The sequence below is a fragment of the Clarias gariepinus genome, chromosome 4 (genome assembly GCF_024256425.1).
Source record: "Clarias gariepinus isolate MV-2021 ecotype Netherlands chromosome 4, CGAR_prim_01v2, whole genome shotgun sequence".
NCBI classification, from domain to species: Eukaryota; Metazoa; Chordata; class Actinopteri; order Siluriformes; family Clariidae; genus Clarias; species Clarias gariepinus.
The window spans coordinates 11,333,914-11,404,983 of NC_071103.1; the positions used below are offsets into that span (position 1 = coordinate 11,333,914).

The window sequence follows — 71,070 nt, forward strand, 5'->3', positions numbered from 1 at the left end:
GACAATCTAAAATATAAAACACATTCTGGGTTGGGTTGTTTAACACTTTACCACTGTTCTTTCATTGTTTGTATGTCTTCAGTATTAATGTACATTGATGAAAAAAAAAATAAAACAGTTAAAAATAAAATAGAAAAATAAAAAACTTCTAATGGACAAGGTGTGTCCAATCTTTTGACAGGTAGTGCATATATACAGAGGTGGAAAGAGTAATACAATTTTGTACTCAAGTAAAAGTACTGTTACTTCAGTGAACTTTTACCGAAGTACAAGTAAAGTTACACTTATAAAAATCTACTCAAATTAAAGTGGTCACTTAAATATGACCAGGGGTTTGATCATAAGAATTTGTTGGCATTTCACTTTCAGCTGTGTCTGCATCACTGGCATCTGTTTTGTCCGTCCCCATTGTTTTAGTGAATTTAGCGTGTTTGTTTTCGACGCCCATCAATCAATTAGTGCAGAGGTTTGCTTGGTGCAATTTTTTTCCCCTTCCCCGTTGTATTATTTGTATTATTTTTCATTTTCATTTATTTATTTTCTACTCAGTAGTGAATATGATTTAAAATGTAGTAAAATACAATACTTTAAACAAAACATACTTAAGTGAAATTACAGATTTTAAAAACTACTTTAAAAAGTAGAAGGACACAAAAAATCTACTCAGTTACAGTAATGCGAGTAAATGTAATTCATTACTTTCCACCTCTGCATATATAATATGTTTAGTGAATACCAAACAACATTTCAACATAACCACTTCACATTTATTTTGGAGGGGTAGTGATTTGGGCTTCTTGTGCAGCCACCCTGTAGACACTGATTCGACCATGGGACGCCCTGTACATCATAATAATATAACAATGAAACGGTTACATTTTCTACAAATTAAAAGTCTAACACAAACGTAATTATAAAAAAATATATATACAATTCAACCTACTTAAAAATGTAGAAATAAAAACGTATTGATATTAACCGTGTTATTAAACAGTTGAAAATTATATTAATTTGTTATTAAAGTTCGATCGGTTTTTATTTTAGATGTCTGTACACAAGGTTGACTTCCGGCGCAGGATTATAACGTAGGCGGAAGTAAACAAAGCGGGTACCGTTTGTTCGTCTTGAGTTGTTCATGTGCAGTTTTTGAGCGGAGTCCGTTTCTTACACGTCTGTAATTAAGGTTGCATTATAATCTTGTATAACAACAAATTAATTCAAGAATAAAATGCTGCTGCTCGTAGTGTCTAAAAGAGCTGAATATCTAGTTTATAAACGCAGGCAGACTTAACAAATTCTTAGATGAAGTAATAAATAGTAGTGTGCTTAACTGCTAAAGAGAGGAATAAGACAATGTGTTATGATTTAACTATGCATTGATCATCTGATGTCTGTATTTCACAATCCTTTGATGTTCTTTTATCTCCAGAGATGAACGGCCAAGCCGAGTTAGATGTGGATTACAAGCGCAAATACAAAAACCTAAAGCGTAAATTAAAGTTTCTGGTGTATGTAAGTGAACTTTGTTTCCTGTGTTTATTAATGCTGTGTTACAGGGTGGCTCATGAACTCCACTTTAATGCGTCTTGTGTCATTTTAGGAGCAAGAATGTTTTCAAGAGGAGCTGAGAAGGGCACAGAGAAAGCTCCTGAAGGTCTCCAGAGATAAAAGGTTCAACATTTTCCCTCAGTTGTAATTGTGTACATCATGTTTAGCCCTTAGGCTTTTAGTGGCTTAGTGGTTATCACTGGGTCCAGGATCAGGGTCCGGATCTGTGCTCTTCTCCGGCTGTTCATGGAGTTTGCATGGTCTCCCTGTGCTTAGTGGGTTTCCTCCCACAGCCCAATTATATGAGGATTTGGTGTCCCAAATTGCCCGTCGTGTTTGGTGATTTCTGTTATACAGGGGTTATTAGCTGCACGGCCTCTGATTGGACAGTGTGCATCAGATTTGGACCAGGACTGCGAGAAGTTAAGCCATTGAAAACAATGCGATGTTCTACTGGGAATATGTAGGTCCTGGCATTCATGTAAATGTTACTTTGAGGCACCTCAAGCTGCATGTTGTGCTCTCACCATTTTCCCATACAGTACAATTGAGAATCTTGGGCGGACTATTAAAGACATGCCAAACAGCTCAATGAGCTGATTCCTCATTTACATCAGATGGAAGGACGAAATCCCTGGACAAAAAAGTCCACACAGCCACACAGTCACACAGTTTTTCCAAAAAATTAAAGTGAGATGGTTTGGCCAGTAGGCGGGCAGAAGAAATGCTTTAGAGATTACCTGGATAAATAGATAAATGGATAAGACAGATCAGGTGGACTTAACAACACTGATCACCAGCTATACTTCAGCAAACTGGTGACAAGATCATGGGCCCCTAAGGCTTACCCAAGGCCAGCCCTTCAAGTTCAATCCCAAATAGAATGCAGCACAAATCTCTGAAAAAACTCAGTGCTGTCTAAATAGAAATCCAACACCCGTGGAATGCACCAGAAAAACAAGTCCTATCCACATATGGCACCCAAAGGGTACCAGGCACAGCAGCACACCCCCAGAGGACCTTTTTTAGGGGCCAGGGCCACCACTGTGGCAAAAAGGAACGCAAAACCTAGATGGTTTTAATGTTATGGCTGATCGGTGTATAGAAACATAGTCTAAATATAAATATTATTTTATAATAGTAGGTTCACGGTGATTGATATGCCTTTTTCATTTCTCATTCAGTTTCCTGCTGGACAGATTGCTACAGTATGAGCGGGTGGATGAGGACTCTTCTGGTAAGTCTTCTTTTCAGAATAGTTTTCAGATTTCCCTATTTCTTCGATTTAAGTACTCCAAGCAAGTCTGTTACATTGTGACCGAAACTTCCCTGGCCATTAGAATCCACCCAAGTGACTCAGATGGTCCAGGGATCTTCCACTTAGTTAGAGAGCTGCACTTATGGACACAGACTTCCGGAGCTAGCGGAAGCTGCATATTAAAGTCATCATAAGCGTTTGTAACACAACCCCCGCAGTTCATTTCCGCATTTCTGATGATGGCTTAAAGCCCTTTAACACTTATCTTACTTTACTTCACACTCATCACTGTACACTACTGAGAACGTAATCGCTTAATAGATGGTGGTACTAATGTTGTACCAGTGCTGTTGTCTACCAAAGTACTTGGGGCCGGAAACTTTTTCTGAGGGCAAACACACTGCAGAACAGATGTGGCGCAATAAGATCATTCAGTCTGTCAAATTTGCTGCCTGTCAGGTAGCCATAGTGCCATTTAGGTATGCTTGTGCAATCCGTGGACCGTACACAAAAGAATTAGAAAAACTCTTTGAGACATCACTCATAGGTTTAATAAAGAGCCGTCCTGAAGTGGGAGCTCTAGACGTCGCCATCTTGGCAGGAATCCGCCTAAACCCCGGTTAATCATAAATAGGCAATTGGCTGGAAAAAGTGTTTAAAGGTTTCCTGGTTTCAAGAAGTATTACCTGATGTGAACCATTCCTCGCAGAAAAGAGCTCTCATAAGACCTATGTTTAAGAATTGTTGATTAACATGAAGCTGGAAAGGGTTACGAAAGTATCTCAAAAAGCCTTGATGATCATGTGTCCAAGGTAAGACAGACTATCTACAAATGGAGAAAGTTCAGCACTGTTGCTACTCTCCCTAGTCGGGGTCCTCCTGTAAAGATGACTGCAAGAGCACAGCGCAGAATGCTTAATGAGGTAAAGAAGAATCCTAGAGTGTCAGCTAAAGATTTGAAAATTGCAGCACGTTCGAGGTTTGCAAAAGAGCAGCTAGATGTTCCACAGCACTACTGGCACAATATTCTGTGGACAGGTAAAACCAAAATTGATTTGTTTGGAAAAAACACACAACACTATATGTGGAGAAAAAAAGGCACAGCACACCAACATCAAAACCTCATCATGGTTTGGGGCTGCTTTGCTGCCTCAGGGCCTGGACGGATTGTTGTCATTGATGAAAAAATGAATTCCAGAGTTTATCAAGACATTTTGTAGAAAAACATAAGACCATCTGTCCGCCAACTGAAGAGGCCTGACCTCAACCCGATTGAAATGCTGTGGCATGACTAAACTAAAAGGAAGATGTGAGAGATCCAGACCAGAAAGTGGCGGTACACCAAGCAGTAGTAGAATTTATATGCCAGCGTTACTTTGATTGAACTCCATCATTCATACCCTTAAGTTAAATTACAACATTCTAATCGTCACTGTCATCCACGGCCCTAATAATGCATAATTTTATAGCTTTTATGTACACGGTTTCCCCAAGAATTTCGTAGTCTAATGACATAGCCCATTCTCGCTTAAATGATCTCAAATGTTAACGCGATGTGTGAAAACTAAGCTTATTATTTTGCGTTTGAATCAGGTGTGTTATCTATAATGACAGTGTGCTATTGAAATGGCCACCACGTTCACCTGACTCAATACCATGTGATTTTTATTTTTTTTTCTATGGTTTTAAGTAAAAGGCCTGGTCTGTATTTCCCCCCTCTTTCTACCGGCCTAGAGGAACTAGGAAGCAGAGAATCATTGAGGTGCTGCAGAATGTTTTGCAAGATTTGGTACAGCGTGTTTGTCATGAATTGCAAATCAAGCTATGGAGACTAAAACCATTTTTGAACCAAAAAACAATTCTGTCATAAAGAAGTAATTTTTTTTTTGCCTCTTTGGATAACCTCTCTTTAGCCAACCAGAATCATATTGGAGGGTGAGGTCCCATATCCAGAATTAGGCAAATTCATCATTTTTAAAAAACGGGGCAAGCACTTTTATCTCTGCGCCACCCTGGAGCTCTCTGGAAGAATTTTGATCAGGCTCGGAGGCTCTGCGTACACCACTGACTAGTGCACTCACTCACTCTTTTTTTTGATTGTTTCATTAGAATTCATCCTGACCGAAATTTTTATCAGCCATCGCAGTTTTTGAAGCTCATTGCTCCTGGATTGTTGTGACCAAGGCTTCCACTGTTAGTTCATGTTTAAGCTGAGGAGATCTATTTGAGGAGCCTCCTGAACCTGTATGTCTAAGAACTGCCTTGTTGGTTAGTGGAAGGTTGAATGAAGTAAAGATCATGGCACTTGTCCAAGCCAAACTTGCTTTCTCATTTGAGTCCATGAGCCAGGCTTTATTTGATGCCCTTTCCCCCGTTGCCATGGCTTCCTGAGTTGGGAACACTGCTTGTTAGATTTCCTGAGCCCACTGTATCTTCCATCATGGGCGTTATATGTATTTAAGAGCTGAGAGCAAATGTGAAATGATTTTAGTGCATCAATTTACACTTCAAAGTCCATCCTACACTTTGCAAATGAGTGTCAGTACTTTAACAGCGTGTTGCTCGTAACTGTTCCCTTAGTAACGCTGCCAGTCTCCCTTCTGGCAGCTTCACTTCATCCCTGTGGTTTTCACATATGCCACTGCTGGCATTATCCCGCATGTGCTCTTATACCAGGTCGCAGCTTTATTGCACTCTCAAACACACGAGACATCGTAATGAAACTGGTGCACTGTGGAATATAGCCTTGCCGATTCATTTCGAAAGGAGTTGGACACCTGATCCATCGTATTAGATCCAAGATCAATGTGTAGTTTTGCCAAGGACGCATTGATGACTTTTTGGTGCAAACTCTCTGCTGCTACTGTGCCAGGTTCCAGGGTTACACTCTGACCTTCTCAAAGCTCTGTTGAAAGGCTGTCAGTACTGTATTTCAAAGTGTGGCTCAAAGCTAGAGCATGACATTTACCGAAATGCTTCATGGTCGCTCCGTACAAGTGAGGCAATTGTGGTAAGTTCCTGCATATTTTCTAGCTGCATCGTCACTAACAGCTCTTACATTATTTTTTTGTGTGTCTGATCCTCGCATTCAGGACACTTTTTCTTTTCTCTTGATGAAACTAAGCAGTTAAAAGTCAGTTGCTGTTTTTTTATCCCTCTTCTTTGTTTTCCGCAGAGCAACTCACGGTGCTTTTCCTAGCAGGATGTGCAGTCATGTCAGTCGGCTCCCTCGTTCCCCTGCAGCATCAGCTTTGCAAGGCTGTTGAATAATTTTCTGTAAAGCTGTTTTGCTGTTAAAAGTGCTATATAGAGAACATTTAATTGAACTGCATTGGAATTGAATTATGCTGCAATTAGGGTGGTGCTTTATGTGCTTGTGCAAGACACTCTGCTGCCATTAGTTGTGGCTTCGGTAATGACCATCACCCAACTCCACCGAGGCTCATTAGAACGAATGTTTTGTCAGTGTTGTCTGAATTACAGGAAATCAAATATCGTTAGAACATACAGGGGGCATTGAAGTCAAACCAGCCCTTTTGATTGTGCAGGATAACCAAACACAGTTATGAGATAAAAACGAACTTTATTTCTCTATATAGACCCATCAAGGTAGAAAGTTTTTTCAGTACACTAGATTCATGATCGGACTGCCTATCTGACGTCTGAAACGCTGGCCTTCCAGGAACTCCTTTAACGGCCCAAACATGTGGAAATGGCTTGGAGTTAGGTGAGGGCTGTATGGGGGTGTGGCCACTGTGAGTTCCCACAGACAGATGTGTCCCTTCCGCACGTTGCCAACAAGTTATTCTGCATTTTTCACGCCTAAGAGTCTTATCACCGTACGAACGGTCCTGGTTTGACATGAATGCCCCTTGTATATAAACTTTGAGTCTCATATGAGTCATTGAGCAGTGGTGGATCAAGTTAAGGTTCTTGGTTACAGCTCAGGGTTCAAGTCCCAGCACCAGCAAGTTGCCACCTGATCAAGGCCCTTAATCAAATCTTAATATTAATAAATGAGTACTGATGTCACAGATGCACATCAAAACACTCCTACTGACTGTGCAGTTTCGACTATAACAACATTATACAGACTTTATAAGTCTCGAATCAGTTTCTTCGGCGAAAGACGAGAGCAGGATGAATCCCTGTTGTAAAGGTTTTCGTCTTATCGGTCACGCTAGTGAAATCGTGATCGCATGGAGACGACTCTTATCAGTACTTTGCTATGAAATGATCACACAGTACAAATTTTGAAAGAAAGTGCCTTGTATACATTACTATGTGGTCTAGTGTTAATATTTAAATAATACACCACAAGTGAACACTGCGGTTGTGTTACAGACTCGGAAGCCACGGCGTCCTCAGACAGCGAGGCAGAAGCTCCAAGGGAAAGGGAGCCAGGAAAGAAGTAAGTCCATCATACAGTGTGTAGCTGGTTGCATGCTGTATCTTTTTATTTCCTCATTTTGTCTTGAACTGGCATACATGTGGAGGTAAAAGCGAGTTTTTTGAACAGGATGGTGAACAAATATGATGATCGATAATATTTCTATAACTACTGTATATGGAACATGTCACTTTATTTGTTCCACAATTAATGAAAAAGTCTTTGATGATTTTTATTGCTAATATCATAAAGCATAAAGAGACCTTTGTGTTATCTGTTTATATGTGGTATCTTGATATGTACGTGCTCTTCTTCTGTATTTTGTGTTCAAAGCCTTTTAACCAGCAGTTTTACCCTTTTTTTTCAAATGTATAATCTTTTATTTCTTACAAATTGATGCATGAGCACATTCCTGTGTAAACTTCAGGAGGAGAAGTCCCGGCGCTCCGTCCCTCGCGTCATCCTCGTCCCCTCAGCTTTCTCTCCTCTCTCGGCCCGGAGCGAACGCTCTCCAGGCTTCAGCGCCCGCTCAGTACCTCAACACGGTGAGTGAATTCATGCGCCACAACCTCACATGACTTACCTCATCCGACATCAGCATATTGCTTTACGTCTGAAATGTTTGTTTCAATTTTTCATATATTTGTTCTGTTGGTTTGTTATTTTGACGTTTTATTCATTCATTCTTTTCTTTGTCTTTTCTGTTGTTGTCCGGTCACGTCATCTGGTTATTTTTGGACCCGTATCTCATGGGGTGGGGACTGTGCGTGTGGATTGTGTGTGTGTATTGTGTGTGTGTGTGTGTGTGTGTGTGTGTGTGATGAACAGTTACCCTTCCCTCCTGACTATTTGGCTCCCTCTGCTGAGCGAGTGAGGAAAGAGAGAAAACCAAAACCACCAAAACAGAGAAAAGAGTCTGCAGGAAAGGTGAGAGAGAGAGAGAGATGAGAGGAAAAGAGGACAGGAAGTCTGAAATGGCTTCATTATTTTGTGTCCATTAAGCATTTGTGCTGCCAATAGCAGGGTTAAAGACTTAGATGGATTTACTGACTCGTGCTTTAGATTTTTTGGGGGAAAAAACACATTTTTAATTCGGATTGTTATAGCAAACTCATAAAGAACAACATTATACATATAGGTTTCATTTTCATATAGGTTTCAACATCATACATATAGGTTTCATTTTCAAATTAATCATCTTCTAATAAGGGCTCGGCGCAGGTTTGTCCAATTCTGATATTTTGGTCAGATCAGATTTGCATGTCATGACAGTTCACGTTTATAATCACAAGTCACTTTTCGCTGACTCTAACATGGACACATCTGTCCTCTGAAACAACACGCATGCACCCATCAATGCGTCCCTTTCAGACACTCAGGTTTCCACCTGGATCTCAGCTGTCTCTGGCAGACATCTCATCCTGGATGGATCATCAACTGAAACTCAATCTCACTATAACCAAACTGCTGTTTGTCAGGATCCGTATGATCTCCCTGGACAACACCATCAGTCACTGCCTGCAAACTTGGAGTATCTAGAGACAGTCGATTGTCCTTTTTCCCCTTACAGTGCGAACCATACGTGTTCATGTCCTTTTTTCTTTTCTTTATATCATTAGAAGAACTTGTCCTTTTCTCTCTACAGGCCACTCAAATGCTTGTTCAGTCCTTTGTTATTTCCACTACAACTCGGTCCTTGCAGATCTGCCTCTCTGCACCATTTATCCTCCGCAGCCGATCCAGAATGCAGCTCCACAGCTCATTTTTTAAACTTTCCTAAATTCTCCCACACCACCCAACATCTCCGCTTCTCTCACTGGCTTCCTGTAGCTTTCCACATCAAATTCGCAACCCTGATGCTTGCCTATAAGGCTAAAAACGGCCCAGCACCCACTTACAGTGCATCCGGAAAGTATTCATGCCGCTTGACTTTTTTTTTTTTTTTACATTTTGTCGTGTTACAGCCTTATTTCAAAATGGATTAAATTCATTTTTTCTCTCAAAATTTTACAAACGATACCCCAGAATAACAACGTGAAAAGTTTGTTTGAAATCATTGCCATGACAATCAAAATTGAGCTCAGGTGCATCCTGTTTCCACTGATCATCCCTAAGACGTTTCTACAACTCAATTGGAGTCCACCTGTGGTAAATTCCGTTGATTGGACATGATTTTAAAATAAACACACCTGTCTATATAAGGTCCCACAGTTAACTGTGCAAGTCAGAGCACAAACCAGGCCATGAAGTCCAAGAAATTGTTTGTGGATCTCTGAGACAGGATTGTATCTTGAGGCACAGGTCAGAGGAAGGGTACAGAAAAATTTCTGCAGCATTGAAGGTCCAGATGAGCACCTTCAACCTTCTATCATCCATAAGTGAAAGAAGTTTGAAACCGCCAGGACTCTTCCTCTTCCGTCCGGCCAAAGTGAGCGATCGGCAGAGAATAACCTTAGGGAGGTGACCAAGACCCTGATGGTTAGTCTAAAAGAGCTCCAGTGTTCTCTCCTGTGGAGAGATGAGAACCTTCCAAAAGAAAAAACATCTTGTAGCATCATACTCAAAAAGACTAAAGAGTCCTTTAGGTGCCTTTTGGCAAACTCCAGGCGCCTGTCACTTCCCTTTTACTGAGGAGTGGCTTCCGTCTGGCCACTCTACCACAATAGGGTACAAAAGTCTATGTTTACCAGCCTAAAGTGATTCAAAGCCCATTTTTTACTCTAATGCGACACAGATTATTTTTGGGCTGTCTGAATGGACAGATCTGATGTTTTTCCGATCAGATCTAAGTCTCTTTCATATGTTGAATGACTTGAATGACAACGTGCAGATCAGACTTCATGTGACTTGTTGCTGTTGCGTATGTGTAGGGCGCTGATGTCATCAGTCACTTCTTAAACAGTTAAAGCGAGACGTCTGGCTTTCTTCCTTTTTTCAGGAACTCAACAAATACCGCCGACTGACTGCTCGCCTTCCTCCCGAGCAAAATCCCAAGCATACTTTTGCTAAAATCACATCCATTGTTTGGAATGAATGAGTGGTTGCACAAATATGACCAGTTTAAACCATTTCAGGGGATAGACACGTCCTTGGCGAAAAGTCTTGTAATTATAAATGTGAACTGTCATAACATGCAAAAAAAATAATAATCTGATTTAAACAATGGGGCTTTTAATGTAAATGTAGTGACTCAGGTTTTATCTGGGAAATCATCAGATTTGTGTGTTCAGACAGCCTGAAAAAAAAATAAAAAATCAGATCTACTGTAGGTCACATTAGGGTAAAAATTCTGGTTTAGGCTTGTAGTGCGAGGATGCATTTTTGTAAGTTTGTATTCTTTAAACTCATTTAAAAAATCAGTGACCTTACTTATTGGACATGGACAGTTACAATGTATAAAATATTTAGTTTAGAGTTGAAATTTCTTATCTGTCTGGTGGTGAAACGGCACCATTTTATAATCCAGTCGCTACCTTTTAAACAAGTAAAGGAAACAGCATAGCATTTTGGTAACGCTATAAATAAACAGTGCGGATGAATCCCTGAAGAGCAGAGTGAAGGTCCATTAGGGTGCATTAGTGCCAGGAGCGTGGGCGTGGAATAGAGCAAGCGAGAGAAAGAGAGAGCAGACTGAAATCCAAAGCTCTGCTTGTGTTCACCAACATGACCAAAGTAGCATTGTCATGACCATCATTTTAAATCCACTGTTGTCAAAATAACTTCAGTCTTTCGTGTTTCACTCTTTTTTTTAAATTCTTTCTTTTCCCTAAGGTGGTTTCTCCGTTGGCATCTAACTACCCAGCAGGGAGCACGCCGGGCGCGGGTTCGTTCAGCTGGGTGCCGCGGCAGATGCTGAGCGGCGACGCTGCAGAGGAGGACGGAGAGAGCGAGGGAGAAAGTGATGGCGGAGAGGAGGAGAGGGGAGAGGGAGACGAAGCAGAGCTGGTCATTGACATTCCTAATGAGTGAAGGTGAAGTGGACAAAAGACTCTAGTGTTCGTTTAGCATCAGCGAAGGATTTATCCAGCTGTGTCTTGGCTGTAATTGTGCTACACGTGTCGTCTCCTCTCCACTATTTTTACATTTTACATAACTGCAAATATTTAACAAGTAAAGCTACAGCGCATACGATATGTTTTTGGTTAAAAATGAAAAAAGTCATTGGTCTGTCTAGGAAGGAAACGCTACTGAAATCATGATGCGATATTTGTCCTCAAAGACACACAGCCGCTGTAGGTGTTTTGGCAGACGCTCGTCTGTATGTGTTGATTCAGGATCAGGTAAATTGTGTGTGTGTGTGTGTTTGTGTGTGTGTAAGAAGGTTGAAAAGATTTGCTGACTTATAATTTAGCCTTTAGGTGAGCAAACTGTCTGTTACAGGGCTTACGTTCCTCACATTTGATGAAAAAAAAAAAGAGTTTATATGCATATACTGCTTGATCAACAACAAAAAAAATCTCCCACACTTTCATACAAGATTTCATACAATCATGTTTAGCTTTATTTACACGTGCACACGTGGTGTGGTGGCCAGGTCATGTGTGAAAATGATTCCTCGTGCTCGCAGAACCGCTCTTTCACAATGTGAGTCCTAGAAGATGGCGCGTGTCATCAGGGAGGAAAAAATCTATAGATGTGATAACCTGGTCATTCAGTACATTCAGGTTGTCAGCTGATTTAATTTTTTGCCACGCACTGTTGCAATAACGTTATGTGGCAGTGTAGTATTGCATTAAAATCAACCACCTGGTCATTCTTTTTAGATGGGCAGAGACATGATTTACTAGCAAATCTACCAGCTTTTCTTGTTATATTCAACATCTGGCTGATTATTATTATTATTATTATTATTATTATTAGTATTCCTGTTATGAGATAAAATGTCAAATATGATGAATTGTAATCAGATTTTTGTTAAAACTGTGATCTGTTGGCTCTGTAATAATAAAAAAAATATTATTACAGTATTGTTCAGTTATTGTGTACATTTTTCCCCTCTCAAAATGGAAAATAAATACAGCTAGCCATGGTTAGAAGCCATGCCCTGGTAATATAATGAGGTGCAGAAGAGCGTATGAACTCCTAGACAGCTTGCTTACTGTAACCTTTTATAAACCAGAGCTGATGCACACAGACAGATTCAGCTTGTTATATAATCATACGAGACATTTTCACTTTTTAGTCCAGTAATTAGCCAGAAGCTGAATTTCTGTCTGGTGTCGAAGGCTTTTCTTAGTAGATTATCTGCATACTGTATTTAATGTCAAGACACAAATTGTCTCTGTCCATCGACTAATGATGATCTGTTACCGCTAATGGACAGAGTAGGAGGGGAGAGTAGTTTGTGCATAACAACTGAGCCACAGTCCATAATTGTATACCTAGAACAGTTGATGTTGCATAAGTATTCACCCCCAGTGTGAACCTTTCTATCTTGGGTAGTGTTTTTGCTTTTTCAGCATTGTGTTATGAAATACCTGAAATAACCTGCACTCTGCAACCTGCACGGGACAAGTAATCCAAGCAAATAAGTACAAATTTAAAGCAAAGGAACAATTTAAGGCAAAAAAAATGATCTGCACTCCAGTTATATTAACACGCTCTCGGCCACACTGTCTTATCTGCGTTGCGAGCAAATATTGATGCCCCAATTGTGATTTGCAGTGATTTGTTTTTTCTGAGGGTGTAACTGGTACTGAAACAACTCTCAGAGGAGCATAAACATGAGTGTTTGGATATCTGGACTGACGATCTAAGGAAGCTGAAAATTTATTTTTCCCCCACCCTTGATTTTCTTCACATTAAGGCTACTCAGTCAGGGAGGTCCGAACCATGTGACAACAGCCAACCGCATCTTTTCGTACTCCTCGCTCATGCACCATTGGGGGCGGCGTAACACACTTGCTCCTTCCGCTTGACGCCTATGTTTGGCTTTAGACCTGTGATTAATGTGAGAGCACTACAGTTTGTGCCTTCCATCCCACCCCGCTGAGAGCTCGGCCAATTCGCTCTCCCTAGGCCCTGGGCTGCGAGAGGCTACAGCATCACCTGGGAAACCAACCAGCGATCATTACTACATGCCTCAGAGTAAACAGTGTTCGTTACAGTGAGATGCTGAAGCCTAAACTGTGTTTTTGGATTAAGCACAGAGGACTGCTTCCCAAGGATGTTGTGATCTTGCATTACGATGCTTGTCCGCACACTTCTGCCCACACTGTCGACACTCTTATAGCAGTGTTATAGCATCCTCCCTTTAGTCCTGATCTTGCTTAATCACTCGCAATGTCGAAAAATTATGTATTTGTCTTTTCCTAAAGTTCTACAGCGAGAGTGCAGATAATTCTGTTGTCATCAGAGATCACATACAGTAATTAACTGAATGAAATTCACCTGTGTGGGATAAAAGTTGTCTCATTACCTTTTTTATGGTACTGAAGTAGTACAAAAGTGGACATAACTTTTTTTTCATTAACTGATATATAGATCATCCAAACTGCACATCTTAGTAGAGAATCCTCTTTGCAAATCTGCTTCGTCACAGTTGATGGTATAGCGCTGCGTGGTTTGTCTTCAATGCCAGAGGTGAGTTTAACGATGGCACAAATGCACAGCTTGTGATGGAGACTACAGTATGTTGAGGAGTACATTTGTATAGACAAAATGTTACTTCACTAAAATGTGCAGTTTTATGCCCAAATTTTGCGTTACTTTTGTTCAAGACAGGTCTGGGACAAAGATCCTAAACTTCGTACACTGCGCAAGACGTTATTAAAGTCATTAATAATAGCACTCCTGACCATACAGGAGGTCCATCAGCGATTGTGGGAAAATCAGAGAAGACACCAAACACTCCGAATGATTAAATCATGACGGTGCTTTACTGTGATTTCAACCGTACACAGTTGTACATTCTTAAAAGTTTCATGTTTCTATGTGGAAGGTACTCTCACATGCCTGACTTCTGAGTCTGTAATGGTTTAAACCCCTAGTTAGTATTTTATTTAACTAAGGTTTTTCGGGTATTAATCTCGATCATGCTCAAATATATGCGAACTAACATTAGGGTGTGCGGTATGCATTAAATGTGTGAAACAAACACACACACAAAAATCATGTTGGAGTATGAGAGCCACACCTATCATGCCCTTAGGCTCATAGACTAGTTCAAACAAGCAAGTCTGCAGTCTAAGATTACAACTCACACACACACACACGGCTTACTCTTGTCAAAATACCTATAATACCTTTGCATAGTAAACTCTCAGAACAGGTGTGTCTGTCTATTTTTGATTTTTGGTGCTGTAAAGATAGGGGTGTACGACTAGTGTGGATAGATTCCAAAGATCCAGGTTTTATTGGAAAAAGTTTAAAGCGTTGGATTGGAAGAAGGTTTCTACTGTAAGTCTAGAAAAACACTGGGCAAAGTTTATGAACCAAACGTGTGTGTGTAAGATTCGATGAACAGGGCGGGTACGTTCTCAAAATAGAGGTGTGTGTTGGAGAATGCTGATTTACAGGTAATGCCGATGGGTGGGTGAGGGTGTGCGTACAGGTTTGTGGACACTACAGCTAAACCACCACCAGAGGAACTGATTTACTGTCATGAAAAAGAGAGAGCAGAACGAGACAGGAGAGCAGGAGGGGTAAAAGCACCCAGGCTCTTAATGCGTAATCGAGAGAGTGGGAGGGAGGGAGAGAGAGAGAGAGAGACTGAGAGAGACGAGGGGGTGACTTGCAGGATCTTATCGAGCGTAATTGCTGCTACAGCGGCTGTCATTTACAGCCAGCGCCAGACTGCAGTGGAGAGTGTTTCGGCCATGCCGTGTACAGCACGGAGGAACGCCGTGTGTGGGCTTGCAGCACTCATCCTGGGCCTGCTCTCTCTGGCTCACGTTGTCACAGCTTCTGAGTGTGAGCAGAGCTTCTACAGAAACACCCCCCCAGAGCGGGTCACCGAGTCGGGCCTGGAGAGGAAATGCCACAGCCTGGGAGGTGGGCGCACTTTCATTTCACTCCATCACCCCGGACGGCAGTCTGACGTCTACACGGCTCTGCACCTTGGAGAGCATAATGCATGGGGTAAAGGAACAGCCGGAGAGGTGGTAAGAAGATCTGTTGTTTTTTTTTTGTATACGAGAAGCCAAAGCTGTAATTGTAAACTGCTAATTAAATTGCACTGCTTCTGCTTGGTGTTAAATCTAGTCGCGTTCATGATTTTGACCGATTCAAGTAAGTTTTTTCGAAAAAATGCACTCTGAGCATTGTACTAAATAAACAAATGAAGCTTCCAGAGAATTCTGTGGTTTTAAACCAAAGCCTGCATCAAGGTATTGCATGCATATGAAAACGCTGAATAGGGAATAGATACGGAGCTTGGGCTTAGAACAAAACACAAACTACAGCAAATTTCGTAATGACCCTTCTCACGTTTAATGAAAGGACCCATTTAGAGACGTCGCATACATTTGCGTCTCAGAACAGCTTCTTTCTTTCATTCAGCCACAAAGGAAACTTTTCTTTCTTGCTCCTCTTAGATTCTGTCACGCAATGCTCTAAGTGATAAAAAAAACAAAACAATCTAAGACAAACTAGACATTATTGACCTTGAGATTTCTAGATTTAAAGAAAAGATCATAAATTGTCTTTGTGTGTGTTTGTCTTTTGTAAATGCATCTCAAGGACAGAACGAGTGAGACAGCAGGCCAAGAAGGAGTGCACATCCCAGCTTTGTACAAGAGGGACCATGATGACGCTTCATCATCCTCAGCTTCCCCCTTCCATAAACTCGATGCTCTTACTGCAAAGCTGGTAGAGAGCAGGATAGTGCCTCGGTGCTCTGAAGCAGGGGCGAGCGTGTACGTTCAGAGCGGAGTGGGTGGGCTGGGTGAGACCAAGCCAGATGTGCTGTGGTCGGCAGTGTGCTGCGATGTTCCTCATGGACCCGGCAGCTTCAGTACGGGAGTGCTCCAAGAGGGTGATGGTGAGATGAAGCTGATGAGTGTGAAGGAGCTGGAGGAACTGGTGGACGTTAACGAGCTTTTCTCGGGTGGTTGTGGAGAGACAGGAAGTCTGGAAGATGATGTGCTCGGAGACGGTGAAGTTCTCGATGAAGACGCAGACACGGCCGAGGAAGACAAAAGCAGTGATGAGGACGAGGTTTCCAGCACGACAGGAGACAGATCCGAGTCTGAACCCAGTCAGGAGGAAAGCGGTAGTGAAACGGATTATCAAGAGGAAAGTGTTGTCCTCTATGTCTTGTCTTCTGCTGTCTCTCTCCTGTACGCTCCTCTCTCTCCAGTTGTCTCCACCCTCACCAACCTCCCCTTTCAAGTCTGCTACGTCTTGCAAGAGGACGCAGCCGTGCTGGCATCGCTGCCTGGCGAAGGCTTCAGTTTAGTTCAGAACCTGGGCTCGGGCGTAGTCTCGGGTGTCGAGAATGTAGGCAGTGTCGCGTACCAAGTGGGTGAAACTGGTGTGTGCTCAATCTACACTTTGTTAAGCACGTTAACAGGCACCCTCATGCTTTCATTCCAGGAGGGACTGACAGGTACAGGGACACTAATGTGTGACGCTCTGGGGCTTGGGACTGGCGCACTAGGTGAAGTCTGGGACTTGGGCTCGGGGGTAGTAGGCCGCATATGCAAAGGGCTTGGTGGGTACATGGGTACACTGGGTTCAGAGATAGGCGAGCAAAGCTGGGAAGTAGGTCAAGGGATAGGCACGTTAGTCTGGAGGGTACAGAATGGACTTCTGCATGTAGTTAATACGGCTTTTGGCGTTGTTGGGGGAGTGTTGGGAAACACCATCGAAAACATACAGGAAGCGTTTCAAAAGGAGTGAGAGAACAGACGGGGTTCTTTTTTTTTGTGCATGAGTGCATGGACCTGGCGTTAGCTTGTTTATACAGCATTAAATTGTTGTCAGCGTCCTGCTGCTAAAATGCAGTCTGCACGAAAACGCTTATGAGGATTGGAATTAGGTTTATTTATGACGCAAAACTCAGCACTTAAATCAAAGGATCTGGGACTGACGTGAAGATCTTGGATGCATTTGATGTATTAGTGATTCGTCTTTTGTAAAGTTGGTGTAAGATTGGTGGAAAGTGGCAAGACAACGGGTTATTCATTACAGAATGTATAGTATAATGCAAATGTTTTTGGTGTAAAATTAAATGAGTTTTGTTTTGGGGACCATGATGTGAGCTCTTATACAGTATAATACAATGCAGTTCAAGCTTTCTCCCATGAATACGTTTTCCAGCTTTGTCTCAGTGAAAGATTTGCACTAATGACCCTAGTTGTAAACAGAATATCAAAAAGTTAAATCTGTAACAATAAAAACAGATTCAGTGTCAAGTGTTTGTGCTCAGCATCTCCTCAGTCAAACTGAGACATGTATACACAAAATCTAGAGTGATATCCAAATAAAGGGTTGTTTAAAGGATTTTTGCATACTCGTCATTATTCATTAAAAGGAATTATTTTGCCAAACTGTATAGAAATGAACCCTCTTTTTATTGGATCTTTCTTGTGATGCAATAATGAATAAAGGGAATTTTAGACCCCAAGGGATCTTTTTCAATAGTCGAATGTTAAAAAGGGATTTTTTCTTTTATTTTAGGAAGGCATGCTGCTGTATAGTTGCACGTACACTGTAGGTCACAAAAAAGTTGCACACGTTAAAATGCCGTTCAACCTCATTTAGTGTTGCACAATGTGGTGGCCAGGTCATGTGTGAAAACGGTTCCTTATGCTCCCAGGACCACTGTTTCCAGGAATCAGTACTGTGCAAAAGTCATAGGCACTCTGTTTTAATTATAGTAAAAAATCTGGTATACGTGTTTATGACTTCATTATTAGGTCAGTGCAAAAAATACATTCCGGATTTCCAAATAATAGCAAAAAAGTAAGCAGTATATTACAGTATCTTCCAAAAGTCTGTGCACCCCTCACATTTCAGCAACCACTTAATTGCAGTAAATGTTCTCAAGGGACAATACTATAGAAATGTAAATTGAAATATATACTTTAGAGTAGTCAATGTGCAGCTTGTATATCAGTACAGATTTACTGTCCTCTAACAATAACACAACACAAAGACTTTATTGTCCACATAACTGGCAACAAAAATAAGTACAGCCATATCAGTGAACATGTCAAAACTGTGTCCAAAGTGTCAATATTTAGCGTGAGCACCATCGTTATCTAGCATGGCCTTAAACCCCCTTGGCATGGAATTCACCAGAGCTGCACATGTTGTTGCTGGGATCCTCTTCCACTCCTCCATAATGAGATCACGGAGCTGCTGGATGTTAGACACACGACGCTTCGCCACCTTCCGCTTGAGGATGTCCCACGGGTGCTCAATAGGGTTCAGGTATGGAGACATACAGTACATGTACTTGGCCACTGACTTACACATGAACATGATGAATAAGACTTGTAACTTTGCATGGTTAAAGATACATTTAAAGGTGCAGCTGTTATCACTGGGTGTACTGACGTATGTTGCCAGCTTTTTTGACAATAATGACTGGATGTTGAGGACAGTAAATCTATACTGTTATACAAGCTGTCCAAGTTTCATTTCTGTAGTAGATGTTTGCTAAAATAAAGGGGTGAACTTACTTTTGTGAGTGGGTGTATGTAAAAGACCCTTTTTGTGGGTCTTTAGGGCAATGGTGTCTTAAATAGATTAGGTTACTGATGGGAAGGTCAAGGGTTTGAGACGCAGCATCACCAAGCTGCCACTGTTGAGCCTTTGAGCAAGTCTATTAACCCTATCTGCTCCAGGCCAGCTGTATCGTGGCTGATCCTGCACTTTAACACCAGCTTCCTAACTGGGATATGCGAAAAAAAATAAATTTGCTGTAAGGTTGATGTGACAAATAATTAAATCTTTAGACCAAAAAAGAAAGCTACCTAGGTTTTGAATGCAATAAAAAAGAAGCAGGTGCGACAAAGTCTTTAGAAGGATTGTGACTAATTCTGCGGGATGTTCAGTGAAGCAACTAATTTTCTTATAAAACTGCACAAATTGTACCTGATTTTATATATTACTGTTTACTGCTTTTATTTTATAGTTTTGTTTTTTTTATGTTGAAACTTTCTTGTTCTACAAGTTTACAAGTTGTGGCTCTACAGGAATTGGTATGCACAGTACTGTACACACCTGTGCCATCAAGGAAGAAAAACTCCATAGATGTGATAACATGGTCATTCAGTTCATTCAGGACATCAGCTGAACTTATGGCCACATAACATTGCAGAGCCTAGACCTGAGCAGCTGAAGCAACCCCAGATCATAACACGATCATAACACTGCCTCCAGAGGCTTGTACAGTTACGACTATGTATGATGGGTGCATCAGTTCATGTTCTTTATGTTCACTTCATTCTTACCCTGACACACCCTCACTCTGGAATGAACTCATTAGACGAGATGACTGTATATATATATAGTCTTGGATTGCGTTTAACCCGGTTTGCGAGTGTTTCGCAAGACAAGCAGCGATTTTAAATACATTTTGACTTGAAAAACGAAGTCATGGTTTACGAGCACAGAGTATCATGTATCACGCATGTGCTTCTTGTTTTGATTACAACTGAGCCAGTGGTTTTTCTCGCTCTTGCGCTGCGAAATTGTGGGTAATCGTCTCCTCTGCTGGGTCTTAGTGCGCGTCTCTTACTGGTATAATCAACATCCGTGCACGTGTGTACTGTTTACTATAACACTGTGACCGCGTATGTGCAAGTAAAAAACATTTTATTTTGTGTTTGTATGTGTGTGTGTACAGTGAGCGTGTAAAACAAAAGCAAGTCTCATTAGAGGGATTAAAGATCCATTTTGTCTCTCCTTCTCTGTATCAGCCTGCACTTTGTGTGTGCGCGCGTGTCATTGGACTGCTGTGTCAGAACATACCCCGCACAAGGGTATAAGTTTTACCCCTGGGACACAAGATGTTCCCAAATTTGCCCTATTGAAATATAATGATACCTTCCATAGAAACTTTGAAACTGTAAATCCCATTGTAAATAAAATTGAATTTAATTGGATTGAATTGTCGTAGAGACATGGGGGTTAGGCAAACAATCTCTTTTGCATTTATCGTCATGCTCATAAGCCACGCCCTTGGCAACATTATTATCATGCTGTTAGCATGATGCTAACATGATAACCATGTGACTCCAATGTTTTGCCACAGCAGCACCACACTTTTTTTTTTAAGAAAATGTACCTCTCTAGTTCAATACTTACATTTTTTTATATATAACTTTTAAATTTTTCAAGTTCAAAACGCTTAAATAGATATACAATAGAATAAGAAAATAATATACAAGTCAAACCACCAGCTGTGATAAAATTTCTCATGAATGAAGGAGCAAAACCATGTGTTTTATCAAGTGTAAAAGCATTGCTTATATGATCTTTCAAGGACCAAAAGAGGAATGTAACCTAAAAACAGTTACAAAATGAGAATTGTCTGCGGTTACAGTATAAAGTGCAAGAAGGTTGCTTATTGTACACACCACGTAATAATCAATATATAGAGCTTTAGTATCTCAATTTGTTTAAAATTATTTTGAAAACACATAAAATGTAATAATCTGTTTTGGATTTAAAATGTACATTAAAACAGACCTATGATCTTAATTTCTCTTGTGGTTTATTAGTTTAAGCCCTGAACTGAATATTAAGAGGAAAAGTGCTCTGTAGTTATTTCAACTTGATATTACATTATTTTGATTTAATATCTCTTTATTTGTCCCATGTCCAGTTGATATATTGTATCCTTTTAAAAAAATTTTTGCTGACATTTATCAATTTTACGTATGCATTTTTTTTCAGTCTTGTAACTTCTTTTTAAAAAGGTTTTATTTTTTTAGATTATAAGTCAATTAGTTATTAGATTAAGTTGGTTTTAGTGGTTTGTAAAACAATGTTATTGTTTAACACTGTAATCTTCTCTGCACAACAGGTGAATGTCATGAAATGTAAATGCCTCTTATTGTGATGCTGTTTGTCTGGTTGTAGGACTTGGGTAATTCTAGTGTAGCAATAAAAGTGGCCACTAAGTGGCAGGAGTACTGCAGACTTTTACACTTTTCACACTTGATAAACCAAGTCAAACAGACATCAACATTTATATATGCAATATATATATATATTTTTTTATTAGCACTATATTGTGATTACTGTGTAGTTGTATAATAACTGCCATAACTCGCAATAAATGTTATTCTAAAGTAAAAAAAAAAGTAAAACTAAATTGTTAGTATTTCAAATAGCATGGAAGAAGAGCATCCTGAACTATAGAAAGGCTCTTAGTGTAGCTAGATCAATGTATCTCTCCACTCTTATAGAAAATAACAAAAATAATCCTAGATTTTTATTTAATACCGTCGCAAAATTAACTAGAAATAAGACCACTGCAGAAATCTCCACAACAACATCATGCAATAGTGAGGACTTTATAAACTTTTATATATATAAAATTGTAAATATCAGGCATAAAATTAAGGCTTTGACACCGAACAATGTAATTTATGCAGATGTTAATCTAGCCATGTCAGATTAGAACCTAGAATACTTTACTCCCCTTGAAGAGAATAAACTAATTTCACTTATCTCTTCTGCAAATTTATCAACCTGTTTATTAGATCCTTGACCGACACATTTTCTCAAACAGATGCCAGAGATAACAGAACCCCTGTTTAAAATAATTAATTTCTCACTCAGCATTGGGTATGTTCCAAAATCTTTTAAATTAGCAGTTATTAAACCGATTATTGAGAAACCTGACCTCGACTATATGTCTCAGCAAAACCAGATATGAGAAACCAGCTTACTATTGTAAATTTGAGCAATGTGTGCAGGACCATCCATCAGGTGCAACAGTGAAAGACCTCGGTGTGATTATAGATTCCAGCCTTTCATTTGAAGCTCATGTAGATAATATTACCAGGATAGCATTCTCTCACCTCAGAAATGTTGCCAAGATAAGAAATATATTGTCGCCAATTGATGCAGAAAAACTAGTTCATGCTTTAATTACCTCTAGGTTGGACTATTGTAATGCCTTACTGGTTGTTCAACTAGGTGCATAAACAAGCTTCATCTAGTCCAGAATGCAGCAGCGAGACAGGAGCACATCACACCTATCCTATCTTCACAGACACAGTCTATGTTTAAGTCCAAGTTAAAAACCTATTTATTTAATCAAGCATTTTTATAAATAGATTTGTCTTGAGTAAAGGAGCAGATCTGGGGGACTCATGGACATAGAGCCAGTGATCCAGACTCCCTCTGCTCTCCGGACCTGTCTGACCCATCCTGGTGCCCCGCTTCTGGTTGGAGATCTCGTCATACAAATCCCTTGAATTTAAATTAATAACTTGAAACCCTTTTTAACTATGAACTATTCAGTGTTTCTGAACTTGGATGAAGAATATTAATCGTTTAATGTGCAGTATTTAATTAATGAACTCTGAATTAACTGATCTGATTCACTCTTACAGAGCACTGAAATGGGAGGAGCTTTACAGGAGATTCTTCACCGTAAACACTTAGGAATGGCAGTAATTTGTCAGTAAATGTGTGTGTGAAAGTGTGTATGTGTGTGTTAGTGAGAGGGTCGGAGAATGACAGTTTTCCTCTGTCCCAATCCAGCTGCACTCTGATTCTCTGGAGTTCCTGTGATAGTGAGAGCGGAGTAACTGGTTGTGGTGTCGAACCTGCTGTATATTCACCTTGAGAATACGCCATACGCCAGATTCCACTTCTGAAGATTATCTCTCTCTTCCTCTGAGCAGATTCTGTCATCACACCCACAGACCAACATCTACAGTCTCCAACTTCAACATCCCAGCAGTGTGTTCCTGAGTTAAAGCCCTCAGAGCCCAGGATACACTCATATTCATCAAACCTTTCTGGATTATCAGGAAATTTCTGTTTCTCATCACTGAGTCTCACACTGGTCAGATCATCAGATACAATGAGTTTAGGATGAGCAGTGTTGGGGTCCAGAGTTACAGATGCTGAAAACACACACACACAAACACACACACACACACACAGTTTGTTTCAATAGGGCTAGGCTAACTTAAACATTATGTTAGACTAAAATTAATGAATAAACATATATAACAAACAAGCTTTGTCATTTTTACATTTTCAGTGTGTTCTAAAAAGTATAAATGTAAACAATACTGTTAAACCTTGGATTGCAAGCATAATTCATTCTGAAATCGTGCCTGTACTGTATATCAAAGCAAATTTCCCCATAAGAAATAATGGGAATGCCAACGATTCCTTGCACAACCCCAAAAAAATTTATATAAAAATAATTAAAACTAAACGTAAATCAAAAATTAAACAAATTAACCTGCACTTTACTTTTGAAAGGAATCCTGGCAGAAAAGTGTTTCCATTAGTGTGTATGTGTTTGTGCGCACTTGCGCGTGTTTATGCATGAAGACGAGAGGAGACGAGTAGGGAGGGGCTACTGTGTAGGAGGACTTTCACACACACACACACACACACACACGCCATGGAAACAGAAACTGCTCTGTAGGGAAACTTCTTTGGAACTTCCCACGCATGGTCACAATGTTATAATAAAAAGGACACATGCGCACAGATGTTGACTATATAAGTGACGCATCTTTTTAATCCCACAGCGTTTAAAGTTAAAATTTATTACAAAATTTTGCTCGTTTTGCAAAATGTTCGCAGACTGAGTTACCCGCGATCCAAAGTTCCACTGTACTCTGTACTGTACTGTAAGCTTTTGTAAACCAAAACACTTGATTTTTCACTTAATCCCTCTGCTCACACTTCACAAACTGAACAGTCTGATTAATTAAAATTAATTAATTTCGTAATAAAAGTCCCCTTACATTACATAAGTTCAAAATAAAAAATGAACTCAATTTGTATGTAAATATAATAATAATAATAATGATACAAAGAATATGATGACGTATTAAAAACACATTACACTGTCATTTTAAAACATTAGTCTTATTAGCTAAGCCACACAAACAGCGTTTCAATAGAGCTAAGCAATGAAATCCTTTTAAAATAAAAGTCCCCTTACATTATATAAGTTTAACATGAAAAGTAAACACATCTGTATGTAAATATAATGATAATAATACAAGAACCACACAAAGACATATATAACACACTGGTAGGGATGAAATTACATCATAATATTATTGTTATTAGCAAAGGCAGAAAAATAACAGAAACAAAAAAAACACTTCATGTTTAGTACAGTATGCACACACCAATGTACACACATTTAAAGCCTTTCGAAATAAAACTTTCCCTTACATTACATTCAAAATAAAAATCGAAATCATCATCATCAATAATAATAACAAGAAAAAGTACAAGAAAATTATTACATTACACAATTAAAACATGTTGGTGTTATTAACAAAGACATAAAAAATAATTGAAAAAATATATGTTTAGCTCACACACACACACACACACACACACACAAAAGACAAATCAAAATCTTACTGTATTGAACAGCTTGCTGCATCTTCTGCCAAACTGTGAACTTCAGGTTGGCCAGATGTTTTGCCACATGGATCAATGCTCCTGAAAGCTCCTCTGGATGCTGCAGTGTGCACTGGGCTCTGCAAAAACATTCAGGAGTCAGTGTTGCTGTGGGTTTGGATTCAGAAACACAAAGAACGAGAGAGACAGGAAGCACATCACTCACCTTTTCACTGTGGTCTTGTAGTTCTGAAAAACAACAAGGCAATCACCAGTGAATATGATTTATGTTCGTACACCACTAAAATGTGACGTTTTTTGATGATGGAAAGAAGTTTGACTTTCTCACAGTATAAATACTGACTAAATGATCCTCACTTGTAAGAACGAGACGTCTTCAGCTCTCATCTCCTCTTCTATGATTCTGATTCTGTCTGAAAAAGAGGATATGTCTCTGCTCAGCTTCTCAATCTTCTCCTTTATCATCTGACTCTTCTGCTCCTCTTCCTCTCTCAGTGCAGCGATCCTGGCTGCCTCTTCATCTTGTAGAAACTGGTGAAGCTTCTCAAACTCCTCCTTAATCTGACGCTCTGTGTGTCGGGCCTGGATCTGCAGTGAAGAGGAAATGAAATGAAAAATAACTGATCATACAATGATGAAAAATGTAATTCTAACATCAAAACCATGTTATTGATTCTAACCTTTATATGTTCTACTGTCCGACTCCAGTTCAGTTTACAGTCGTTAAAGATCTTCAGTTTCTTCTGTAGGGGCTTCAGTGCAGTTTGGAGTTTCTCCTGAAACAAATCAACACACTTCATGGAGACTCTTCGTTTCAGCTCTTATTTTACTCATTATTAACTCAGACCACTGACAGGATTTAATATATATATATATATATATATATATAAAGGATATATATATATATATATATATATATATATATATATATATATATATATATATATATATATAAAATTTACCATACAGTCTGTTACTGCCTCATCAATGGGGAGAAGTTTATGGTTTCTATGCTCTTTCGAAGTCTGACACACCACACATACCAGCTGTTGATCATCCAGACAGAAGAGTTTGAGTTTCTCACTGTGCCGACTACAGACAGTTTCAGGTGCTGATGAAGATTTCTGACTTCTCTCCTGTAAGAAAGTCTCACACAGGTTCTTTAAAGCCAGGTTTAGGGGAGGTAATTCCATAGATGACTTCCTCCTACAAACAGGACATTCTCTGTTTCTCTTAGTCTTCCAGAACTGCTCCAAACACACTTTGCATACAGTGTGACTGCAGTGCAGAATAACAGGATCCCTGAAGATTTCACGACACACAGGACAGGAGAAATCCTCCTTTGAAAACTTTTCCATTGTATTTTGCTGCTGTTGTTTTCTCCTGCCCAAATGCTCAGAGGTTCACTTTCACTTTGGTAAAAAGTAATCACACCCCGATTTCAGGATTATTCCAGATTACACATGATAACTAAAGGTTCAATTACTAATCACTCTCTTTACAGTACTAAAAAAATCCAAGAAACAAATTAACAATAAAACTAACCTCACCAGGACAAAACACTGCAGACTGTTTATGAAGAACGGCAGTTGTCTCAGCCTCGACCCTTTTTTAATAGAGAGAGTTTTAGAGGGACAGATCAGATAACATTTTGGTTTACTGAGCTGGAATTCTTGTTTGCATTTGGCTGCCTCTCCTGTCAGTCACACACTCTATTTTAAGTTGTGGGACCGGAGCTTTGTAAACATAACCTGGAATCACTCCAATGTTGAACCCATGCAACTGTTATAGGCCGAACCTCTATCAATACACACTAACAACAGATAAATTACTAGGAATTTTGATGCTAATCTATCCAATGATTAATCTCAGTTTTCTGAATGTTTATTTACTGGAATCTGTTAAAGTCACTTTTCTGGTATACAGCAAGACAGATGCTCTTAATCCAAAATAGGCTGAATGTGTCTAAGTAAGAAGAATGAAAACTTATCTGACATTCTGTCCACATATTTTTGACATCAAAAAAAAAAAAAAAAAGAAATACTCGGACCAAAATGTCTGACCAGTCTGAGAGAGGGAAGGAGATCTTATATTTCCTATATATACTTCCACAATTCTTTTGATTGTGTAAAGCTGCTTTGTGACAATGAAAATTGTTAAAAGCTCTATACAGTACAAATAAAATTTTATTGAATTGAATTTAATATACAGAATAAAGCGGTATAGACAGTGAGTGAGTGAGTGAGTGAATTTAATATTTATTGTAATTAGTCATGTGAAGTGTGATGCACTGAAATTAATAAATCGAAATAATAATTTTGCATTTTATATGTAACCCAAACTTAACTTTTATATCATGGGAATTTTTTCCATTGACAGTAGTAGTTCTTTAATTCACCCGTAGTTTCAGGTGTAGAAGTACAGTACAAAACAGTGTCTTATTGATTTGTAGGATTACAAATTTAATATTTTTTAATGTTAATAAATAATATACCTTTAAAATGTATATCTTTGTATATATTCGTACAAAAATAACTGATTGAAAAAAGAGTGACTTCTCTCATTTGAAAATGAAGTACATGAGGGCACAATCCATGATCACTAGGATCACTACTACATTTTTGTGTTTAAAGCAGTGGGTCTCTACTGTGGTCCCTGTTTTACCTGCTCCATCACAACCAACCTAACTCAGAAAAGGCTTTTAACTAGCTATGTTAAATAAAAGTAGAACACTGTAGTAAAACACTGCACTGTACTTTTTGCCTGTGAGGTCGAGTTTGAGGAAGAGTTCTTAACATGTTGCTCATAGAAAATACAATTGAATATGGTAGTTTATGTGAGGTAATTATTTGGTGGCAATACAATTTGACTCTCTTTACTTTGGACCAATTGGTACATGACCTTAAGCGATGTTATGCACATTATAACAAAATTACATAATTCTTTTTTTGATGTCTCATAAAAACATTACTGAATAATTAAAGACTTCTTGAAGGTCCAAATGATGGAGGCAGCAGTGTAGATTTGAAACGTTGAACCGTCTCAGGTCAGTGCATCTTAACTCATGTCATCATGATTTGATGTTAGAATCTGTAGGTGGGCAGTTATTGCCCAGTTTAAACCCAGGGACAACCCAGTACTTTTAACATCGCTGCTTTCAGACAGAATTTGGTAAGACACAATTAATGTCAACTAAGTTACTACTGATTTCTGTTAAAGAAAAAAAATCTTAGGTTGTAAATAATTTTTAGAAGCGATAAATATCAACAAAAGATGTGACCTTGACCAGGAACAAATTAATTAACAACCAAGAAAGTAATGTCAGATAAATAATGTTTTATGTTAAAAGAACACGCAGAACATGTGTGTCGCAAAAGGGTATTGGTCGTACCTAGGGCGCAATAGGCAGCCAAATTTGCCCTGTTCACATATAATGGGGGGAAAAACCCATAGACTTAAAATTGGGCGGTAAACTGCACCAGCTCATTTAACTCCCGCAACCAATTAGTCTTTTTACGTTTATCGTGATGCTCATAAGCCACACCCCTAGCAACCATTTAGATCACCCTAGCAACTCAAATCCATGGAGGATTGTCGTCACAACAGTATATCATAGAGACATGGGGATTTATTTTTATCATTTATAGTCAACAAGAGCCTTTTATTTCTTTATTAGCAGGGCCCAAGCCACTCCCTAGCAACAAAACAAAGTGAACTAGCAACCATTTTGCAGGACATTTACTGTATCTTTGCATTATGCTAGCAACATGCTAATCATGTTTGCATTATGCAAACAATATGCTAATGATAGCAGCAAAATGCTAATATAGTTATCATAATGCTAGCGAAATGCTAATCGTGTTAGCGTCATGCTAACAACATGCTAACGAGGTTGCTAGCAGCATGCTAATATAGTTAGCATAATTCTAGCAACATGCTAATTATGATAGCATCATGCCAGCAACTTGCTAACATGGGGTGTGCTCATTAGGGCCCAAGCACTATAGGGTGTGGAGGACTCTCTTGTTTCCCTAAAGATTATTTGGACCCTCTTGTTTTTTACTTTTTTTTCCACACTTTTGTTTTTTTTGGGGATTTAACATGCTCATTTAACATCGCAAAAACGCACCTAATGGATTTTGATATACCGCACTCCTCCTAGGCCCACCAAACTGGGCCGATGTGATCTAAAGACATTGAGGATGCAAAAGTGAGGGATTTTTAATATCTCAAACGGGTCAGCCATAATAATGCCCTAAAATTAAATAAAAAAATTACTAATAACTTTTTGTGTAACATTATATTAAGTGACATTATATTCAGTGACACGTGCAGTGACATCATGTTTAGTGACATTACATTGAGTAACATTATAGTGTGAGGCTTCTCTTTCAGCATCTGCCACCTATTCTACACATGTACACATCACAAGTGCTAACACTTTCACACACACACGCACAAACACACTCATACACAAATACATACACACACATTACAAATGTTAACACTCCCACTCACACAGACACACTCGCACGCACATACACACTAATACACACACATGCACAAACACACTCATATAAGTGACACACCCACATACACACACACACACTAACGTACTTGACAAATATTTAGGGCCCAAATTGACATCAGCCCTATATAGTGTGTGAAGTGTGCAAGTTGTGTAAAATAAATACACACATTTCAAATTTTAACACTCTTTCACTCACACATATACACACACCACACACACACACACACACACACACACAAACACATTTACTCGTCACACACAGACTAACAAACAAAGACGTCTATCTCACACACACACACACGCACACACACACACACACACACACTAAAGGGCTCAAACTGACTTCAGCCCTATATAGTGTGTGACGTGTGCAAGTTGTGTGGTGCACCTGGGCAGCGATGGCTTTTGCATGGTAAAATTGTTAGGTCTTAACGCTTAAATAACACACAGGATGGTATTTTATTAGTGGTTCTTTTGAAGCGAAGAACTACTATTATTATCACACAGGCTTATTATTATTCCCTTTTTATCTTCTTCTATACAAAAGTTTGGTGCGTAACTAGTCCCGTACGGTTTGCCGTAGACCCATGATAGAGGTGGCAAATCGTGCAGCCTATTTGGGAATGGGGTGCTTGACATGATTTTTCTATGGGGTCGATGCCCCTGGGACACAAGAGGTGCCCAAATTTGCCCAATTGACATATAATAGTTACTTCGATAGGAACTTTGGAACTGAACCTAACTGTGGTTCCTATTGTCATAAAGACACTGGGAAGGGCTCATTTAACTCAACCAGTCTTTCGCGTTTATCATAATGCTCATAAGCCACGCCCCTAGAAATCAATTAGAGCACCCTAGCAACTTAAACCGATGGAGGATTATCTTCACATTAGTATATTTATAGTTAACAGAAGCTTTTGATTTCTTTATTAGCAGGTGGCAAGCCACTCCCTAGTAACAAAACAGAGCAGCCATTTATCTCTGCATCAGTACATTGAATAAACATGTCGGTTTCATGTTTTGACTCTAATGTAGCCACACTGTGCATGTTAAAAGTGTGTTATGTGTGTATCATGCTAGCATCATGTAATAACATGCTAATTACATAAGCTTCATCCTAGGAACATGCTAATCATGTTAACATTCCGCATACAACATGCTAATCATGTTAGCATCATGCTAATAATCTTAACCTCATGCTAATATTGTAAACGCCATGTTAGCAACATGCTAATCATGTTAGCATCGTGCTAGCGACATGCTAACATGGGGGTGGTCATGCACTGATAGTGCAGTCGCTATTTCCATTCATCTCAAAGATGTCCAGTTGGGTTACGGTAAGGTTTCCCAAGTTCTTCCTGTGCAGTCTTAGCAACCTGTGTCTTTTTGGAGCTCACCCTTTTCACATAAACATTGTCATGCTCAAACATACTGTATTTGGGTGCCTTGGTTTCAGTGAAAGGAAATTGCAAAAATATTCTATACACATAGATATATATGAACTTCCAAATTTATGGCAACCGCTGGAAGAAGGCTTACAGGCTCAGGTCTCTACAGACATTTGACCAAACGGTGCATAAAAGTACTTTAACTTGAACTGCATTTTATACCGTGCATTCACAAGAAAGCAGCCACATAAACTTATTATTTATGTAGCAGACCTGTAAGCAGACCTGTCATCTGCCAAGTATCAGCAAAGGATAAATATACATATAAATATGGCAGGCATTTTTGAAGGTTTCCATGTCACACAAAGAGGTTTGGCCTGCCTTGAATCTGAGCTACTTTGAGTAAACAAATACAAATGTGCCAGGCCTCACAGGTAATGGGTGGTTTGCATAACAAAAGCAGGAGGAGAATCAAAAAAATGTAAAAAATCTCAGCAGAGGTGAATAACACCTCAGGACTTGCACCAAAAAATAAAAAAGGCAATAATTCTAGTGTTAAAGATGTATATACTACTACTACTAATAATAATAATAATTATCATTATTATTATTATTTTATTTTATACAGTTATACAAAAGAAAACAAATACCAGAGAATCTAATGCTATGGTCTGTTTCTTGCTGTTTTAAAACATGTTAAGAAATATATAAGAAGAGGTACCTTAATCTTTGACATCATGCCTAAATTATTTTCTGAATTTCAAAGTATTTTATAAGCTTTAAATGCGCTCTTATTTTTAGGTTACGTTTAGAAAGTCTAAGTTAAGAAAATCATTCAAAGGTTTAGAAGTAATTAAAATCCTTTCATCCATCCATTATTTATGGAACTTATTCTCTTTCAGGTTGCAGACGGCCTGGAGCCAGTTTGGGGAGTTTAGGGACACCCTGGATGTGGTGTAAAGCATTACATAAAATCAATCATGTGCTAGTATGGTGGCCCCAAAGTACAAAACAAGCATGCAAACTCCACTGACACATGACCAGTACCTTACTGTGCTTCAATAATTAAATCATGTCACAGAATGTAGAGAGTTAGGTATTATATAGCAAAAAAAAAAAAAAGAATAAATCATGAAAAGTGATAGCAAGTAAAAAAATCTGCTCATATTTGCCTATAAATTCTAACAAAACAAATATAATTCTATTAAGCTGTTCTATTTTTTAAGCAGCATTCTTCTTGGAGGCATGGTGGTCGCTTTCTGCCTCCAGGGTCCAGGGTTCAATTCCTGCCTCATGGAGTTCACATGTTGTTCACACCTTGTGTTTGCTGGTTTCCTCCCACAGTCCAAAAACATACAGATTAACCCCCCCCCTCCCGTTTACCTGTATACATGATTAATTAGTATGAATGAATATGTGAATATAATTTCTTGTTCTAGTGGATAATTTCACTAGTTTTAAGCATTTATTTCTTGAAAGGAGAAAATAATCAAATATAATCTGCCATTGAAAAGATAAATGTATACTATAAAAAATTGTACAGATTAATAATCTTATATTGGGTTTATTTTAACCTTATATTGAAGGGCATTTAGAGTTTTTATTTGAACCAGAAATCACTTTTTTGCTGCCTATTAAAGAAGTTTTAGTTTATTTATTAGTTAGTTTTTTCTAATTATTAGTTTATTTGACATGAATGGCATTATTATCAGTCATCATGAGTGAAAACTGGTGCAATGGGACATAATCTTCTTTTGAACAGAATTCGATTTGGAACACAGCCCAGTATGTATCTGTTGCATCATGTCGAGTCAGTTTTACGCCCGTTCTTACGACTGTTCAGCACTGCTTTACGGCAGCGCTGAAGCTTATATTCGGCGCCGCTACATGCACGATTAAGCTGACGGTTTCATTCCTGCAGTTACAGGTGAGTTAAATATTACACGTACAGGTTTTATACACACAGACACGAAGGTACACATGTACTAATTATTTACAAAACATAGGGCGGATAAATATATAATAGATAAATCTTTATAAGAGCTTTATGAAGTTTTACCGGCTCCCATGCTACTCTCTAACCACGCTTAATGACTGGAGTGAATGTGCGCGTGAGTTCTACAGCTGTGAGTCTCTTACTGCACCGTCACTGCGCCGTGTTCTATTACACACACACAGGTTAATGTAGTGTTGTTGTGTTAATTATATCGTGGAATAAATTAAAACGAATAAAAACGAGCAAGTTAGATTTCTGTCTTATCTCTTTAAGCATCCTGGTGGAATGCAGAAGTAACAACATTCCCCATCAGATTAGAGATTATTTACATTATATCATTCTCTCTGTCTGTCTCCTGACTTTTTCTTTCTCTTTGTCTCTTTCCTGTCTGTCACTGTGTCTATCTGCCTTCCTGTCTTTATCTCTCGCTCTCCTGTCTCTCTCCCCCTGTCTCTTCTGTCTGTGTCTCCTCCCCCCCTCTCTCTTCTGTCTGTTTCTCTCCCCCTCCCCTCTCTTCTGTCTGTGTCTCTCTTCCCCCCCCTCTCTCTTCTGTCTGTGTCTCTCTTCCCCCCCCTCTCTCTTCTGTCTGTGTCTCTCTTCCCCCCCTCTCTCTTCTGTCTGTTTCTCTCCCCCTCCCCTCTCTTCTGTCTGTGTCTCTCTTCCCCCCCCCTCTCTCTTCTGTCTGTGTCTCTCTTCCCCCCCCTCTCTCTTCTGTCTGTGTCTCTCTTCCCCCCCCCTCTCTCTTCTGTCTGTGTCTCTCTCCCCCCCCCCTCTCTCTTCTGTCTGTGTCTCTCTTCCCCCCCCTCTCTCTTCTGTCTGTGTCTCTCTTCCCCCCCCTCTCTCTTCTGTCTGTGTCTCTCTTCCCCCCCCTCTCTCTTCTGTCTGTGTCTCTCTTCCCCCCCCTCTCTCTTCTGTCTGTGTCTCTCTTCCCCCCTCTCTCTTCTGTCTGTGTCTCTCTTCCCCCCCTCTCTCTTCTGTCTGTGTCTCTCTCTCTCTTCCCCTCTCTCTTTTTCTCAGTTCAGTTCAGAAGAGCTTTATTGGCATGAGCGTTAACAAAAATATTACATTGTTGCCAAAGCAATTATAAAACATTAATTACATAATAACTAAGATCAATCTGAGTTTATAAACATGTATAAACCTTATAAACATATTAGACATGAAAGAACATATTAGGTACATGCAAACAAAACAATAAAAAAAAAAAACAAAGAAATTTGACTCTGTCTCTCTTTCACTTTCTTTCTCTTTGTCTTGCTTTCTTTCTGTTTTTGACTCGCCCTCTCTTTCTTTGTCTCGCCCTCTCTCTGTTTGTCTAGTTTTATTCTTTCGGTTTCTTTTTTTATCAAGATTTTCATACCTTTTGTCAAAGCTTTGAAATACAGCAGGTCACAAGAAAATAAGAGTAGATGGTGGAAAAGAAGAGAAAATAAAGTATAATAATAATAATAATAATAATAAATAAGTGTATAAAAAAAACAAGAGTACAGCAATTTAGTTCTACACTTAAACATCACTTTCTCTCTCTCTCGGTCTCTCTCTTATTTCTCTCTCTAACAGAAATGGACTCTCTGCATGTGTCCTCGCACCCTGATGACTTCAAGAGTTTACTGGTCCTGATTGCTGCTCAGTACGCTCCGACTCAACCACGTGTGTGTGCTAAGGACTGTCCCAAAAATGTTGTTCACACTTGTCCTGCCTTGGTTCTGGGAGGAGATGATGGAACGACTCTGCGTGGTGCCGGCGCTGTCGGGTGGTATCTGTGCTCTTCAGCCAAGATGGTGGGCAGCAATGCCAAGCAGCAGAGCCAGGTGTGGGAGTGGCTGAGCTTTGCCGAAAACGAGCTGATTCCTCCGGCCTGTTCCGTGGCCTTCCCTCTTTTGGGTGTAACGGGCATCGACAAAAAGGTGTGTTTGCTTACCCGCTTCTACTGATGTGACTCATATTTTTGTGTATGTATTAATTGTCTGTTAATTAACAGGGAGAGTTATGATTGATTGTCATCTTCTGTTTGTTTGTTTGTTTGTTCAGCTTCAGCAGAGTTCTCACGGTGAGCTGCTGCGTGTTCTGAAGATACTAGATCAGGCTTTAGAGCCGCGAACGTTCCTGGTCGGAGAGAGCTTGTCTCTGGCCGACGTGGCGGTCGTGACTGCTGTGCTGCTGCCTTTTAAATATGTACGTCTTGCTTGTTTTGTCATCTTTCATTTAATCTAGTCTACAAGGTGCAGTAAAGTTAGAGAAAGTCCATGTGACTAATACGCTACGTTAGATCTGTTTCAGGGATGCTGTTTAAAGTCAAGATTGTCTGAGTTGATGACGATGCCTGCATGATTTTCATTCACATCTCTCTCTACAGGTCTTGGAGCCTCCAAAGAGGAAGTCACTGGTGAACGTGAGCAGGTGGTTTGATACTTGCGTGAACCAGCCTCAGTTCCAGAAGGTGTTGGGTAAAATCTCTCTCTGTGAGAAAATGGTGCCTGTGACGCCTAAACCTAACCCTGCTTCCACCGATGCTGCTGGGAACACTGGCACTGCTAACGGCGGTAAGGACGAGACCTCTCGTACAGTACGTCAGTCAGTGAGAGCTTCCTAATATTACAACGGATGTCTTTTTCATGCTACACCTTTGTTGTGATATCAGGAAAGGAATCTGTAGAAATAAGAGGCACCCACTGTCTTTGAAATTCTGTAATTTTTCTGGTTCTAATGCTTTGCTTCTTTGGTTCTCTCAGATACACCTAAGACAGAAGCCCAGCTGAAAAAAGAGGCCAAAAAGCGTGAAAAGATGGAGAAGTTCCAGCAAAAGAAAGAGATGGAGGAGAAGAAGAAGCAGATGCAGTCTCAGTCTGAGGTGAGAGTGATGATTCCTGGCTCGCACAACCTCAGGAGAATAGGCTGGACTGTGTTGTGTTATAATAATCAGTTTTCTCTGCAGGTTGTCCCTGGAATTGTGTTGTCAAGTAAGACTATGTTTGCATTACAAGTCATGTTGTTCAATTAAAAATTTTTTGTTCTGATCAGACGACTCGCGCACGACAACTCAATGTTTGGGGATGTTACTTTTTAAATTAACTAATTACATTACAAAATGTCATACAATACAACTGTCGATAAAAAGTAATCAATTACATTACAGCGTTACTTTCTGATAAAAGTAACTAGTTAGAGTACTTTCCATACTTTTTCAAACTGTTATCTATTAAATAAATAGGTTTTTAGCCTAGACATAAACACTAAGACTGTGTTTGATACTACACGGTACTGACAAGCAGCCTGCATCTTTTAATTGAAGTAGGCGTGGCGGATCGTAAGACACTAGCAGTTCACTTAGATACTGCGGAGCGAGACTATTTAATGCTTTATATGTCAAAAGTATTTTAAAATCTATGCGAAATTTCACATGGAGCCAATGCAGTGAGGATAAGATAGGGGTGATGTGCTCGTATCTTCTGTTTCTAGTGAGGACTCTTGCTGCTGCATTCTGGACTAACTGTAGCTTGTTTATTCACCAGAGAGTAAGGCGTTACAGTAGTCCAACCTAGAGGTGATAAAAGCATGAACTAGTTATTCTGCATTGTTTAGTGACCATGTATTCCTTATCTTGGCAATATTTCTGAAGTGAAAGAATGCTATCCTGGTAATATTATCTACATGTGCTTCAAATGAAAGACTGGAATCAATAATCACACTGTGGTCTTTTGCTGTTACACTTGATGAAACAGAAAGGCCATTTAAAGTTACAGTGTGATCGAAAAACTTGCTTCTAGCTGCGTGTGGTCCTATGACTAAAACTTCTGTCTTGTTAGGATTAAGCAAAAGTAAGTTCATTAAAATCCAGTCTCTTATGTCCTGCACACATTGCTCAACTTTTGTAAGCTGTTTTTCCTCATCTGGTTGTGCTAAGACGTATAACTGTGTGTCATCAGCATAACAATGAAAACTAATACCATGCTTATGAATTATGTTGCCCAGAGGAAGCATGTAAAGAGAAAAAAAGCAATGGGCCTAAAACCGAATCCTGTGGAACACCAAACTCACCAAACACTTAAAACCTGCAGAATAGTCACTATTTAAAGCTACAAACTGATAACGATCAGTCAAATAGGATCTGAGGCCGTTCCCTTAATCCCTACTACATTTTCCAATCTGTGAAGGAGAATACTATGATCAATGGTGTCAAAAGCTTCATGTTTCTTAATTAGTGGTTTAATAACTGCTAATTTAAAGGATTTTGGAGCATACCTACTGCTGAGTAAAGAATTAATTGTTTTCAACAGGGGTAACATTTTTTTTCAAGCAGCAATAATGGATCTGTATAGGATCTAATACACAGGTTAATGATTTTGCAGAAGAGAATTGGTTAATTCTCTTTAAGGAGAATAAAGTATTCTAGGTTCTGTATTTTTTAATAATTCTATTACTAGAATTTCCTCAGTCAATGGAAAGTTTGATCAGATGAACAGGGAATTTAAGTGTAATGTACAGTAGGCTGCCATCTCACTATGTTTTTGTTGTGTGTAGAAAAAAGCCAAACCGGAAAAGAAGGAACTGGGTGTGATCACGTACAACATCAAGACTCCAGAAGGGGAGAAAAAAGGTCTGTTTAATCTTTACTAGATGTGTTTACAAGTATTCCAGATCATCATATTGTGACAATCTCTAAGCATTTAATTTGTTTGCTGTATACACAAATTTATTATTTTTTTTTCCCCGGTTTATTATCCTCTGATTTAAAAACCACACACACACACAGATGTGCTGAGCCCTCTGCCGGACTCGTACAGTCCTCAGTACGTGGAAGCAGCCTGGTACCCCTGGTGGGAGAAACAGGGTTTCTTCAAACCTGAATATGGCGTAAGAAATTATTTGATTAATAGAAGATACGTGTAGACATCTACGCCGTATAAGGATGGCTTATTTTTTTTTTTTTTGTATTTCCTAGCGGAAGAGCATCAGTGAAGTGAACCCTCGTGGGACTTTTATGATATGCATCCCTCCTCCCAATGTGACCGGCTCTCTTCATTTGGGTCATGCGTTAACCAACGCCATCCAGGACTGCCTCACCAGATGGTAAACAATCACTTTATTTCTATCAGGAGCTCATGTGGTGGTGGTATATTAATAGGCTTACATGATACTGATTTATTATTATTTTTCTCCCACTTGATCACCATTTACTATTACTAAAATCTTACTTATTTACATATTACAGAAAAGATTAAATGAATGTCAGAAATTATAAAATTTTAAGCCATAAGGTGGTGCTGTTGTGTCATTAGGTTTATATGTACAGTATACTAAAATCAAAAATCCAATCCAAATTATGTATATGGAAGTACAACAGATTTTCTTTGGTGAACGGCTCAACATTTTCTTCAGCACCACTACAATGTGTTGAAAAATCTACACCCTTAAATTTCATTGTGCCGCCAGTTTAAGCCTATTGAAAGATATGTCAAAATTAAGACGTACACGCCAATCCTTTTTTTTTTTTTTTTTTGACCTTTTTTTAATCTCCTTTTAAACCTTTCATTATGGCACACTATGTGTCGGCCAGTTTATGTGTCAAAGTTATTTCTCATACTCCCAGAATCACTCTTTTTCTTTGAGTCACAGAAAATCAGGGAAGAATCACAGATGTGATAACCTGGTCATTCTGTACGTTCATATTTATTTATTTATTTATTTATTTTTTTGTTATGCCACATAACATTGCTGAGCCCAGATTTGACCAACTGAAGCAACCTCCGATCACAACACTGCCGCCAGAGACTCAGGCACACATGCACTTACCTTCTTACCCTGATGCGCTCATCGTGTTTCTGTGGTATTTGTTTTAAATAAAGTGTTTTCTGATGACGTAGGCACAGGATGAAAGGCGAGACCACGCTGTGGAACCCGGGCTGTGATCACGCTGGCATTGCCACTCAGGTGGTGGTGGAGAAGAAACTGATGAGGGAGAGAGGCATGACCAGACATGACCTCGGCCGAGAGAAGTTCATCGAAGAGGTCTGGAAGTGGAAAGATGAGTAAGTAGGGGCGTGGTGTAGAGCCACATCACGAGCTACAGAAACATGTAATAGAACAGGTTTGTTAACGTGTTGAACGAGCTGTTCTTGTTTCAGTGACGACCTTATCAGAAATCACATGATATTGGGTCTAATGGTTAATACTGTACTACAGTAACTACAGAATATACTGTAGCTCGCACCAAATACAGCACTGATCAGACCTTAGCAGACAAAGCAACCCAGTAACTGTCATTATTAACAAGTTGTCCTGTACGCTTTTATGTTGAATTTTTTAAACTAATTTTATATGGCACCTAAAGGTCTATAGCGCATTCTATGCTAATGGTAATCCTATACTTTTTATACTATAAACAGCAGGATGGGCCGCTTATTTTTATAAGGTATAACACATGATGGAGCAGATTATGTTTCTTATATAAGATGTGTGAGATGGTAGGAACCTGTGCTAAGTGGTAATATAATATAAACCTGTTGTTTATGTTACAACCAGAGCTTATGTTCACCTTCGACCAATCGATTTTAGAATTAAAATGTACTCTGGTTTAATTATTCTTATCAAGTTTTTAACGAAGTGAATATGAACTTAAGTAACATCAACTTCTTAATCCATAGGGATTAATATGACGTTGGCCCACCCTTTGACCCCCCTACAATATTTTGCAATGTAAAAACAAAAAAAAAGAATCCGGAAAGATGTGTCAAATGTAGTGTAGCTGTTTGTGGGTTCATATTTTACCTTTTCTATTCTTTTCATTTACATTATACTCCTCTTTGTAGCGATTTTGTTTTTTCACTTGTGGACAAAAAAACCCCAAAAAGTGTCAATTTAATGAGAAATTATATTTGTGGGGTCAGAATTACCCGAACGAGTTGATTTCAATCAAACATTTAAATGCTCTCTAATCTCATGATCATCCAAAATCATGATTCTGATCACATTCCTTCCTCGAAGATGATGGTTTATCAGGTTTTAATAGAATGTTTTAAAGTTCTTAACTCAATATTTTGACCCTTCTGAACCAGAGTAACATCTTTGGCATAATAACATGACAGGATGTGTCTTCTGGCATGATTGTTTAAGAAATGAGCAGCTCCTCACTGCATCAGTTAGGGTTAAATAACTTGTTAGTAAGAGAATCGTATTACGGCGGTAGTCATCTTAACTATTTCCTTAGTTAAATCCATTTGGTGATATATATTCTTTTGTTTTTGGCTTGGCAGTGTATGTACCTGTAATATACTGTAGTCATTAGAAATGTGTACATGAGGTATAATCCGATCAGTCCTCCTCATGTATGTCTATAGGTCGTCAGCCTGTTGTATGATTATCGAAACATTCACAAGGGATGCTCTATCTGTTCTGTCTTTAGAAAGGGTGATCGTATCTACCACCAGCTGAAGAAACTTGGCTCTTCCCTGGACTGGGACCGAGCATGTTTCACTATGGATCCTGTGAGTATATTATAAAAACACACGCATGCTCTCAGACACATCATGTAACTAGTTGAGCTTGAATTGAGTTTGAACAGCATTGTGCAGTCCGTCGAAAGCTTTGTTTAGACACCCCATTACTTTTATTTATTCATTTTCCCCCCAGACATCTAATGTCTTTTCAGTTCCACAGCAGACCACATTGATCTCCTGCATGTAATCTCCGCTAATGTTCCCTTCTCTCTAGTATGTCTAAGCACTTAAATCTGATCATCCGAGGGAAATCGAATCTGATCATTTCAGCCTGGCAGATGATGCATTACAGAAATGCTGCGGAGAAGTTATGTAAGACGAGGCAAAGATACAGCAGGGTTTTTTATTTATAGGAATGCAACAATCCTATTTTTGTTAGGAGTGATGAACGGCTGCTGATATCCAGTACTGATGAAAGCTGTTGGGGAGATCATTACAGGCGTAATGACTGCATGCTTTCAGTGTGTGTGTGTGTCTCTTGTTTAGGTGCACTGTCTCTGTAAGTGAACATTATACACAGAAATATTTAACGAATATTAAAATAGCCAACGCCAGAGTTTTTAGCAGTTGTGAAAAAATATACATGGATGAATTTTTAAAACAAATTAATAAATGTTATTTATGGGGGGAACATTATTTTGGGTATAATGTTTTTAGAGAAAATATTGTTAAGAATTTCGTTAGAATTTTATTTGGATGATTGTGTGCATTGTATTAAACAATCATGTTTTGAAAGTTTTCATGTTTTCACTGTACAGTATATCAGTGTAAAGGGTTCTTGAATGTTACGCTTCAATTGTGTTCTTTTATTGTGTGTGGAATTATGGCTTAACACTTTTAAAATTTCAGTTTTTGCCATCATAAATCAGACAATTTTTGATAATGTACACTACCAGCGAAATAGTTTGGATGTACAGTATTTAGATGTACAGATGTTTGGATGTACTATATATATATATATATATATATATATATATATATATATATATATAATAATATAATATTTTTTTTTTTTTTTTTTTTTTAAACTATGAAATAATACATGTATCATTAGGTAGTTAACTAACAACAACAGTCAGTAAATATTTTAAGAGACAAAAGTCAGTACCCCCTGCTGTAGTACTGGAACCGTTCTTGTGAGTACAGTATTGTCAAGTGCATTTGTGAAACCCATCAAGCACCATGATGAAACTGGCTATCATGAAGAACATCCCGGGAAAGCAAGACCAAAAAGGACCTCTACTGGGGAGGAGAAGTTCATCTATAGTTACCAGACCCAAACATCACCAATTAACAAACATAACCTCAAATAAGAGCCGTTATAAAGGCTTTATAGAGCACGAATGGCAGATACATCTCAATATCAGGGGTAGCTTTGTGGTTAAGGCATTGGAGTATGGTTCAGAAGGTCCCAGGTTCAAACCCTGCAATCACCAAGTTGCCACTGTTGGGCCCTTGAGCCCTTTACCCTCAACTACTCAGATGTATAATGAAATAAAAATGTAAATTGCTCTATATAAAGGAATTTGCCAAATGCCCTGATGTAAATGATGTATGTAAACACTGCATGATAGATGCGGTTTAAAGGAGATTATTGCATATTTTGGATGCATTTAGCATTGTTTTGCAATGTAGAAAGAAATACAGATCAGGAAAGATCATGGAATTAGGTGTGTTCAAACTTTTGACAGGTAGTTCAGCTGTTTGTGGGTTCATATTTTACATTTTCTATTCTTTTCATTTGCATTATAGTCTTAAGATCTTTGTAATTGTCATTTTTTCCACTTGTAGACAAAGAAAAAACTGGAAAGTGTCAATTTAATGAGAAATGGTATTTACAGGAACAGAATTACCCGAACTAGTTGTCACCAACAAGCAGGGGATTTGATGTTCAATGCAAAAAGTGACACTTTTTCTCCCCAAATTGGCAATTAAGGCACTCATTTGAAAAATCAACTTGTGTAATTGTACGGCGGCTTTCAAACAGTCTGTTTTTTTTTTTTAAAGACACCTGTTAAAATAGCTTTCTGTAGACCGGGGGGGGATTCATACAATTAGAATTTTAACGGGTGCCATTACTTGTGGAATTGACAGGATGCCACTGTATTGGGTCTGAACATATCTTCGAATAATGCCAAACTCAAACTGATGTAAAAGTTCTTTACTAGTTTGTAACCTAGGTCTATTTATTTCCTGTGAATGTGTGTCTGGGCAGAAACTATCCTACGCTGTTCAGGAGTCGTTTATCCGTATGCACGAGGAGGGGGTGATCTACAGGAGCAAGAGACTGGTCAACTGGTCCTGCACCCTCAACTCTGCCATCTCCGATATAGAGGTGCGTTCATAAACCTCATCTCTACAGCCACGTGCTTTATAACCGACGAGCTCGGCATTCTTGAGAAGTTTGCTTGCTGCCATACGTGGTTATAAATGTACACGTGTTTGTCGTCTTTGTGTCCTGCCTCAGGTGGATAAGAAAGAGCTGACGGGCAGAACTATGCTTTCGGTGCCAGGCTATAAGGAGAAGGTGGAGTTCGGAGTGCTGGTGTCATTCTCCTACAAGATCGAGGGATCAGGTAAGAGGGTGGACATATTTACATGCAATATTCATTTCAAATAAAATTCTGACATTATCAGTTAATGTTTTTGCTGCTTTCCTGGCACAGATGAGGAGGTGGTTGTAGCGACTACACGTATCGAGACCATGTTGGGTGATACAGGTGTGGCTGTGCATCCTAAAGATTCCAGATATACGGTATAGATGTGTTCTTTTTCCTCCTTATATCTCTGTCTTACTTTCTTTGGCCATTTAGTCCTTAAATGGCTGCGTTTTCATATCAGTCTGGATAAACTTGTTACAGTTATATTGTCTAAAACTTTTGGACATTAATAGGGACGGAGTGGGTTAAATTTCCAAATCCTGCATCCTCAGGGTAGGTCCCAAGCCTGGATAGAAAGGGAGGGTTGTGTCAGAAAGGACATTGTAGGATCAACCTTTTTCAAGTTGTATGTGTTCAGATCGGATGGTTGAAATAACAATAACAGGATGTTGTATCAGCTTTTTCAGTTATTATATGTACTCTTAAAAAACATACGAGTCTTAGCATGTAGCCTCATATTCTTCTACTGTTTTTTTTTTCTCTATCGTTGTTTGTATTAACAGTGTAACAGTTAGTGGCGCACTTTTAGTGCTCACCCTATCATCCGGAGATCGCAAGTTCGATTTCAGGGTGATGCTGTAACCTCTTGCAGCCAGAGGCCTAGAGAGAGCTGATTGGCCGAGCGCTCTCAGAGGGGAGGGATGAAAGGTACTTAGTGCTCCCTACAGCCAATCAGGGGCGTCTGTGAGCTCATGTAAGTGGAAGGAGTGGATAGCGCTGTCCTCATGTAATACGCGCCCCAACGGTGCGTGAGCGAGCAGGTGCGGTCGGCTGGCATAACGTGGTTCGGAGTAAACCTTAACCTTAATGTGGGAGTGCCCTAGTGGCGGGGAGGAATTGGATACGACCAAATTAGGGAGAAAATCGGAGGGAAATCCAAAAAAAAAAAAAAACTGGGTTAACAGTTCAGCAATTGTTTACATTAATAACACAATACTATCCTCCATTTAAATGTAGCCAGTGTATAGATTAGATTTTTTTTGCTCTGGTTTCTCATCTTTTTTCCTTCTTTTTGTAGCACCTAAAAGGAAAGGTGGCGATTCACCCATTCTGTAACCGTAAGCTTCCCATCGTGTTCGACGACTTTGTGGACATGGAGTTTGGAACAGGTAAAGACTGACAACATCCTGGTCGATTAAACTCTTTGATTAATACTAACACCTAATCAGCACTGGGAGCCAAGCAAACAAGAACTTTTTGATATTTTATTAAATTGATATAACTCGGTTATTATTGCTTTAGGTGCGGTGAAGATCACACCTGCTCATGACCACAACGACTACGAAGTGGGCGTGAGACACAATTTGCCCTTCGTCAACATCCTGGATGAGAATGGTGTACTCGTCAATGTGCCTTCTCCATTCCTGGTATACATACATCCACACACCAAACATGATCTCCTCATCCTGTATTGTCATGTGTTTTGTTCACTGTTGCTACCCCACTTATCCAGTCATCTTTTCCTTATTTTAGCCTTCTAATAGCCAGGCTGTGTGGTTTTGATATTTGTGATGTAACTAGTGGCACCTGATAACTAAAGGATCTAAACAGTGCTAAAATGTGCATACTTTTCTGACCACACAGGGTTTCTCTTTTTATAAAATTATACAATGTCTTTGTCTGATATAAATAATAATCCATCGAAATTTACATGCTAAGCTCATTTTATAGCCCAGTTTTGTATATTCATATATACATATGGTATGGGCTAAATATAGTCTTTTTTTAAATGTGATAAAAAAAAAACCTTATATAGTTAGTAGATTTTTTTTTTTAAGAATGAAGATGAAACAATTAAAAAAATCATTCATTGTTTTATTTTACAAAACGATCAAAGTGGATTGTCTTGCTTCAACAAATCGCTGAACTGAATTAAAAGGTCGAATGTTGCTGTTCTTGTTAGGGCATGAAGCGTTTCGAGGCGAGGAAAATGGTGCTCCAAGCCCTGAAGGAAAAAGGCCAGTTTAAGGAGATCAAAGATAATCCCATGGTGGTGCCGATGTGCAGGTCAGTGCACTGATCTCTCTGCAACCCTAAATGTTCTTTTTTTTTTTTTAACTTTTTTTTTTTTTTTTAGGATTTTAAGGCTTTCCCATAGTGTGTTTTAATGCTCCAGCTAAAATACACCTCGCATCAGCCTTCCCCAGCCCACCCAAACCTTAAATCACAACTTTGATCATAAACATAGATGGTTATAATATGGTCAATTATAATAATGACCAAGTGTAAGTACAGGATGGAATAAAAAAAGGGCCCACTCGCTGCCTTAAATAGAACATTTTTTCCATATCTTAACCTCGTACGTATTACATATTTATTTAACTATCTGTATTTAACTCAAACAACAAGCTGGGGGAGGAAGATCTCCTTATATGAGGTCACAATATGGGAATTTGTTTTAAATTTTCTTGTTTAAACCCTAGCCAAGACACAAAAATTAAGCAGGGAATTTTTTTATGTTTATTATTTTGTTTGCATATGCACCCTAGAGACCCATTTCATCGTCTAAACATGACTGCAAAGTGAATCTTGCATAATAGGACCCCTTTAGCACAACACTACAACTGTCATACTGTAGGAAAGAGCTTATGGACTTCTGTGCAATCCTAAAACAAATACTTCCCTTAAATATCAAAAATCAATTAAAGCAGTACTAGGACAGCTAGGTGTGGCCAGGTTTATATTTTACAGTGTTTCTGAATAAGAGTAAATGTGCGTAATATTCTATTTATTATTTGCAACATATACTTTACATGTTCATGTACATACACTATGCATGTTCATAGACGCTGGCTCCTATCTTTGTGAATATTGTTTAAAAATATTTTTACAGTTCCTGAATATATATATTTGTAGAGCCCATTAGTCAAAGTAATAAAGGGTCTATATTTGAGCTAGGGATGTGTTTTGATTGTGTATGCACAATTACAGTGGCGTGGGTTAAGTGCAGTACCATCACCGCCCACTAGAGGAAACACTGCCTTAGATAATGTATTTTTTCGTCCTTTTTTTAAACTCGCTTTATTTAACTCCTCCAAAAGGACTGTTTCAGTGTTTACCCCACCAGAGAACAGAAGAGCTGAGCAACAAGCTGGCAGAGAGGATCTTCTTCTCCTTCTTATATGAGGTCACGTTAGGGGAAAATTTCAATTGAATATCAAAGCACATTGATATGTAAATCTTAAACCGGACAAGTGGACTCGTCTGAGGGGCCTAATCAGTTCAGCTGAATGGTGAAAAGCTTTCCTGCATGTAAATCTCATGGTCGTGCGATCTAGCTCGCCTCGGCTTAATGTAGGTCACTTTCACTCCTTCAATCATTCCAAGAGATTTTAAATGGAGAGCTGATGAGGCCCCTGACTGGGCGGAATCTAGAGAACATTTTCCGTTAACTTGATTAAAAGTAAGTCAAAAGGGTGTAAGACAGTAAGGTTAGAATTACATCCTGCAGCAGGGTTTCTCAGTAAGTTTAATTGAGATGATTGGAAAATCCATCATGAGATTTAATTATCTAAAGCAAAGCCGCTGAACATTTGGCACAGAACAGCATGGACCGAATAGACCGTTACGAATTCGGCTGCAGCTTTAATACAAATCAGACGAATCAAATTTACACAAATGAGATGTGCTGTGTGAACTCAAGACTGATTTTTGTGTGTGTATGAATATAATTTAACCATTTAAATAGTTTTTATGACAGAAACCACTGAAGCTACACCTCTGTTCTTTTTAGTAAAAATGTTGAACCCCAGTCTATGACTTGTATGTCCTGATAGTCACTGCTCGTGTATTTGCTTGTGTGCAGCCGCTCTAAGGACATTGTCGAGCCTTTCCTGAAGCCGCAGTGGTATGTTGCCTGCGCGGAGATGGGGAGGCAGGCGGCCGAAGTCGTCAGGAGCGGAGAGCTGAAGATCATCCCAGACCACCACCTCAAAACCTGGTTTAACTGGATGGATAACATCAGGTGAGCTGTGGTCCTCTGGGATCATGAAAGCTATAAATAATCTTATGAGGAGTGTGTTACACACTTTCAGTGTAACATTTCAGATCTGCTCATTGTGGGATGAAGTCAAATAGAGGTAAAGTGTTGAGTTGTATCAAGCAAGGAAAACAACTAATGGAATTTTTTAATCCCTGGAACCTTTCAACATGTTATGAAAACCTGCTTGAACTTTGTGGAAGAATTGTGGTCAGAAATAAGTAATTTCACAGAGAGGTGGTGTAGTGGTTAGCACTGTTGTCTGCACCTCCAGGGTCCGGGTTCGATTTCCGGCCAGGCTTGATTCCCGTCTCTGTGTGCATGGAGTTTGCATGTTCTCCCCGTGCTTGGTGGGTTTCCTCCAAGGGTTTACGTGGGAATCATTTTTACATATAAACTGGTCATCACATTGTGTGCTGTAATTAAGGCTAAAGGTGACTGATCGAAATCTTAATGTGTGCACCAATTTTTTTTTTTTTCAAGGTGTATTTTACAAACCAAGCACTTGTTAAGACGTTTGTGAGAAACCTTTTGTTTACACAAGATGTGTTCTGTGCTTGTTTAGGGATTGGTGTATCTCTCGTCAGCTCTGGTGGGGTCACAGGATCCCAGCGTATTTCGTCACAGTGAACGATCCTTCAGTGAAACCAGGGGAGGTGAGCATGCGTCTACTGCTATTCTAACAGAACACGAAATAGAAGGATAAAAAAAGCACAGGCTACTTTAAACACACCATACAGTATGTCTCCTAATCTAAAATAAATACAATACTGAATCCTACTCAGCATTAATGTGTGTGTGTTTTTGAAGGATGTAGACGGTCATTACTGGGTCAGTGGAAGGTCAGAGGAAGAAGCTCGGGAAAAAGCTGCGAAGCGCTTCAACGTCACCGTGGACAAAATCTCCCTCCGCCAAGGTAACAGCTTCACCATGCATGCACTCATTATTGCTGTTACGTTCATTCCTCACTCCCTTTATCGTTTCTTGTATAGTATAGCGCTGACACCAGAAACAATAAATCTTTTTAATGATGCATCATTTATAAACACATTTCTGCTGTCAAGATAAAAGCTGTTTCATCTTAGGGTTTTCGTCTTGAAAATCTTTGAGCTTTAAAGATGTGATGCATCAAATGAGACAGATGCAATGCTTTTGAGGACTGTAAAGGTGCAAAATAAATATGATGCGGATTTATGAAAGTTATATTTCTGTTTCAGATTTGCCATACAAATTGTTTTAACGGGCAAAAATTAAATAAAAATGTCAATTGTTTTAAATAGAAGCCTAAAATTGGGCAAAAAACGATCACATATTCTAGTTTAATTCTTAATGTTTTAGGTTTGAATAAAAATGCATAGCTGAATGATTGTGTATGTTTGTATGTCAGATGAGGACGTCTTGGATACCTGGTATTCCTCTGGAATCTTTCCCTTTTCCATCTTTGGATGGCCAAATGACGTAAGCTTGCGTCAGCTCATTATCTGACCGTTTCAGCTTTGAAGTCGTTAAGATATACCATTGATGTGTGTGTGTGTGTGTGTGACAGAACGAGGACCTGAGAGTGTTCTATCCAGGCACTCTTTTGGAGACGGGACACGACATCCTGTTCTTTTGGGTGGCTCGCATGGTCATGATGGGGCTCAAACTCACAGGCAAACTTCCTTTTAAAGAGGTGTGTGTTAGTCTTACGCTTTTACTATGTCCAGTAGCAAAACGGTGCTAAGTGCTGTTACACGGTTATAAACACCCTGTGTTCTGTTAAGGTGTACCTGCACGCTGTGGTGAGGGACGCTCACGGAAGAAAGATGAGCAAGTCTCTGGGAAACGTCATTGATCCTCTGGATGTCATCACTGGAATCTCACTGGAGGTACAAAAAAAAATTAGAGCCGATACTGATGGGTTAGATTTAAGGATTTAAGCATAACATATTGAAAGCACATTTCTTTGCGATGTGTACGGAATACACATTTCATTTCACTGTGTGGTGCTGTACACCCTGTTTTTTTAATTTTTATTATTCAGTTTTTCATTTATTTGTTTATTTCAATACATGTTCATTTTATGACTTCTTTATTAAGTCAGTGCAAAAACATTTCTGGTTTCCAAACACCATTATTCCAGCAAAAAAATAAAAAATAATAATAAAAAATAATAATACAAATAATCTCACGGGAAAACATCTGTAGGCCAGGAAAGGAAGCAGCATATTATGTAAAAGACCAAAAGACAGCTTCAGGGTTTTGCGTGCATGAAAATGTCCTCATAAGGACTGTGGCTGGTTCTTATTATTTCCTTATAAAACTGCACAAATTGTATCTGTGGCTATATTTTAAGTAGGACTAAATTTTATTTTCACTTTAATTTTATTATATGCTTAATGTTAATAAAACCATAAACTACAATGTGTATGAACGGTGCTTTAAAAATAAAATCTCTTCTTCATTTTATTATTATTATTATTGTTATTATTACGCTAAGTAAGAAGTGCTTGAGTGTTTTTCATGAACGGTGTGTGTGTGTGTGTGTGTGTGTGTAGGGTCTCCATGAGCAGCTGAAGGACAGCAATCTGGACCCTCTGGAGATCGAGAGGGCTAAACAGGGACAGGTAAAATCCTTTTCTAAAATGTCAGACACATACTTGGCGTGTCGTCAGAGGATTAATAAGAATCCGGTCTGCGGTGTCTCTGGGGTGATGAGATCACACTGGATTAAGCTCCACTTTGAGTGCCATATTAATAACCAGCACACTACCGTCCTTATTAGTTGTATATACAGTACAGTACACTTGTCTCTAAACCGCACTCTTCTGAAATGTTTTATAATATGCTTCTAAAGAATATTAAATATGACACTTTTAAAATTTTAAACCAAATTTCCCAATTTTTATTATTATTTTTTTTGTGCACAGAAATCTGATTACCCCAATGGAATTCCCGAGTGTGGAACTGATGCTCTGAGGTTTGCTCTGTGCGCCTACACCAGCCAAGGTAACAAGAGACTATTATTTATTATTAAACTCTCACCAGTCAATCAAACCACTAGTCAATAACTGGGACTTACCAGTGAGCCACATGTGCTCAAAATACAGTACTGACCTTGTCAATTTTTTACTGCCTCAGGACGGGACATAAACCTGGACGTGAACAGGATCCTGGGCTACAGGCATTTCTGCAACAAGCTGTGGAACGCTGTTAAGTTTGCCATAAAGACGCTGGGGGAGGGCTTCGTGCCGTGGGAGAAAGCTCAGGTGAGAAGAACAGTTGTGTTTTCTTTTAATTTTTTACAAAAATATGCCATAAAAGTGAAGCGTTACTACCGTTATGAATTTACAAACTGTAACAAAATGTCCTCCCGTTGACGGCGTCCCCTTCCTTCCTGTGCGTGGATCTGTGTGACGCAGCTGTCCGGCAGCGAGGGTGTGTCCGATAAGTGGATTTTGTCTCGCCTCAGCGCCGCTGTGGCCCTCTGTGAAAATGGATTCCAGGCCTATGATTTCCCAGCCATCACCACATCCATCTACAACTTCTGGCTCTACGAACTGTGTGATGTTTACCTGGTAATATAATATACTGCTTTTTCTCTTGGTTGCCTGTCGCTTTTTCTTTCTTGTATTTATTTTTTTTTCTTTCTTGCATTCATTTATTTATTATTTATGTGTGTTTTGTAGGAAAGCGTGAAACCTGTGATAAGCAGAACAGATGCAGAAGGCAAAAAGCAAGCAGACATTTGCAGGCAGACTCTCTACACCTGTCTGGATGTGGGGCTCCGCCTCCTGTCTCCCATTATGCCCTTCGTCACAGAAGAGCTCTTCCAAAGGTTGCCAAGGAGGCGGTCTAAGGACAGCCCCCCCAGCATCTCTGTCACCCCCTACCCAGAAACCTCAGAGGTGAGTCTGGGGTAAACCTCAGTCAAGACACAAAACTGTGAGAAAATACCGATAAGTGGAAATATTATCGTAGAATTTCCCACGAGCCCCGGTGTTTCCCCGGCTTTCTTGAAATAGTATTGTAGGATTTTACACTCATGCAATATTGTAGGTGGAAACAGGAAGAACGTAGTGGGTGGACACGCTCAGGGATTTCCCAGGGTTTCACTCTCTCTGTGATTTAATCTACAGTTTTGCTGGCACAGCGAGGAACTCGACCAGCAGATGGAGTTTGTGATGACCGTGGTCAGAACCATTAGATCACTCAGGGCCGACTACAACCTGACCAAGACCCGCCCGGACTGTAAGTGCTTTGCACCAGACACCAAGGATTCACTAGGCTTCACCTTATTACTGAAACAGCGTGAGACCAAATGCAAAACTCTCTGATGAGCTGATGACTTGATGTTTTGATGCGAGATTAAATGAAGAGGAACGTATACATGCAGAATAGACACCCTGAATATGACTCAGGTTTATTCGGTAATGGAAAACAAAGATAAGAGTATTTTAAGAATATTATTGTGTAAAAAAAGAAAAAAGGTAGTCATTTTCTATAACATATAGAATTACAACCAAGTTCTATTGACTATAATCTGAATAGAATATGCAAAATTTTATTTCATCAACAAATGGACCTCCATTTAAACATTTCTTCATCTTGACTTATTAAACCCCTCTTACATTCAGTTCAATTCACTTTTACTTGTATAGCAATAATGAACCTTATCACAATTTATCTTTACATAAATGTAGGTCAGATAAACATTTTAAATGTATACATCAAACAAGCCAGAGATGACTGAGGAAAGGGAAAATTTGGTTGGACAATATGATGAAAAAGAAACCGCACGAGGAACCAGACTCTCAACGGAAGCCATTCCTATCTGGGTGGAACCAACCACATTAATAATAATTTCTCCTCTGTAACTATATACTGCACTGCCGTTTCCCCAACAGTCTGTTTCAGAAAGGTCAAAATGACCTGCATCCAAAAAAAAAACAAAAAAAACAACAACTTTAAAACCCAGTTAAGGAAGTTAAGAAATGTGGTCAGAAAAAAAAATCATGAATGACCCTGATTTAAAATCACTTAAACACTCGGAAGGTGCATGGTTTAAAAAAAAAAAAAAAAAGATTACCGGTATAAATCTGCTATGTTTAAAAATGAAATTAAGAGCATTTCCAAAAACACAAAAAATGTGACGAGAACGCTTAGGTTTGGGATTAAACAGCTGTGCGTCCATAAGAAAATCACTTGTTAGTGAGACTAATCAGAAAAAATTACTAAAATAAAAGAGTTTAGATCTATTCCAGTGGGATGGGTACATCAGGGTAAGAATGGAGGTACACGTACTTCACTGTATTAGATTCTGTAGGGTGAGGTCTTATGATTTTGAGGTTGGTCAGGTTTAATAACCCAGTGTAAGAATCTATCTAATGACGGAAACTTAAGCACGTCGCTGTAAGTCGCTCTGAATAAGAGCATCTGCCAAATTCTGGATTCTGTTCTTCGCCGTTGTAGTGATCTTTTGGCTTTCCACGAGGAGCCCTCTCTGCAGATAAACCAAATCCTTCATGGCCACTTATGCAGTAAATATTCTCACATAATTTTTTTTTGTAAAAGTCGAAAGTATCCTCAGTGAAATTATTTACAATTAGAGTCAAATTGAAATGGTTGAGTCGATGTAATTTGGCTACCACTTCTGAGACTAAGGACTGAGAGTGTTTCCAGATTGTTGCCTCATGCTTTTCATCATTACTGGTTGCAAATGTTTTTTTTTGTTTTTTTTGCTCTGTGATCTTACAATGATGTTGGCTTCAAAGAATTCAGTCAGGTCCGCTCGAGTAAAGCACTTTAAAAAAAAAAGGCCAAGATTGCCACCATTTACACCATTCTATTACTGTTGCTCTTTGTGATGTGTTTATTGCAGAAGCGACATTACAGTGGGCTTTATTTATTAGCTATGATATAATCAGATTTATGTGTGAATTGTTTATACAAGCAGTTACACAAGAAATCTGGTATTCGTGGAAAATCCTATAAAACACTTTTACTACTTGTCCTAAGTGTGTATACATTTATAGATAACTAATGTAAACCGTTATTAATTGGCTTCGAATTACTACACTTTTACACGGGGCAATACGGGGGACCTGGAGCCTCTCCCAGGAAACTTAGCTAGTCTGCAGGTTAGCCTAGTCTGAGGGTTTTCCCCCGAGCACGGAGAGAACATGCAAACTCCATGCACACAGAGATGGGAATCGAACCCAGACCCTGAAGGTGCAAGGCGACAGTGCTAACCACCACTACACCACAGTGCCACCACAACTACAGTACACTTTTAATTTACACTATAAAGATTATACTGTGAAGTCTGTATTTTAATTACATACAAATTTAATTATTTTTTTTTGTTACTGGCATTAATGAAAAGAATTATCAATTACAATAAAAAAAAAAATAAACAAGCAAGCCTACATAAATTAAGATCAGTTAGACTGGTCATATGCCGCTGTGTTAAAAGATGTCAGCATGTAGATTGCTCCTGTTCACTTGTGCCATGTAAACACTTCACTGGAGTGACTGATCTGGTCTGCCTTAAGCTCTAATCTGCTTTATACACCATAGTGTGCAGTGTAACTTCCAATGCCAACCTCCTGCACGGTTTTTGGAAAGCTGCATTGGTGTGTTAAATTTCTGGCTCAGAGGTGCAAATGAATTTGAACTGGGTTTTTTTCTGGGGCAGAATGATTATAAAATGCATCTTTAATAGAATTAAGTTCCAGCAAGACTTGATGTACACTTCCTGGCCAAAACATTGTGATGAACCCGTCATGCATAGTGCTATTATCTGGAGGCTATGATTATATTATCTGTGGCTGGTCAGGTCTAGTGCTCTGCAAAATTATGTAGCAGTAAAATGTCAGCTGATGACCTGAATGTACTTCATGTTTTTGGTTTCTATTCCCTGATGGAGCAGGCATATATTAGGATTCAAAATGTGATTTAAAGTACGGTTGTGGGAGCATGAGGAATAGTTTTTGTACCTGACCCGGCCACCACATTGTGTAAATCAACACGGGGTCAAAAATATGCATATGAGACACATTAATATTTGGTTGAATGTCCCTTTGGGAGCTTAAAGCAGACCACTTCTGGTAGCAATCAAGAAGTTTCCGGCAGAATTCTTGTTGGATATTTGGTCTCTCTTTTTAGCAGAATTGGTAAAGTTAAATGATAAAGTTGGTTTGCTGGCATTTTTTGGCAAGGTTAAGGCACAAACAGCCTGAAATTATTCTGCTGTAAGCATTCCACAGACGGCTTTAAAGTGTGTTTGGGGTCATTGTGTGTTTTGTTGGAACAGTCAGTTTCTGCTGACTTAAGGTCATGCTGAAGAATTCTGAGGTAGACCTCCTTCATCATAATTCCATCCAATTTGTGCAATGAATCAGTTCCATTTCCATCTCCGAAGCATGATACTACAATCACCATGCCTAACAGTTGCTCCAGTTTTCTTCGGGTTTGAATGGCTCACCATTACTCCTCCAAATACACGTCTGATTCCTTCAGAACTTTCCTGCAGAGGCATTTGTCTTTGTCCATGTCATCAGCTGCAAAATCTGACGTTGACTGTGTGGAGCAGTTTCTCTGTAGACAGAGACACCAGTTTTCCATTAGCTCATGTTCATGCCTGTGTCTTGGTGGTTTCTGGCATGTTCCTGACCATCTGAACCAGTTTCTCCTCAGCTGAAGGTGATCGTTTGGGTCTTCTTGGCAAAGTGTCTACAACACCTAATAATTTATACTTGCACACAATTACGTAAACTGAGCTTAGAATCTGCAGATGTTTAGAAATCGCTCCAAGTGGGATTCATGACGTTTGTAAGCCTACCATCAATTTCTCCGATCTGCACTGAGTTCCTTGGCCTGTGTGTTGATAAAACCAATGACGACTGTCAAACAAATCCTTTATTTGTTGGCACAGAGAAGCCAGCGTCAGTTAATCCTGACCACTAACAGGAAGTTGATAGACCTTGTGGGCTTGACAAATTAAAAGACGTTTCACAACTTTCAGCACCACTGAATTAATAATACAAGCGGGTGTTTGCATAATCTCGACCCCGTATGTCTGTTATTCCCAACTCTGGTCCTGGAGCACCCCTTGCCCTGCACATTTTAGTCTGTTCTCTGCTCCTGGCACAATTTAATTACCTAATCAGCTAATTAAAAGCCTTTCCTAAATAGATGTCGGTGTAATGGAGCAAGGAAAATGTGCAGGGCAGGGAGTCCTGCAGGACCAGGGTTAAGGAGCACTGCTGTACTGTATGTAACCTTTGACCCTGTGTAGATTTTCGGAAATAATTTAAACCTTACGCACTAAATTCTTTTCTTCTATTAAAGATGCTGTACAATTTTCCATCCCCAGAAAAAAGCAGTTCAAAGAAATTATTGCTAAATCGGGATTTCCATCTCATTGCTTTTTAATACACTTTGTAGATCTGTCAACAAGCTTTCGGGTTCCCTCATTTAAAAAAATGTTTTAAGCTGAGCTGTGAGCCACGAATGCGTCACTGTCTTCACTTCTTCAACAGAAGTGAATCTTCATCCTCTGCTTTCAGGCGACCAAACAGGTGAACGTCTAATGCAGCAAGATCAGCACTATTGAGAGTGTCAAAGGTGTAGGCAGAGTGTCCTCGAATAGCAGTCCTCTTCAATAAGAATCTCACTGTAACAAGCGCTGTTGATTGATTAACCTTTTTTCGGATAATGTTCCAATTGGGAATCCCAGGAAACCATGTAAACGTTGATGAATTTTCCAGCTGATGGTTGAATCCGTGTAGTACTGATTCCCTTTAAGAAACTTTTACCTTCCTTAGAATATCGGTCCAAATTTTGTTTGCAGATATCCACACACTTCTGTTTATGCTCTTGTACGAGTTGTCTCGGCACCAGGTACACCCTCAAACCACAGAAAAAAAGAAACGACGAAACACTGCACGCTGCTCTTTTGTGCAAATCACAGCTTTCGTTCGCATCACAGTTACAAATGAACTGATGTAACACGGTCACACCTGCACGCCAGTGACTGGGGAGATGGGAGCCTTGAACAGAAAAGCGCTGAGGAGACCAGACGTTTTCGTATAACCAACTTTTTTTTTTATACATTTTATTTATTTATATATTTTACATGTTCACAATTGTTCCGACTTTTTAAAATTTGTTAAATACTGTGTATTGTGATTGACACAGACATGCGTCAGAGTAACTTTTACTACTTTAGTCATTTTTACCCTGTTTACTTTGTAAACTTTTGCTTTTTATTAAATATTTGAAGGTCTGTCATTAAATGCAAATCAGCTGTGCCATGGATTTCTAGACATTTCTAAATCCTGTGGAAATGTTTCGTTTCACACACAACCTGACTAAAATATTGATGAATCTCAATGTTGTTTAAAAAAAAAAAAAGTTTTGTACAAACATCACACTGTATAAAATAAAGTTCCCCTTATGGTCGTGTTAATTACCAAATATTTGGAAGGGCATCATTTAGACTGAAGACATTTTCACCTCGTCCGTCCTCCCTCCTAGGTTACCTGCAGTGCATCGACTCTGCCACGGCATCTCTGGTGAAGAAATACAGTCTGCAGATCCAGACTCTGTCCTACTCTCAGGCTATCCACCTGGTCATCGGGAACGAACAGGCAATCCCAGAGGGCTGTGCGGTGGCCATCGCTTCAGACAAATGCACCATCCATCTCGTGCTGAAGGTAACCCTCGTCATTCATCATTCACACAGTGTGACACGTTAATGCGTACGCAGCAGGACCTTACAGACGTTGAGGTCACGAGAGTGAGGGTTTTTTATACAGAAGCGTTTTGTAAGGATGATAATGAACAAAGGTATAAAATAAAATCACAAGAAGGAGCTCATCACGTCTTGTTCACCACCAGCAGACCAGGACGAGATACACTGGCGAGATGGAAGGGCGAGACCACGACACTTTAAAATGTCAGTGAGGGAGTTTTAATTAACTCAGTGAGACAGAAAATCTGTGTAATGTGTGCAGAGTTGCTGCTGTGCAAGAATATTTAAAGGTGAAAAGGGTGTCGTGCATTTTAAAAGGTTCAGCCAGAGAGGGCAATTAAGAGTTTATCAAACTAAAGCTAGTCAATTAGTACAATTCACAGGCTTTATACTTACACATGATCCTAAAATGGCTAAGTGAAGGTCAAATCCCCCTCGGTGTCTTTTTATTTCATTTATTTTACCGACAATATGTATTATTTTTATCATTCTGTGAATCGTGCTGTTATGATGAACGACGAAGTAATCTGTAACCAAATAACACATGGGAAAAATATAGTGTACTGTACGCCGTAATAACAAGGGCAAGGTCACCTTCCCTCCTGCTTTCGCCTTCTTCACTGCTTTAAATAAAATCAGTGACGTGACCTTCAAATCCGCTCTCCAGTGTGTGTACACAGTAGTGTGCAAAAGTCTTTATTATATGCTGTACCAATTTTGTTATATATGTTTATCATGTCTGCACAATTATGTACAAAATCATTCAGTATTTCCATATATAACTTAAATTTTTTTTTAAATAACATTACAGGAGAATATATGCATGGTTGTAAAGAAAGAAATATAGCACAAGACAGACCAGTTTTCAGATGGAAACAAATATCTAATGTACACTCCTGGGATTTGCATAAAAATAGAAAGGAGCGATTAAGACAAAGTTACCAGAAGAACTCATATTCTCCAGCAAGCTCAGTAAAACCTAACAACTGTAAATCAATGGAGACTTATGGCTTGTGTCGTTTTGTCCTCCACACCAGGGCTCGATTGATGTGGAAAAGGAGGTGGTCAAGCTGACGACGAAGAAGGCCGAGCTGGAGAAACAGATGGAGAAATTGCAGGAGAAAATGAAGAAGAGCGACTACAAAGAGAAAGTTCCAGCGAAGGTTCAAGAGCAGGATGCCGAGAAGGTGAGGAGGATGGGTTTGTCACATACACACAGTCATGTGTGTGTGTTTTTTTTTTTTTCTCTTTTGGTCATTATTACTGATGTTCTCTAGAGCTGGATTACATTTTTTTTCTTTCCCTTTCTCATTGTGCAGCTGAGGCAGAATCAGACCGAGCTGCAGAAAGTGACAGAAGCTATACAGAACTTCAGGAAGATGATGTAACATGTAGTCTACTTTTTTCACCCCCTTTTTTTTTTTCACACTGATTGCTTTCTGTATCAATATTTACACACTGATTGCTTTCTCTCTGTAGTTGTGAAGGTGTATCTATAATGTTTTTAACTGGTGTAATCATGACGAGTACTTAATCAAATACAAATATTGGCTTCAACATTTATTTAGGTTTTTTCTTTAAGTGGTTGTGTTGTTCTTTATGAAACACTTTAACAGACACAGGCCCTGCAGCTACTTTAGGGAAGAAGCTACTCCAAAGAAATAACATGAAGCCTTAGTCCTGGTTTGACTTAAACATATACATACATATAAAATGCATAGAGAGACTTTTACACTTATGTTTAAATTAGAACAAGAGGGAGGTTTTTATGGTGGCGGATGCAGATTTGGGTATGGGTGGCCGGGTTCTGGAAAAAATAAATAAAAATCTGATTGATGGTAACCTCGGTTTTCCTTTGCTGATTTGCATGTTACATTAGTGATGTCATGACACCATGTCGGTTAATTAATCATAGCTTAGCAAGGTCATAAACTTTGAAGTACTGTATAACATGAGAAGAATTGCTAGAACATTACCTCAGGTCTCCACACTGGAAGTCTGTAACAGTCTCATTTTTTATTTTTTACAGAGGTATAATTAAGGTACTTATTAACACTGCCAAATTAATTCGTAACGGTGTCAATTTACTTTTTTTTTTATTTAGAAGTAATATTTTGAAAGACTTATTATATTGTTACACATATTGTTACATATATTTATTTCCTCTTTAAGAATAATACAACAGCAGTCTTCACATCACCAACGGGAACTGGTTTAATCTTGAATCTTAGTTGACAGTTTTGGGTGGATTAATAATATTAAGGAGAAATAATAAAAAAAAAAAAGGATGAGAAAGTTAAACATAATGTGCCTAATTTAATGGGGAAAGTGTCAAAAGATATATACAAAGATATACAGCTACTGTATGCTCTCTCTTTAAGAATAATATTGTGCATATAATGAAAATTTAATAGGATAACACCAGGGTTTAAGGCACAGTTTGGGTTTTATCCCTTTGCCTTTTGGCTAAACTTTATTTTCTCTCCTAACTGCAATACCGCCTCCACTGCTCCAATTCTCTGGCCAACCTAATGTTTTAACGTTCCATCGCTTGTAAACAGGACCCCAGCTTCTACAGGAATGCTGGAAAAGCTCTGCTGGAGGTGGGAGTTGAAGGCCTCGTGGACAGGGGCCTCCCCTAGACCTTCCCAATTCACCCACACTACCTGTTTGGGCTTACCAGGTCTGTCCAGTGGGAGCCCTGCCTCCTGACCCAATTAACCACCAGATGGTGATCAGTTAAAGGCTCTGCCACTCTCTTTACCCGAGTGTCCAAGACATATGGCCTCAGATGATACGGTCACGACATCTATCAATGACCTTCAGCCTAAGGTGCTCTGGTACCAAGTACACTTATCAGCATCCTTGTGCTTGAACATGGTATTTATTATGGATAATCCATGACTAGTACAGAAATCCAAGAACAAAACACAGCTCGGGCTTAGACCAGGGATGCCGTTCCTTCCAATCACACCCCTCCAAGTATCTCAGTCATTGCCCACGTGTGCGTTAAAGTCTGTCTTAAATCAAAATTAAGGTGCATGTAAGTACATTACCGTAGGTCTTGGTCGTTACAAATGTCCAGGTCTGTAGAAAAACCGTGAAACTCTCTTTTCCCAGACATAGTCGTACGGCTAGTTCTGTTTAGTACAAATTTGTACCAAAGTATAGATAAAGACACCTCAATTTTGAACGATACCAACTGGATTTAGTTCAGTGAGACTGCAGAAGCTTCATACGGCTTAACCTTTTGACACAGAATGAGAGTTGTGTTTTATCTGTCCACTGATTACTTACATTGTACCCGTGAACAGTAACGTTTGATACCTGTAACCTACGTAACATACTAACTCGCACCTCAGTTATGATTTAAGACATATTGGGAAAAACCTAGAGCTATGTTGCTAGCTTACATAACATTGGATATAATTTCACATACATGGGAACTGCCGTAAATTAACTTAAAAGATGACGTGGGTTTCTGGTTGGTACATTTCTTTTTTTTTATTATTCAAAGAATTTAATAAAGTGTGAATAAGGTTTATACTGTATTTCAGTGCAAAGTCAAGGGCACTTCTGAATTATGTAGCACCATCTGGCATAATGGAGATGTTATAACTATTTATTCGTGCTGTTCCAAATGTCTGAATAAATTTTAGGCAGGGTGAAGGAGAAGTTCGATCAGGGTACCATACACACTAGAAATCATTACAAGCTATTAATCATCAGGGTGTACAAGATGAACCACAGACTCCCTTTGGTTCATTAACCTCTTTTAATACAGTAACATCCAGGTTGTATTTTAGGGCATGACTCATAATAAATAAGACTGCTCACAAAACAGAGAACAAAACCAGACTGAGAGTTAACAAATTGGCCCAGTTCCTTTCATGGGAACTTCTTCCTGTTCACGTTCCAGCTTCGACAGTGAATTCTTAAAAATATCCATGCAGACACCTGAATGACAAAAAATGCGCAATCATATCTTCAACACTAAAAACGCCACCAAGGTTTCCCAGTGCTTTCGTTAGTCTCTCCATCACGGCCTTTCGCCGGCTTTTAGAGCTTCCAGGGTACTTGAAACTCTGAGATGGGGAGAGGAGTGCAATGCGTCGTCTCGAAATTCCTCATGTACTTTCGAGCCTGGGAGAAAAAAGGCAAGAATAGAACAAAACGTTGGAAAGCATCCAAGTTTCTGTGCTTTGTGTGAAAGTGGATAAGGGTGAGTTCAAGCAAAATCAAGCAGAAGTCTCACCGTTTGATTATGCAGATCTTAGTGCACCATTAAAAATAATATAACTTGTTTCAATTATACACTGCCTAACCAAAAAGAAAAGTCGAACACAGTAAGATCCAAGTTCAACCACTTTTAGCTTTGATAGTGGTGCATAATATGGTGGCCAGTTTGTGTGTGAAAATAATCTCTCATACTCCCGAAATCACTTACAGTTTAAATCCTAGAACATTCCCGTGCCAGCAGTGGGAAAAATAAAAAAAAACTCCATAGACGAAAAAAAGTTACACTTAAGGGGCATTGATGAGGTAAAAATTGTGTAAAATTTAAGGTGCTTTAATGAGGTATAATCTTTTTAAGTCATTTAGTTCTTTTGAAATTCAGAAATTAAATGTTAAATTTTCAATAAACAGATCCCTGACATGCCTACATACACAAATTTTAGTTATAGTTCCAGTAATGGAGATATTACAATGCAGCTACGGGACATATGATAAACAGAGTGAGCAGCTCACCCCTCATGTCTTCTGGCATTGTGTCTATGGGAGTCACGTGACAAAGGAACGAACAACTCGGACAAGAAGACTCAAAAGTAATACAGAACTCATTTTCCTGTACATAACCTATGGAGGCTTTACGATGCTCTGCGCATGTGCACCCAATAGAAAATTAACGAAATCACTCAGACTACTCATTCCTCATGTTAAGTCACGTTGAAGACTCATTCAGAAAGAATGAAACGTTCATGAACGACCCATCACTAGTACAATGGCTTGATTAAAGTACATGATTGCTTCATGCGCTTCCCCCTTCTTCCCCTGACGCACCCATCGCTCTGGAATAAACTACATGACCTTTTCCCTCTGTTCCAAAATCCAATTTTTATGATCCCTAGCAAACTGAAACCTTTTTTTCTGGTTAGTCGCACTAAGAAATGGCCACACAGCTGTTCAGTCCTTTGAGTTGTTGTGGCATTGTGTATGTGTGTGTGTAAATGCTCTTACCTTCACTATTAAAAATAGCTATGATTTCTACTTTATGTTTTTCATGATACAACTTGTTTAAGTGACAACATTTCTTCCATGACGTTGACAGTTCAGCGTTATCTTTCAAGATTTCAAGATTTAATTATGTGTTGGTAGTTCTAAGACCTACTAATAATGTTCTATTTATAAAAAAAAATCTTAATTATGAAATAAATCCTAATTTTAAAATCTAGAAAAAAAGCAATCTTTTCTTTGCTAGATGTAATGCCAATAATTTGACCCTTTTAAAATTGCGACCTTTAACTTTTGGCCAGGAAGTGTATGATATTTAAACATTAATACTATTTGTATAACACAATATAGTCAGAGTGATATTTTGCCCTCACCAGGAAGAGAGCAAGATGCCGCGTGCCTTCCTGCGCCATGTCCTCACCTGTCACACACACAAGAGCAAAGAAGACAATATTAGAGCTTAGCTTTCTCCCGAAGGAGTTCACACAGTTGACATGAGCAGGGGAATCTGGTTTATACAATCTATCAGGTCTAAGCCATCTTACCTGACTTTAAAGACTACATTTCTTTACTGAATGGATGAAGAAATAAAAAAATGAAGCTGCTCAGTAGTTTGCTCTACAATAGAGATCTTTAGCTCCAGGCCCGCAGGGTCCAGTGTTGAACACCGTTTGGTGGATTCAACTAATCTGTTAATTACTAGGGCTCAGTTTGTGTGCGTATGTTGAGGTGTGAATTAAACGGTGCTGGACACTGGTCCTCCAGGACTGCAGTTGAAGATTCTACATTACATCGCTCTTATTAAGCCATCAATGAGTCCTTGATCATCTGCTGCTCTGATACTGTAGGTTCTGTTGATATTATAGATATTAGACTTCAGCTCTCCTGTCCAATATATGGATTTAATATCTCGTAGACATTTTAATAGCTTAACTGTCATAACCTTAACACAAGGTTCTTGCTACAATCATGAAAAGAAAAAAAAACCCAACAACTCAAGGTCGTGATCATCTTCTTCATTGATGTACAGTAATCCTTACCGATGTTCCAGGGAAAAGGGGCTTCCCTGTCGGTTTGATAAGACTGCAGCACAGACAGGCACCAGTCATCATCCACCTCGTGCCCGATGTACACAGACTCTGAGAAAAGCCAAACAATGGTTTTTAGCATTTCTGAACCACTAAAAACAAATATGAATGATAAACACACACACACACACACACACACACACACACACACACACACACACACACACACACCTTCTTCTATTTGCGATCCAGCTGCAAGCCACTGTCTGACTGCTCGGACGCTGTCTTCTGTCATCACTTTAGGATACCTGAGTCGCACAAAATCAGACGACATCATTTTGATTTACAACTTTTATTTTTCTAAAAGATAATCCTATTATCATCGTATTGATGAACATCTGTAAATGTGGGTGAGAAACTAAGACGACTTTTGAATTAAAATGACTGGTTCTGCAAAAAAGTTATTCAACCAGTTGTTGAACAACAGTTCTAATTCTAAAATTAAAAAAGCGATTCTGCAATGGGTTTAAATACCAAGCAATAAAATTGTGTGACTGTTGTTTTAGCCGTTAGCGTGCGGTTTAACTAAAGTGCTTCTTTAAGAGTGTTAATCGTGATGTTGTGGCTCAGCCTCTGGAATTTCATTTGCATTAATCAGAAAATTGCAGCCATCAAACTGACTGAAAGTGAATTAAAGTGCTGTCGGACCTGTAGTGGAGCAGTTTCAGCAGGAGATCGTTTCCTCTGTTGGACATGATGTCTTCTGGTCCCCTGGGGGGAGGGGGGAGACAAATTTAGTGTAAACTGTGTAAAAAAAAATATATATATAAAATTTCATTCTCAGTTCTCATGATTGTGAGGGAGAGCTTACGTTGTTGTGATAATTTCGTCCCTGGTTCTCCTGATCAACAGGACTGGTCCCTGATACCTGCACAATAAAAAAATTCACCCCATCAGGACGCTCACCGGGTCACATGACTACACAGACAGTTTATGTGACGGTATTATATTGTCATCATGTGGACAGGATCCTACTTGCACAGCTGTTCTGCGTTGTTCAGGTTCATGTACTGCCTGACCGTGTGCGTCACCAGCGGTCCTGTTTCCCGTACACAAGAACAAATCAAGCATTGCTCGGATACTGCTGCACTAATACCTAGCAAGATGTTAGAGGTTGTGACACTTACTCCAGCTTTCGGGCATGACCTTCAAAGCCAGGGGCAGGAGGTCGTCAAAGGAGGCGTCCAGAACCAGGGCACGGATCTCGGGGTACGACATCGCCGCCCAAGTGGCTGAAGCAAGACAGGGCATTTAAAAAAAGGAAAAAAAAAAGTGAGCACATCATTACTGTTGATAAGTATTACGTTTTAAACAACTGCTAAGTACAAAACATTATTAATAGCCATAGACCGGGGGGTGAAGTGTTCCTAATCAAAGTGGCAGGTACGGTATAATAAAGTATAGGTATAATAAAACTGTAAAGTCTGTACAAGATATTTGCAAAAAAAATGTTTGTTTGTGCACGCATCATGTGAAAACTTCTAAACAAATTTTAATTAAGTTTTTACAGGTGAATTTGGTCGAGCTTGAGGCAACATCTGGGCTTTGGTTCATTGTAATCGGCCCACGGTGAGAGAAGACACACTTATATCATTTAATTAAAATAAATGAATCAACCTTGGGAAAAAAAATCTTTAGTTCTTCTCAGAATTCAACAGATAGCGCTGTACTTTTTTTAAAACACGCACTTGAGTGTGCAACTGAAATGTACTTGATAAACGTGAACTCAACGTCGTCCCGCGCAATTCTTGGTAAATCATCAAAATCAGTAGTTCATCTCAAAATTCAACAGATGGCGCTGTGCATTTTTTCATATGCGCTTCTGCGTATGCGATTAAACTCCACATGAACAACGCTGCACATCTAGTTCCTTATAAAATCTTCTTACCTGTAAATCCTCCTATCGACCAGGCGTACACAACAATGTCACCCAACTCGAAGCCCAGTTTGTGAACAGCAAACTGAATCACTACGTCCATGGCATTAGCTTCGTTCTGAGGAAACGGCACCCCCTGAAACACAGGTGCAAATGCTAGATGATGGATATTAAACTGTTGGAATTTTTCTGCTGCTTTCGCATAAATAACTTTTTTGGTTTGTTGTTTTTTTTAACGGATGCAGCATGAAAACCTGAGAGTCTGGTTCAAGAATCAGACTTACTGTACTGCCTGCGAATCCTGGGTGATTCCAGCCTAGGACTGAGTATCCACCTGAGAAATACCAGGAAGGTAGAACAATCAGCTGTTTTCAGAACATTTTCATTTCAGGAGTCAGAATGTTTTCAGAATACTTACCGTCCAGTGGAGTGTTCATGCAGCCCACCTCATAGAAGCCTGCGTTCCCTTCACAGCAGATCACCTGTAAAACACAGTGACCTTCACATCATCCACACAATGATGCCTCATTTAGTAAAGAATCTTTTTAAAAGAAATTCAAGGAAAAAAACTGAATGACAAGGTCGTCTCGTTCTTTTAGTCATGAAGACTACAGTTACAGTCTCTGCTCATTACCCAAGAGGATTATTTCTCCCAATAACACAAAGAACGAGTTGGTTACATTTTATCTGCACTCTGGCTGTAGACTTTAATTAACTTTTCAAAAAGACAAATACAGTGGAACCTCGTATTGCGAGTAACGCAGTTTGCGCGCGTTCTGCTAGACGAGCAAACATTTTTAGTACATTTTGACTTGGAAAACGAACAAGTCTTGGTTTTTGAGTACCGAGTATCATGTATCACACATGCGCTTCTTGTTTTGACGCCAAGCATCACGTGATCACAACTGAACCAACAGTTTTTCTCTCTCTTGTGCTGCGGAATTGTGGGTAATCTCCCCTGCTGGGTCTTTATGCGCGTCTCTAACTGGTATAATCAACATCTGTGCATGCATGTACTGTTTACTATAACACTGTGACCACGTGTGTGTGCGTAAAACATTTTATTTGTGTCTGTATGCGTGTGTACAGTGTGTGTGTAAAGCAAAAGCAAGTCTCATTAGAGACTTTGAAAATCCATTTTCTCTCTCTGTATCAGCCTGCTCTTTGTGTCTGTGTACACACACAAACACACACAGACCCCTCCTACTTTGGCCTTTACAGACACACACACAGACACACTCTCTTTCTCTCTGCTCTACACAGAAACACTGCTCTGTCGCGATTCTTTTCAAAGGTAAAGTGCAGGTTAATTTGTTTTATTTTTTCTTTACAGCTTTCCATTAGTGTGTCCCTCAATCAAGTGTCATTATTTTTCCGATAAAACAGTGTTTCCATTGTGCGTGCACGCGTGTGTGAAAAGAGTGGAGGTTTGGTTTACGAGTGTTTTGTAACGAGTGTTACACTGAACATCATTTTTCGTGACAACCTCCTTGCTTTTCAATACACTTTGTCCATCTGTCAACAAGCTTTCGGATTCCCTCATTAAAAAGAAATGTTTTAGGGTGAGCTTCGACAGCACCGCTGTCTTCACTTTTTTATTGGAAGTAATTCTGTGTCCACATAGGAAGGGAACCAAAAGAGTGAAAATGAGCAAGATCAGGACTATAGGGAGGATGCTTTAACACATTAAAACAAATTGTCAACAGTGTGGGCAGAAGTGTGCGGACTTGGATAGCAGTCCTCTGAGTTTATTAAGAAGTTCAGGCTTGAGCTCTTTAAGAAGCGCCTCGCTGCAACGAGCACTGTTGATTCCTGACTCTTTTTCTGATAATGTTCCCATACTGGCCCTTGAGGATCCCAGAAAACTGAAAGCATTGATGAATCTTCCAGCGGATGGTTGACTTTTGAACTTTTTCTTGTTTCCGTTCCATACTCGGCTTGTTTACTCTCAGGCTTGTAGAGATAAAGACATGTCTCATCATCAGTAATCTTTCTCTTTAAAAAGATTTCTCTTCCATACAGTATCTGTACAAAGGTTTTATTTGTAGATATCCAAAAAGTATGCTCCATGAGTACATCCTTAGACCACAAAAAAAAAAACTAAACTAAACACTACTCTTCTTTCATGCAAATCACAAGTAGGGTGTCCATTTTTGCTCGCACCGCAGTTACAAATAAACTGATGTAAGACGTTCAAACCTGCACAGAAGCGAATAGGGAGACTGTAGCCTTGTACGGAAAAGTGCTGACAAGACATTGCGACCATCAGACGTTTTAATATGCAAACTTCGTATCGGCTATCTCAATATGAACTCTAAAAATCTATCCAAAACAGGGTCAAGGTCACGGCAAAGTCAAATATCTGGATTTTTTCCCCCTCTTCAGTAGCTCTCCTTCCTGTTTTCGGTATATTTTCGGTATATTTGAGGCATACTGATTAGTAAGAAGAACAGCTGCATGTTTCAGATGTCAGCTTTTATCAGATTGTAGCTGCGTTTAAAGTTGCAGAACAAGTTTGTTCCTGTCACCACTTTTATCAGTTCTTCTGAGTCCTGTCTGGTTTTCCCTCTGTGAATTTAGCAGCTTGTCAAGTTAGAGAAGTTATTTAGAGCTTTACCTCTGCTTTTCGGCTTTTTACTACAGATATATTTTTTTTTACATTCTGACAGTGCTGTTTTCAACCCCTCAACAAAAAAAAAATCAAAGAAATAAATTTGTTTGTGTAGTATCTGACATACAAATCCATTAGGATTAGTTTTTACCACGGAAATGATAAGGTATAAGTGCATGACCATGGACCTGAAATTCACTGGGTTTCGTCTCTCATTTGTTCCATGACACTAACCAGAGTTTTCCCATTCGGGCCTCTGTTTCCTCTCCGATCCACAAACATGGTGTCGATTTGGTTTCCGTCACACGCCACCAGCTTGTTTCTCTGACCATCGTACTGGTGCAAATAGAGAAAATAGGAAGTTTAAATTTTTAAATACTACTGCAAATAAAAAAGGGAAGTAAAAATATGAGAAAATAGGAATAGAAAGAAAAAATTGTGCTGACAGAACTTTTTTTTTAATGCATGTGTTTTTAAGTTACCTCTTCGATCAGCTTGGCCTGGCCCTGCTGCAGCATTGACCTCATGGCCTTCTGCAGGAGACCCACAGAGCCTGGGTACAGCATCCTGCGGCCAAACGAGTGAGCTACCAGATAGCTGGAACACAGACCCACATACAAACACAGCAAATGTCAATCATCTTGTAAAAAGCTGTTAACTTCACAACAAACCTGGTATGTTTTAGTGTTACATGGACAATTAAAACAGTTCATAAGACATGGACCAGTGATACTGTAGTGATATACAGTAGGAGAGCAGCGTGATGTCTGTGATGTTCACTGCCTGGCCTAAGATTTCATTGCAGCAGCACCTTTAGATTTGATTATAGCACACAATGCAGTGTGTGAAAATGATTTCTCGTGCTCCCAGAACCACTCTTTCAGAATTTAAGTCCGCGTTTAAGTCATCCCCATTTACGATTTAATTCTGATCACATTGCTTCCACAAAGTTGACAGTTCAGCACCATCCCTCCAGGTTTTGATAACATCTTTGACTGTTTTCTCTGCTTGCAGCTCAATAATATGACCCTTCTGAAAAAGTGACTTTTTATTTTTATTTTTTGGCAGTAAATTTTAAATACATTTTGAGATCCACTATAAATCACCCCCACACGCATTATATAAATGCGTACATGTGTGAAATAAACATGGACACCTATGTGCGTGGGAGAATTTCCCAGAATCTTTCACATGGTGAAATGTGATTTAATATATATATAGTTCTGGAAACTACAGGCTTTCCAAAAATTAAATATCTTCAACTTTTTGAACCAAAATCACAAATAACTAGTATTTTTTTCCCTAAAGTTTTAATGTAGGTTTATTTAAAAAACAAAAACAAAAAAAAACAATCAGACAGTATTAGAATATAAAATGAATTGATTGGACATGCGGCCATCCAAGCACCAAGTAACTGCTGAGTTATATTAGAGATAAATTTACTTTGCATCTGAATAAGAGCATCTCACAAATGCCAATGCACAGTGTAACATTTACAGTGATGTTATGTTACACCACCTAAAATGAGTGTGGTAAATGCTTTATGATAAAATGCTATTTGAACATATTAAGGAGTTACGTTTCTAACCGTAGTCCCGCTGATCCGATTATGATGCACGTGTGCGCGCGCGTTACCTGACGACGTGGCAAGGTAGTGTTCGTACTGAATTCAGCAGACTGTCCGCTGTTCCTCTGTGCTTGGGCTCTGGCTTCAGCAGCGAAACTCCCGCCTTAGACAACTTCCTGTCAACAAGAGAAGGCCCCACCTTTAGCGCCGGCAAGTCAGGCGTGTATGTAATTGTGTAACCAAACCATGTACACACGACTTACGGATTGCTGACTTCTCTCCAGCTGAAATCTGCTGGCCAGTGTGAGAAGTCGAAGTCATAGCAGGCCAGTTTTTTCTAGGCGGGATAGAGCACAGAGCACAAACAGCTGCAGTAGAGGCATGATTACGTGCTGATGCTGATTGCATCAGTATGCCTGTCTCAGGAGGAGTGTTGCTAGGACATGGTCAGGAGCTCACCTTGTTGCTGCTGGTGTGGTTCTTCTTGGTCTCCTCCAGAATGGTGACGAACTGGTGATACTCGGGGTTTCTCCAGCGACCCCAGCCTAGCGACAAACCAAAAAAACACAAAATATGGCACATGTTTTTATGTAATGGGCATATTAAAATAAGTTGCAGAACGTTTTGAAAGACGTGCTGTTTTGCTTGTTACACTGGATTACAGTATGAACGAATTATTGGACGGAAGTACACACATACAATATTCTACATTATATACGAATATAAATATTAGTGCGAGTCTATCAGACAGACTTAATGAGAATAAGATGGATTAGTCAATGGATGGGACAAATTTGTGGCAGGACTTTTAGTTTCTCAAGCTTGGGTGTTGACCTCACAGAAATGCTTAAAACTAGGGAATTCTCAAGTGAATTGTGAAAAAGTACTGCAGATATCTACGCCCAGCAACAGTCTTTAAAAAAAAAAGTAGGTTTTTACTAAATATTGAGTGTTGCATGACAATTTCAACATAGATTATTATATTATTGAATGTCATTAAAAAAAAAAAAAAAAAACTCTATAATTACATTAAAACAACGAATTTCACGTTTGTCCCAGTACTTTTGACCATCATGAACAGCTCACCTCTCAGACACGCTACTCCCAGTAAACAGACCAACACCGTGCCAATGTACTGGCTGACAGGAACAAGCTTACTGCTGCAGATATAACCTGAAACGGAAAAACAAAGTTTCAAAAAAAAATTTTTATTAACAATATGACATGATATAATGTACTTTTTCTGCTGTCTTCATCAATAACCTGTGTGTTCTGTTGACTTTTTTTGCACACTTTCCTGCCTTATTGTCAAGGCAAGTTTTTTTTTCATCCAAATATTGACTATATAAGTCTATATTTGATATAAAAAAAAAGAAAAACTTAATTTAAATATAGACAAATGTATATATTTTTTTTCTGGATTTTCTGAGACGTTAAATATGAATTATTGCACTTAGTGTTTGGAGCATAGTATCAATACAAAATAATGGTTTACTGGCAAATCCCATGGAATTATTAAAAGTCCCAAGCTGATAAAACAATGTTAAGTATGTTTTTAGCTGATAAAGAGGCTCTGGATTCTCAGGAACCCGAAACAGAACATAAGGGTTAAAGGGCTGCTCTCTTCTAGTCTTATCTGTGTATAACGTCCTTTCAAAAATTGTCTACAATCAGCTGCAGTTTTTACAACCATTGTTTAAAATTTGGCAGCGGGGGGCATTTCATTAAACCATAATTTAGTCTGGTAAAAAAAGGATTTTAACAGTTTTAGGATTATGGACTCACACAGTGTAAATAGTGTAAAGTGTGCAGTTCCTGTCCTTACCACGCAGTCATTAGTAAGGTGAATCTACTAATCTCAAACCCTAATAACCCTACAGAACCTGATCCCTAATGAGCAAGCTAAAGGCAAAGTTGTCAAGGAAAAACCTCCTAAGAAGTCATAGGCAAGAAACTGTGAAAGGAACCAGACTCAAGAGGGACCTCATTCTCTTCTGGTTGACACTGAATAATTTTAAAATCCAATAAAATATGCTGTTGTAGTAGAGTAATGGCGAAAATGAAAATCCTAGGGAACATTCAAAGCAACACATTAAATAGAACCGTATAAGAGATAAGACTTGTAAACTTTTTATCTAGGTGGGGTTATCTAACGAAACATACGAGACTCTGGGATGTTTTT

General features: G+C 39.1%; 5 protein-coding genes across 6 annotated transcripts in view; 3 read left to right on the forward strand and 2 right to left on the reverse strand.

Annotated features, from left to right (window-relative positions):
• The first annotated feature begins 1,089 nt into the window (after positions 1–1,089).
• Positions 1,090–12,630, forward strand: ino80e (INO80 complex subunit E). 2 transcript variants are annotated; one of them, XM_053493671.1, is made up of 8 exons: positions 1,090–1,183; positions 1,430–1,512; positions 1,601–1,671; positions 2,733–2,785; positions 7,151–7,217; positions 7,624–7,741; positions 8,025–8,123; positions 10,968–12,629. In XM_053493671.1, the coding sequence occupies exons 2-8, from the start codon at positions 1,432–1,434 to the stop codon at positions 11,163–11,165; spliced, it is 687 nt and encodes a 228-aa protein (XP_053349646.1). In that variant the 5' UTR covers positions 1,090–1,183; positions 1,430–1,431; the 3' UTR covers positions 11,166–12,629. The 2 variants fall into 2 exon arrangements, with proteins under 2 accessions (XP_053349646.1, XP_053349647.1); XM_053493672.1 differs by having other exon boundaries at positions 1,105–1,170; positions 10,968–12,630.
• Positions 12,631–14,009: 1,379 nt separating this feature from the next.
• LOC128519857 (endonuclease domain-containing 1 protein) lies at positions 14,010–17,633 on the forward strand. The gene is made up of 2 exons (XM_053493775.1): positions 14,010–15,298; positions 15,876–17,633. Exons 1-2 carry the CDS (start codon positions 14,861–14,863, stop codon positions 17,034–17,036), a joined length of 1,599 nt encoding a protein of 532 aa, XP_053349750.1. The 5' UTR covers positions 14,010–14,860; the 3' UTR covers positions 17,037–17,633.
• Positions 17,634–22,668: 5,035 nt separating this feature from the next.
• Positions 22,669–26,086, reverse strand: LOC128520449 (E3 ubiquitin-protein ligase TRIM39-like). Its single transcript, XM_053494694.1, has 6 exons — positions 25,691–26,086; positions 25,409–25,504; positions 25,086–25,316; positions 24,934–24,956; positions 24,729–24,847; positions 22,669–23,233 (listed from the first exon to the last, which is right to left on the reverse strand). Exons 1-6 carry the CDS (start codon positions 26,084–26,086, stop codon positions 22,689–22,691), a joined length of 1,410 nt encoding a protein of 469 aa, XP_053350669.1. The 3' UTR covers positions 22,669–22,688.
• Positions 26,087–32,497: 6,411 nt separating this feature from the next.
• vars1 (valyl-tRNA synthetase 1) lies at positions 32,498–58,077 on the forward strand. The gene is made up of 31 exons (XM_053494103.1): positions 32,498–32,574; positions 34,204–34,550; positions 34,675–34,818; positions 35,000–35,186; positions 35,376–35,494; positions 37,165–37,240; positions 37,397–37,497; positions 37,586–37,713; positions 38,508–38,672; positions 40,046–40,127; positions 42,355–42,474; positions 42,607–42,715; positions 42,806–42,894; positions 43,818–43,908; positions 44,042–44,166; positions 44,703–44,806; positions 46,605–46,763; positions 47,344–47,434; positions 47,589–47,694; positions 48,166–48,236; positions 48,325–48,450; positions 48,542–48,646; positions 49,316–49,384; positions 49,688–49,766; positions 49,899–50,026; positions 50,180–50,335; positions 50,447–50,665; positions 50,897–51,008; positions 56,298–56,476; positions 57,552–57,701; positions 57,834–58,077. The coding sequence occupies exons 2-31, from the start codon at positions 34,206–34,208 to the stop codon at positions 57,900–57,902; spliced, it is 3,804 nt and encodes a 1,267-aa protein (XP_053350078.1). The 5' UTR covers positions 32,498–32,574; positions 34,204–34,205; the 3' UTR covers positions 57,903–58,077.
• A 2,193-nt stretch (positions 58,078–60,270) lies between these two features.
• abhd16a (abhydrolase domain containing 16A, phospholipase) overlaps positions 60,271–71,070 on the reverse strand; it is a 15,591-nt gene continuing 4,791 nt past the window's right edge. The window contains exons 4-20 of the mRNA XM_053494104.1: positions 69,975–70,061; positions 69,348–69,433; positions 69,152–69,225; positions 68,957–69,064; positions 67,804–67,918; positions 67,556–67,657; positions 65,129–65,192; positions 64,995–65,044; positions 64,723–64,846; positions 63,962–64,066; positions 63,810–63,873; positions 63,646–63,702; positions 63,483–63,545; positions 63,006–63,082; positions 62,787–62,885; positions 62,121–62,167; positions 60,271–60,657 (exon numbers count right to left, since the gene is read on the reverse strand). Of these exons, the coding sequence (XP_053350079.1) occupies positions 60,574–60,657; positions 62,121–62,167; positions 62,787–62,885; positions 63,006–63,082; positions 63,483–63,545; positions 63,646–63,702; positions 63,810–63,873; positions 63,962–64,066; positions 64,723–64,846; positions 64,995–65,044; positions 65,129–65,192; positions 67,556–67,657; positions 67,804–67,918; positions 68,957–69,064; positions 69,152–69,225; positions 69,348–69,433; positions 69,975–70,061 (1,406 nt within the window). The 3' untranslated portion in view covers positions 60,271–60,573. The remainder of the gene's footprint in view (positions 60,658–62,120; positions 62,168–62,786; positions 62,886–63,005; positions 63,083–63,482; positions 63,546–63,645; positions 63,703–63,809; positions 63,874–63,961; positions 64,067–64,722; positions 64,847–64,994; positions 65,045–65,128; positions 65,193–67,555; positions 67,658–67,803; positions 67,919–68,956; positions 69,065–69,151; positions 69,226–69,347; positions 69,434–69,974; positions 70,062–71,070) is intronic.

Coding starts and splice junctions, on each gene's coding strand:
- ino80e (XM_053493671.1), top strand. CDS start 1,432: ATGAACGGCCAAGCCGAGTTAGATGTGGATTACAAGCGCAAATACAAA. Junction 7,742..8,024: donor CCGCTCAGTACCTCAACACG/GTGAGTGAATTC, acceptor TGTGATGAACAG/TTACCCTTCCCTCCTGACTA. Junction 8,124..10,967: donor GAAAAGAGTCTGCAGGAAAG/GTGAGAGAGAGA, acceptor CTTTTCCCTAAG/GTGGTTTCTCCGTTGGCATC.
- vars1 (XM_053494103.1), top strand. CDS start 34,206: ATGGACTCTCTGCATGTGTCCTCGCACCCTGATGACTTCAAGAGTTTA. Junction 35,495..37,164: donor AGATGCAGTCTCAGTCTGAG/GTGAGAGTGATG, acceptor TGTTGTGTGTAG/AAAAAAGCCAAACCGGAAAA. Junction 43,909..44,041: donor GGACATGGAGTTTGGAACAG/GTAAAGACTGAC, acceptor TTATTGCTTTAG/GTGCGGTGAAGATCACACCT.
- LOC128519857 (XM_053493775.1), top strand. CDS start 14,861: ATGCGTAATCGAGAGAGTGGGAGGGAGGGAGAGAGAGAGAGAGAGACT. Junction 15,299..15,875: donor AAGGAACAGCCGGAGAGGTG/GTAAGAAGATCT, acceptor ATGCATCTCAAG/GACAGAACGAGTGAGACAGC.
- LOC128520449 (XM_053494694.1), bottom strand. CDS start 26,086: ATGGAAAAGTTTTCAAAGGAGGATTTCTCCTGTCCTGTGTGTCGTGAA. Junction 25,505..25,690: donor AGGCAGTAACAGACTGTATG/GTAAATTTTATA, acceptor GATTTGTTTCAG/GAGAAACTCCAAACTGCACT. Junction 24,957..25,085: donor AAGACGTCTCGTTCTTACAA/GTGAGGATCATT, acceptor GTTGTTTTTCAG/AACTACAAGACCACAGTGAA.